We start from the raw sequence: 72,089 nt of genomic DNA, 5'->3' as shown, positions 1-72,089 counted from the left end.
GTTCAAAAATCGAGAGGTATCGTTGCAGATGTATAAAATTCTCGTCAGACCACACTTGGAATATTGTGTGCATTCCTGGGGCGAGAATACCAGAGGACGTCTAAATAAGGTGAGCTGAGGGAAATTTAGGCAAGACGTGAGGGGTACATTTTATTCACACAGAATGTAGTGGGTGGCTGGAATGCATTGTCGGGGTAGTAGCGGAGGCTTGTCCAAAAAAGGCATGAAAAGGATTTTAATATGGACAGGAATTCAAGAAAAATGGAGAGTACTGGTGTGAGGGAGGGGAGGGTTCAGGGGTAGGGGGGATGATGGGGGAAGTGTTGGGACCCTCCAAAGTCATTGTGTTCAGGCCTCAGAGACAGTATCTCTATCACTCGTATTTCTCTTCCCAGGAGAAGGAGCGATCTCAGAGACAAGACACGAGTCCAGAAGAACCTCGCATCCCAGCTGAACAGAGGACGGACAACATCATGATGGCCTGAACCCCTCCCCGTCGTATCCCTCTGGCCCTGCCAACCCCATTCCCTGCCTCTTCCATGTCCCTTCACCCACTTCCCCTCTTCTCCTCTACCCCTCCTCCATCCCAACCCCCTCCCGCTTATCTTCCCCTTCCCCTGCCCTCACACCTATGCCCTAACCCCAGCCCTCCACTCTTCACCTCCCTCTTCCCCTCCGCCCTTCCCTTCCTCTTTCCCCCTCCCCTTCCCCTCCCCATCCCCTCCCCTAACCCTCCCCCTTCCCCTCCCTTTCTCCTCCTCCCCTTCCCCTCCCCCTTCCCTTTCCCCTTCCTACCCCTAACGTAAGGGAAGGAGGGGGAGGGGAAGGGGGTAGGAGAAAGGGGGTAGTGGAAGGGGGTAAGGGTAGGGGTTGTGATAAGGGGTAGGGTAGGGGGTAGTGGTAGGGGGTGCGGGGATGGGGAAGGGGTAGGAGGTAGGGTTAGGGGAAGTGGGTAGGTTGTAAGGGATAAGGTAGGGATAGTGGTAGGGGGTGCGGGTATGGGGAAGGGGTAGGGTTAGGGGAAGGGGGTAGGTTGTAAGGGATAGGGTAGGGGGTAGTTGTAGGGGGTGTGGGTATGGGGAAGGTGTAGGAGGTATGGTTAGGGGAAGGGGATAGTTGTAGGGGGTGCGGGTATGGGGAAGGTGTAGGAGGTAGGGTTAGGGGAAGGAGGTAGGTTGTAAGGGATAGGGATAGGGTTTAGTTTAGGGTTGGGGAAGTTGGGTAGAGTTAGGGTTAGTGTTAGGAGACATGGGGTAGGGCTATATCTTGGCTTATGGTTAGGTCTATAGTTCGGGGAAGTGGGCTTATGTTAGGTATAGGGGAAGGGGGTAGGAGCAGGGGGGTAGAGGAGGAGTGAGGTTTGGGGTTAGGGGATGGTGGGTAGCATTAGGGTTGGGGTTAGGGGTGGCATAGGCGTAGGAATAAACTTAGGGTTAGTGGATGGAGTGGGGGTAGAGTTAGGGGACGTGGAGTGGTGGTAGGGGGTATCGGTAGTGTTAAGGTTAGGTTTAGGATTTTGTTAGGGGTTAGGGTTAGGAGTAGGAGGAAGGGAAGGGGGAGGGGAATGGGGGAGGCGAGCGGGGGACGGGAACTGGGGACTGGAAGGGGGAGGGGATGTGGGAGGGGAACGGGCAGTGGAAAGGGGAGGGGAACGGTGTAGAGGAAAGGGGAGGTGAACGGTGGACGGCATCCCTAGCCCCTCCCCTCCCCTTCCCTTCCCCCGCATTTCCCCTGCCTCTCCTCTCCTCCTTCCAGAAGAAGCTGGGCCTCTTTCCGTCCAGAACCTCCCTGTGGTTTCAGAGCCTCCGTTTCAGGAAGTGCCTTCGACGCTTGCTGCTGGACAGACATCTTGTCTCTTGATTCATTCTGTACCATTGATATTAAATTTAAAAATGATTGGGTTTTTTAAAGCTTGAACTCAAAAGCTGGTCCAGATAGAGAAAACATAAACAGGCCCTTCAGCCCCTCTCTCCTGCTTGCTGAGCTGTTGTAATCAGTCCATATTCGTCTCACCCTTTTCATTCTTAGCTCCCATCCAGCTCATGTTCCCTTGTTAATCTCATGGCCTGTGGGAAGATGCTATTTCCCTCCCTGGCTGCTCTGCTTTTATTCCTCCATATCTCCTTCCTGATGGCAGGGCGACAAAGATGCTCTGTGCTGGATATCTATGAGTCTATTTACAGAGCCCATCCCTGCAATCAATCAGGGGACCGTTGCCTTGAGGTGGCACCCATGTTGCCTCTCCCTCAGCACTCTCAGAACACTACTGCACCCTCCTTCCCCTCCTTTCCCAGGTCTCAGTAACCCGCTGACAATTCCAGTCAGCTGCCATGTCTATACCCTGCCCCACCTAAACCGATGGATCGACCAGCGCCTTCTCCCCTGAAGAGTTCGAGGAATCCACTCTCTTGCAATGTCCTGCTATCGAATGCCCTGCATCCTCCTTCCCACTTGGTTCCTCCTGTTATCAGGCGCCTGGATGGACCCCACCCTGTTGAAACTACCCGTGTTCTCACTGATCTCTCTGCGCCTCTGCCCTCCATCCAGGGGTCTTGGATTTCTTGTGGGGGTGGTGGAGAACAAAGCACCAACTTAAGGAGATGGGGAGCAGTACAAAGACCCCCAGGTCCAGGAGACAGGGAGAACCACACAGATACCCATCTCTGTCATTCGGGTAAAACCTGATTATCAGGTGCAATGTGCAAGGAACTTTCAGTCCTGCTGCACGTGGGCCAGGTTTGGCCCATCCCCACACCACCACCCTGTCAATTCCCAAAACAAATTTCCTATTCATGTGGGGGTCCAAAATGGATAGAGTCTGGAGAAGGACCGTGTACATCATCAATCAATGGGGACAAGGGTGTAACCAGCATGACCATAATTGTGTGTGGCAGTGCTTGTAACCAAAGTGCTAGGGCACCAAATGCTGCTCTGTGCTGAGGTTCTACCTGGCTCAGGTGTTGCGAAAGATTGGCCTGGCCCTGGTGCTGCACAATGTTCCAGTCAGCAGGACTTTGCCCCTTTACCTTCCTGGTAACGGTTTCATAGACAAACACATTTGACCACAAAGCCATCAGGCAGTGGTCAGCAGAGCATTGCTGACACAGAGACTCCAGGACTAGATGGGATACTGCGGGGTGGTCCACGGAGCAGAGCATCCAGAGATAGACATCCAGAACTGCTGGAAAACCAGAAACTCGGTGAAAGATGCCCTTCAGTTTGCCTGAAACCCAGATGGGAGTAGCAAACACTAGAAGACATCTGTCTAAAGCAAAGGGAGGAAGATTTAGGGGAGATATCAGGGGTATTTTCTTTTACCCAGAGTTGTGGGTGTCAAGAATGCCTTGCCAGGAGTAGTGATGAAGGCCAAAACATTAGGGACATTTTAGGGGTTCTTAGTTACATTGAGGGGCTGAGATCAAGGAGGATATTCTCCAACAGCAGAGGGTGGCAGTAACCACAAGATGTCAAAGTGGTGGCAATGAAGCTAAACAGAGACCGTCTAATGTGACTGTGCGCCGGGCTGCGGGAATTTGGACTTACGATATAAACCTTGCTAAGTGCTAGTTCAGGTTGGAAACGTTCGACTTCCTTGGGGGTCAAATCAACAGGCACGGAACTAAACCCTGCTTGAAAAGATAGAGTTTGTTAAGTGCTTCCTCAAACCCCACATAATGAAGGGGCTGCAAGAATTCACTGGTACGATTAATTTTTATCACCGATTCATACCGGTTGTGGCCGACATCTTTTTTTTGTTTTTAAACTTTATTTAAGATTTTATAACATGAATAACATATAGAATTACATTTAAAAATTAAGAACAAAATAATAAAATTACAATACAGTATCAGTAATCTAAATAAACTATACCCTCCCCAATAATTATTACACATTAATAACCCAACTCAAATTAGTCCAAACCCCCCTTCCCCCTCAAAATAAAGAGTGAAGAATTAATAAAGTTAATAATATATGTGAGAAAAAAACCCACTTACAAAAAAAACAAAAACATAACCAATTAAAATAGTAACAAAAAGAAAAGTAATTAATACTAAGATATCAGACTTAAAAAACATATTTAAATCAAACTTAAATGCATATATTTAACAGAGTTAAGATGAAACATATAATTAACAAACTTAATATAAAAAATTAGTAAAATCAGTAACATTGTCTATCAAAAATTCTGAAACAATAATCAATTCTTTAAAAAAAATTGTAGCATGAGAAAAAAAAAGATGAAAAATAAAACTTTCTCAATAGAGATAAACCTTCACCAAATATCAACTAACTTCACATCTATCATCATATTAGTCACATAAACTGCCATCTTAAAACAAAATTCCAACCTCATTAAACATTGTACAATTCAAATTTGGTACTCTTCCACCATTTTTCCCTTTTAACCTTGAATAATTACCCAATAAAAGCTCCAATACCACATTTAAATATCCCCAATCATTACGTTAAAATTCAGATATCCAAATATAAAAATACATCTGCAACGAAATCTATATCTTCAACAAATGGAGCATAAGCCAAAAACAAAATTCAAGCCTCATTAAGAATTGTACAATTCAATTTATAACTTTCACCATTATTCCCTTCGTTCTATAACTAAAATAGCAAAATAATATACACCAAAATTACCACTCCTTTCACCTTAAAGTTAAAGAAAAATAATTAAAAAAAAATTATCCATCCCATTCACATTTAAATTTCAAATATTCCTTATCTACTGAATAAACTTTACAAAAAAAACCACATGAATTTTTAGTTTTTTAAACAATCAAATACTTTCTTATGCTTTTTTTTATAAACACAAAAGAAAACCCTTAACTCTTTAATCTAATAATACAAAAAAAGGAAAAAAAAACAGGTAGGAGGTTAAAAATACCCCCTCCCGTCTAAACCGCGCAATGCGGTAACTCCCAAAAAAATGGGTGTGAGATAACACACACGTAGCAGATGACTTTCAGGAAATAGTGCCCATCCAGTTCTCTCCCCCAACTCTCACTTCATCTTAATCTAACATCATCATTATTTAATATTTAAAAAAAAATTAAAAAAAAAGAACAACTCTTCTTTTAATCAGCTCCAACTGCCGAGTCACCATTACAACCATTCCTTCTTGGAGCACGGCTCTTTTCTTCCATCTCTTGTCTCCTTAAAGATCGCGGCGGACTACGTCTCTGTTGAAACCGAGTAATTGGCAGCTCTTGAGCAAATGCTATAGCTTCCTTTGGAGAATCAAAGAACTTTGGTTGGCAACCATCTTGAAAAACCTTCAAAACAGCTGGATATCTAAAGGTTGCCTTATAACCTTTCTTCCACAACAACTCTTTAGCAGAATTGAATTCCCGTCATTGGAACATAACTTCTTGACTCAAATCCGCATAGAAGAAAACTCGATTATTTTGAATCATCAAGGGTGATTTTCTCTGTTGTGCATTTCTAATAGCCACTCGTAAAATTATTTCTTGTCGTAATAATTCAAGCAACGAACCAAAACAGGTCTTGGACTTTGACCTGAAATAGGTCTTCTACGCAAGCCTCTGTGAGCACGTTCCAGTATTATACCTTCCAGGAAATGTTCTTGACCCAGCACCTGCAGAATCCATTCAGTAAAAAATTTTCTTGGGACTGGTCCCTCCATTCCTTCCGGCAAACCAATAATCTTTATATTGTTCCGTCTGGATTGGTTTTCCAAATAATCAATCTTTTTCACCAAATTTTTATTTTGAGTTTGTAAGTCTTTGACCATTTTGGTCACATCTGAAACATGATCTCGTATTTCGTCTATATCTTCTTCACACGAATTAAATTTATCTCTCACTTCAAGCTTAAAAGCTCCAAACTCAGCCATCTGTTGAGAATGTATTTTCACCACAGAGTATTAAACCTAGTACCAAGTTCAGTCATAATCTTGGATAATCCCTGCATTGTATAAGATCATTTAGATTCAAGATTCACAAGAATCTTTTCAATTGGAAGAGATTCTGGCTCAACAGATTCCTGCTTCTTCTGCATAACCAAAGGGTCTTCTTTTGCTTCCTTCATTCTGGTTGCCTTCCTTGTAGTATAGCTGCGTGTGGAAACCCCAGCCACAGCCTCTCCAGCAATGACTGGAGGACGCTGGCCGGGGTTTTCCCCAGTCCATCAAGTTGTATAGGTTCTTTTATCTCAAAAGGTGCAGTTTGCAGTGCCACCGCTACAGTTGACAAATGCCTTTCCCCAGCCGGTACTTCAACTGATGTTACTACAAGTGGTTCATTCATAACATTGCCGTCAGATGGTACTGCACATGTGCGAACCTGAGTAACTCTTTGTTCTAAAGGCTGTTTGGCGCCCACTTTAGAGGGCTCTACCGATGTAATATTGAACTCTACATCCGAAAGCTGTACCTTTCTCCTGGGATCCATTTCAGGCTGAGTCTCGATGTCTTTCCTGTAGGTAGGCTCCAAAACTTGAACTTTTGGAAAATGTAGTTTTTTGATAATCTGTTGTCGTTTTTTTTGCTCTTTTCCACCAATTTTACCATCATAAGTTAAATTAACATCACTGAAGTTATCTAAACTTTTAAAGAATTTTAACGGGCATTTCTAGACAAAACATTAAGATAGAGTCAGGAGAGGACTGGAAGGCACGTCTGATCCTTACACCATCTTGCCACGCCCCCCCCCCCCCCGTGGCACACATCATGCGGAGAAAGGTAAAGACATTACCTGGGACAAAAGGATTTGGAGGCGTTCCAGAAGGCCAAGGACGCACTGGCCAACACAACCCTTGTGGTACACGCCAGGCCAGAGACACCCACCACTCTCACAGTAGATGCTTCCTGCACAGCAGTAGGGGGTGCACTGGAGCAATTCATCAAAGGGGAATGGCAGCCCCTGTCCTTCTTTAGCAGACATCTCTGGCCACCTGAACTCAAATACAGCGTCTTTGACTGAGAGCAATTGGTGCTGTACCTGGCAGTCAGGCACTTAAGATATTTTTGGAAGGTAGACAATTCAGTGTCTTCATGGACCAGAAGCCATTAACTTTTGCCTTCCATAAAGTGTTGGACCTGTGGTCGGCCAAGCAGCAGCGACTCCTCTCATATGAGTCTGAGTTCACTACAGACATTCAACACATCATGGGTGACGCACTGCCCCATCCCCGCAATCAAGTCTATCCAGGCCCTGTCCCAGTGAATAGACTACTTAGCCCTCGGCAGGGGACAGCAGGATGACCCTGAGATCCTTGCAAGCAAGAGAGCAGTGTCCAGGCTCAGGCTGGAGGATGTTAACATCGATCCTGGTAAGTAGACGCTCCTCTGCGACATTCCAATGGCAAACCCCACCTCATCGTGCCGACAGCATTGAGATGGCAGTTTTATGATGAGGTGCACAATCTGACGCACCCAGCCATCAGTACTGTCAAAATGGTGGTCAATCGGTTGGTCTTGCTGAGCCTTCAAAAACAGGTTGTCAGTGGGCCAAGGCCTGCACACTCTGCCAGATGACCAAAATACAGACATACGTGAAGGCACCATGCCAGACATTCGAGCCAGCACCACATAGGTTCAGCCACATCTACAATGACATTGTAGGGTCACTACCGGCCTCCCGCGGGATGAGATACCTTCTCACCAAGATTGCCTGCTCCATGAGGTTCCCCGAGGCGGTCCAGCTGGCTGACACAACCACTTGTGTCCTCCATTAAATTGGAAGCGGTAATAAATATAAAGGAAAGTTTGATAGTAAATAGTCTCGCTTGCAGTTGGGGTACAATGTATTTCTTGAGATCAGAGGAATCCTGGAGCCAAGACAAAGTGATCCTGTGTTTCCCAAGGATTAGATTGAGTTGTTGGGGTAGTTGTAAGTGGAAGGGCCGAAAGGTCTCCTGCTCCTTCCACTGCCTTTGATTTCTGTCTTGCGATGCTGATTGGGTTCACCTGTGTGTTCGCTCGCTCGCTGATTGGTTGCTTCAGTTGCGCGAGCCAATGGGTTGATTGGGTGAGGCCGCTATGGGATTGGACGCTAAATTCGGGTTGGATTGATGGGCGGTTTCGCGGGCTGATTGGCTCTTGCTGTGAGGAGGCGGGACGTTGGTGGCGGCGTCGTCTGCTCGGAGTCCGTCGCGTCGCCGCGGGCGTGAATGGGATGAAGTTGGCAGCAGCACCGGGACTTTCCTCAGCCGCGCAAGCGGGCGACCCGCAGCCCGCCGGGCCCCACCCAGGAGTGGCCGGTACTAGCGGGGTGTTTGGGTGGAGCCGAGGGGTCGGTGCAGGGGGCGGGGAGGGGATGGGGATGAGGGAGAGGGAGGGGGATGGGAGGGGCAGGAGCCCGGAGGGGGCGGGGCAGGTGAATGAGGGGAGGGGGCGGGGGCGGTGAATGAGGGGAGGGGGCGGGGCCAGGCAGGGGTAAGGGGGAGGGTGAAGGGGGAGTTGTAGGGCGAGGGGGAGGCTGGGCATCCAGAGAACTTGGAAGAAGGAGAAGTGAGATTGAACCTTGAACCAAAGAACTTTTCTTAAATTTATACTCATTACAAACATGTGTGCTTAGAATTAGAAGGGGGTTCATTTGGATTAGTTAAGTATAGAGTTAATTTAAAGTTTCATTCTAATTTCATGTTTAAATTTGATTAAAAATAACTTCTGTTTTAAAAACCACTTGTCTTGGTGAAGGTCTCTTGCTGCTGGGTTTTGGGATCCTATGGGCTCTTAACAATATCTGCTTGGATATTGACATTGGGCCTGTTCAAAGTAGGAAATGGCTTCTACCAGCAGCAGTTTCTGTTTGACAAAAAATATTGATAGGTGGCTGGCCACATACGTTTCCTAAAAATTAATACCCTCACCCTCCCTAAACCACATTCAGCCCCGTGACATCTTTCTACGTTGCATTACTGGGACCACCAAGGACCTGACCCATTTCCCATCTCTCCTTGCAATGCCAATATGGCAGTTGCCATTAAGAACTGACAAATCACATTTTAATTCAGCAAGATGAAAATCATCCTGACATCCGCTTAAAAAGAAGGGGAAACAAACCTTCCTAATCTTGTCCCTTCATTTTTATTTCGATTCCCACGGAGCATTAGCAAAAAATGTCCCATCCATTTGCTCACTAAATTATGAGTAAAATCATGATCCCTGTTCAAGAAAACCCATAACATTCAATGTTAGACAGATAATCTAGGAAGAATTCTGTAAAAAAGGTGAATGAAACATTGAAAGAATTTCCCCCTTATAAACGCTGAGGCCAAATCGCTGCAACACTTGGATAGTCCAAGATGGCACGAACTCCCCTTCACTGCCGAGAAGGAGCCCACTCCTAGCACCATGTATGGGCTGAGGAACCCTACACTTCCGCATAGCGGCAGCCAGCTGGAGAGTGACACCACGACACAATGACGTAAAGCTGGAAGTCGGGGAGTACGTCACCAGAAGTGGGTGGGCCAGCGAGCACACATGGGGAATTTAAAACAGTATGTGGTAGCGCTGCCACAGCGGATGCTACAAGGCGATAACTTCTTACTTGCTGCAACCAAACAGGTCTGCAAGATACACCAACCTAAATAGAAAACATGACGAGAAATCCCAGAGATCATAAATTCAAAAGGATTAGTGAAATCTTTACTCTGTATTATTAACACCAAAGTCCCTATATTTTTAAGGCATTCGGACAAGTAACTGAGAAACATTGCATTTTAAACACATGGTACGTCAGGATCAGAAGGATTGGAGCATTATTGTTCAGGTGACACAACTTTAAAAAATAACATCTAACTTTATGAAGAATGTGATGCTACAACAGGAACAACGGATGGAATCAGACACATTCTATGGGCATTGGGAAACAAAGAACAATGGATTTGTGAGAAGTGGCTTCACGTTCACAAAATCTGCTCGAGACAAAAGTTGAGAACAAAGAACATTTATTTACATTTACAACATTGCAAGGTTTGATATCTCCCCCTACCTCGGGAAAGTACACCGAGGGCGGGAAGCTTCTTTGTTTTTATACATTTTTCAATTCACCTCCCCTTACATTTTTCCTACATTTATCCTTCTTGCATTGGTTTGGCACTTTTCTCTATTCGCCTGACTCTTGACTGACTCCGACTTTCTCCTATCCCGTACTCACACCTCCTTTCCCCACCCCCTATTAAACAAGCTCTTTGTGTGTGTACGTGCATATTTCTTAAATTCCTCTGTTATCTTGTTTACTCTGTTCTGCTGTTTTTCATGCGCCATTTTACACAAAGAACATTTTAGCTTTTTATTTGCTTTTTCTTTCTACCTTCTATAACTGTTTCAGAACTCCTAACATTAAAATAATAACTGTTTCTAAACTCCTAACATTAAAATAATAACTATCTCTAAACTCCTTCAGATTTGTTTTCCATCCCTTCCTAAGCGACCCAATGACCCCTGACAGGTCCTCCCCGACTTGCGACCGTAATGAAACCCGAAAGGTCCCACAATGGACGCAAGTCGGAGATTTGCCCCTGTGCGAGGAGCCCTGAAGTCTTAGAGACTATTTTTAAAATCAAACGAGAACAGAGACACAGGGCACGTACGACCCAAAATGTGCAGATTGATTTTGTGACTCAGTTTCTCAGGGTCCATCGGCTGGGGGCAGCCATCTTAATTTCAGTGCGCATGCGCGACTTGTTAGTTGGCGCTTCCACAAAGACTTTACTGAGTGGCCCTCAGTCGGCACGTGCGTATCAGCCGCACATGCGCGAACCCAACTTCAAGTCGCAAATCCACAGCGCATGCGCCAACCAGACTTCCAAACCTTCACCAGTATGGAGGAACATAATCAGGTTGCCAGGCAGGGAAATAACTTATTCCCACAGGCCCACAGGTTGACAATGTAATGTCAGTTGAATGGGTCCGTCGAATGAAAAGGTTGAGAGGGATATGGTTTGTTTGCAAGCAGCTTGGCCAGCAGAAAAGAAGGAGCGAAAGGACTGTTTCAGAGTTGTCTATTTGGACCAGTCATTTGAGTTGAATCTTTAAAAAATTCATGACAGGCTGGACTATCATTTTAGATGGAGATTTTAGATTGACACCTGCAGCCCGGGAACAGGCCCTTTCAGTCTATGAGCCACAACCACTCAATTACACCAATGACCTACAACCCCCGGTACGTTTTAAATGGTGGAAGGACCAGGAGCAACTGGTGGAAACCCACGCAGACATGGGAAAAACGTACAACTCCCCAGAGACAGTGTCAAATTTGAACCCGGCTCGCTGGCCCCTTAAAAGCGTTGTTCTAACCGCGACGCTAACCTCGCCACTCTCAATGGTTCCCAGGGTTCTTCCTCCTACTTTCCATGAGCTGTGATTGCTTCAAATTCCAGTGCCCTTGTTTCCCTGAGGCTCTGACCCCTGCCCAGTGACTCTGTCCCCAATGCTTCTCCCTGGCCAGATGATCATCGCTCTCTTTCCCGGCTCTCACCCAAACTTTCTTACCCCATTTCCACCACCTACATCCCCCCTGTCATGTCCCACCCACTCACCCACAGGGCCAAGGGTAATGAGGTGGGGGAAGGTCCAGGCTGTAGTCACACAGCTTGTCGAAGGACAAGTGAGAGCAGGAGTCCTGGGGCAAATGGTGAAGGGTAGGGTGTACTGTAGCAGCCAGCTACAGGGGCACAGCCTCCAGTGTGGGGGGGGGGGGGTGGAAAGAGGACTGGCTCAGATGGGACAGATGTCCCAGTGCCAGGGGTCAGGGAATTCCCCAGCTCAGTGAAGGTCTGTAATGCTGCCACCGGCAAGTTGACTGGACCACTGCTCTCCCCACATCTCCACCGTCTGGGGGTCCCTGGAGCAACAGGTTCCAAGTCCTGTCAGTGGGGGAAGGGGGAGGTTCAGTAACTGGGGTGGGGCAGTTCCGGTGCGTGATCGATTGGAGATGGGCCTAGTGAGAGGATCGGTCCAGAGGGAGGTCAGACATGATGGGGAATGGGCCTTTGGGGCAGGCCCAGTGGAGGGCTGGGGCTTCAGGATGGGTCTAGTGGGGAGGCGGGGGCTTTGGACACCAGCCAGTGGGGGACAATGGCTTTGGGAATGGACCTGGTGGGGGTCAGGGGCTTTGGGGAGGGTCCAGTGGGGAATTGTGTTTGTGGGAGGACCTGTCAGGCAAAATAATTAGTGACAGGCCAAGTTGGGAACTGTACTGGGGACGGAATCGGTTGGAGTTGGGAGGTCCCGGTGGGGATGCGATTGGGAATGGATCCAGTGGGGGATGGTATTGGGGTCTGATCTGGTGGGGGACGGTATTGGGGTTGGATGCAGTGGGGGAATGGATTGGGGATGGACGCAGCGGAGGACGGGATTAGGGACGGACTCATCGGGAGACGGGATTTTGGATGGAACCGGCGGGGACAGGATTGGGGATGGACCCGGCGGGGGGTGGGATTGGGGATGGACTCGTCGGGAGACAGGATTTTGGATGGAACCGGCGGAGACAGGATTGGGGATGGAACCAGCGGGGGACGGTATTCGGGTTGGACCCAGTGGGGATGTGATTGGTGGTGGACCCGGCGAGGGATAATATTGAGGATGGACCTGGTGGAGGAGAATTTTGGAGATGGACCCGGTGGGGGATGGACCCAGCAGGGGACTGCCCATTAACTCACTCTTCAATGCCTCACACCATCTTTGCCGAATGATCACAGCCAGATGATCACAGCTCTCTTTCCCAGGACTCACCCAAACTTTCCTACCCCAATTCCACCACCTACAACCCCGTCGTCATGTCCCACCCATTCACCCACAGGGTAATGAGGATGGGGCAGCTCCTGGCTGTGGTCACATAGCTCATTGAAGGACAAGTGGGAGCAGGAGTCCTGGGGCAAGAGGTGAAGGGCAGCGTGTTCTGTAGCAGCCAGATGAACTGGGCCACATTCTCCAAGGTGGAGGGAGAGAAAGGACTGGCTCAGATGGGACAGATATCCCTTTGCAAAGGGTCAGGGGATTCCCCAGCTTGGTGAAGGTATGGGACGCTTCCACCGGGAAGGAGATGGACCACTACCCTCCCCACATCTCCATTGTCTGGAGGTCCCAGGAACAGCTCATATTCCAAGGCCTGTGGGTGGCAGAAGGGGGAGATTCAAGAACTGGGGTGGACAAGTTGTGATGGTTGATTGATTGGAGAGGGTTCCAGTGAGGGAATGGGTCTGGTGGGTGGACAGACCTGATGGGGATGGGCTTTTGGGTACAGGCAAATAGGTGAGGGGGGATGGGATGGGGACTTTTGGCTGGGCATGTTGGGGGACAGGGGCTGGGTGAAGGCCCTGGTGGGAGTCAGGAGCTCTGGGAACAGTCCAAGCAATGGGTGGAGCATTGGGGACGGGCCCAGTGGGGGACAGAGGCCTTGGGGACGATCTCAGCAGGGGGAGGGGTTTGGGGATGGGCCTGGTGGGAGATGGGGGCTTTGGGGATGGGCCTGGTGGGTGACAGGGGACAGTATTGGGGATGGAGCCAGAGGAAGGAGACCACCCCTGGAGCTCCAGTTCGCCATTGGGTCACTCACCTTGGCCCATGGACGTACTTTGATCTGCGGGAACTTGAATTCGGTGCACTTGGGGTTCATCTCTCGGATCTGCTCCCTGGTTGAGGCCCCCAACACCTATTGGAACAGAAACCACCTTCACTACTGGCTCAAGGTGAGGGGAGCAGGAGGGTGACAAGGGGAGGGGATGCAGTGTATGCGTACCAGGTCAGGGACATGGGACGAGCCCAAGAACTGGGGTGGTGGTGAAGGCTGAAATCTTAGGGGCATTTAAGAGGCTCTGAGTCACATGGATGTAAGAAGAATGGAGGGTTATGAGGGAGGAAGGGGTTAGTTATTTTTATTTTGGTAGGAATACATCAGTCGGCACAACATCGAGGGCTGAACTGCTTGTACTGTGCTCTCGTGTTCTATGTTAAAACCTGTCAGTCTTTCAGTGAGCGGAGATGTTGTGGAGGGAACGCTGCTGATTGGGACATTCCAGGCTGCAGGAGTACATGATGAGGAATGGGTGGAGACTTGGCGCTGCCAACACGAAGGCACTATAGGAATCGATCATAACCCTCCCATTACTGGGCACTGAGAGGCTGAGACCAAGGGGAACTCCTCCAACAGCAGAGGGGGGCAGTAACCACATGGTATCAAAATGGTGGCAATGAAGATAAACAGAGACGTATACAGCAATGTGCAGTGAAGGGAATATCTGGATTCAACAGGAGGAGGAGAAAGGACTTGCAACGGTCTTCCTCCTTGGAAATATTTTCTGAATAATGTCAATTTTGTGGGGTGCGGGGGTTAGGGAAGAGAAAAGCCCTACTCAGTCAACTTTGCTTCATGAGATACATTCCCCGATCCAGGAAATCTCTTCTGCACCTGCTCCAAAGTACAAGGTCAAATTTATTACCATTGGATAACACAAGTACGACCTGATGAAACAGCGTTCTTGGGGTAAACACATGTAAACACACAACCAAGCCCTCACACTAACAGACAAATGATACATGTGCAGCACGTCCAGTAAAATAACTCCATATTGTTGAATAAATAGCAGAGTTGAGTATTTGTATGAGCAGCACATGAATCGTTCCACATTCTGCCTGCTTGGAAGAAGCAGCTGTTCCTGGGCCTGGTGGTACCGGCTCTGAAATTCCTGGATCTCTTTCCCGACGGGAATAGCTGGATGATGCTGTTGGCCGGGTGAAGGGGTCCTCGATGATTTTGTCAATGATCGTAGTGGTTCACATTGATATTTGGGGTGGTGGGGGGCAGGAGGGTGTCCCCAGTTACTCTAGGCCTCTTCAGGTCCCGTGGATTGACCTCTGATCATTTAAAAAATATATTATTTATAAATTAAATACACAAAAAATTAACACAATTAATAATAATACAAATGAAATACAAATATATGTGATATATATAAAAGAAAGAATAAAGAAATCCCCCCATAAACCACCTCATGCCCCCTCCATCTGGACATTAGCAAACTGGCCTCTACTCAGCCCCCACGACACAGATATAGGTGACCAAAAGCAGCAAACAGTGCTCTAATCACTGGTTCTGGGGAGGTGGGGGATCATGATAACTGGGAATCCACCCTATACACAAGATGGTTGATGAACGTGGTGACCGCACAGAGTCCACGGGGACCAACAACATTCATCCCAGGGGACAACCCACACGGAAGGAATCAACAAGGACAGGAATACTGACCAATCGGAGGCCGGCGCGAATGTGACATCACTCCTGTCGACAGCAGCGGGGAGAGAATAGAAGTAGAGCTATCAGTGTAATGAAGCATCTTTAACTTTGATTGCTTGAGTGTGTGTCCTCCTTTCCACCCTTCACAGTAGCGCGAACACTCCAATTTCACATCGGGAGTCACGTGTCCAGTTTCCTTATATGAAGAATGAGAAGTGCATACATATTGTCAAATTTGTTTCTGGGATGTTTTAACCGGGTGATAGGAGGAAAGTTTGAATATGGATCTCTTTGTCATTGGAAAAAATGGAGATGACCTTACAACATTATGAGAGGACACAGCAGCAGGGATCGAGAGACGATAATGCAAAGGAGCCGAACACCAAGTGTCACAATTTCCCAATAACCGATCGGCTGCTTAGATGTCTTAAATGAAAATGAAATATCCTTGGAATTCTCTACCCTATTGAAGGTTCATTTGAAATTGGGATCCATGGACTTGTGATGAATTTATTGGCGGACACATTCGTAGAGGGATCATATGCATTTAACTTAGATGCAGATACTTTGAAAAAATTAACAGACATTAAATTGGAAGCGGTAATAAATTTGGAGGAAAGATTGAGAATAAATAGTCTCCCTTGTAGTTGGGGTACAATGTATTTCTTGGGATCAGAGGGATCTTGGAGCCAAGACAAAGTGATCCTATGAAATCTAAGGATTTGATTGAGTTGTTGGGGTAGCTGGAAATGGAAGGGCCGAAGGGTCTCCTGCTCCTTCGACTGCCTGTCTTCTGTCTTGCGATGCTGAGTGGGTGCGCCTTTGTGTTCGATCGCTCGCTGATTGGTTGCTTCAGTTGCGCGAGCCAATGGGCTGATTCGGTGAGGCCGCTATTTGATTGGACGCTGAAGTCGGGTTGGATTGATAGGCGGATTCGCGGGCTGATTGGCTCGTGCTGTGGGAAGGCGGGACGTTTGTGGCGGCATCGTCTGCTCAGGGTCCGTCGTGTCCCCGCTGGCCCAACGGGAAGAAATTGGCGGCGGCGCCGGGATCCTCAGCCGCGCGGTCCAGGGAAAACGGGCGACCAGCAGCCCGGTGGGACCCACCCGGGAGCGGCCGGTATCGGCGGGGTGTTTGGATGGAGCCCAGGCGTCGGTGCGAGGCCTGATGACGCCGACAGGGCGAGGCTGGAGGACGCGGGGTAACTTGCAGCGGGAGTTGGCGGGGGCAGGAGATTGGCAAGTCTGGTTGGCGCATGCGTGGTGAGTTCGCGCATATGTTGCAGATACGCATGTGCCGATTGAGGGCCACGAAGCGAAACATTTGCGCAAGCGCCAACTGATGACTGGCGCATGCGCACAGAAATTAAGATGGCTGCCCCCATCCAATGGACCCTCAGTCACAAAGTCAATCCGGACATTTTGGGTCTTTTGTGTCCTGTGTCTCTGTTCTCGTTTGTCAAATCATTTGATTTTAAAAATAGGCTCTAAGGCTTCAGGGCTCTTCGCACGGGGTCAAAACATCGACTTGCGACCATCGTGGGACCTTTGAACTCCACTACGGTCACAGGTCGGGGAGGACGTGTCGGGGTCATTGGGTCGCTTCGGAAGGGATGGAAAACCAATCCATTTTTCTTTGCTTCCCAATGCTAATAGAATGTGTCTGATTCCATCTGTTTTTCCTGTTGTAGTATCACATTCTTCATCAAGTTAGATGTTATTTTTTTAAAGTTGACGTACCATGTGTTTAAAATGCAATGTTTCTCAGTTACTTGTCCAAATGCCTTAAAAATATAGGGACTTTGGTGTTAACAATACAGAATCAAGATTTCACCAATCCTTTTGTGAGAGATGGGAAAACTGATCTAAAATTATGAACATGAAGGAAACTAAAATTCATATATCAGTTAATGGCTGTAACCAGTACAAACAGGATGAGTTTGGGAATTAGGATGCAGGAAAGCAGAGTCAGCACGATTAACATAAGAATCTTCTAGTCTTTGTGACAAGAGCCACCATAAGACTAAGATAAGGAGTGGTAAGGAACAATAGAATGTAGGAAGTTGAGGTAGTCTGGATCAGATAAGGGTCTCCTAGCCCTGGACAGAAGTACCAAGTCCTACATATCTAATTAGCTAACCTTACACAGATTTATACATATTAAATTAGCCAACCCTAGACAGGATGAGCCAACTCTGCATATCAAGAGACTGTAGCCCCGAGAATCAGGAAGGTGTGAATAAGGACAATAACATGAAGGGACACCGACAGGATACCCCCTGGTCCTCGAAGTATACTGAAATTGCACGTAGGCAGGAAGGATTGCCTAATGCCAAACCTCTCCAGCAGGAGGCAGAAGAATGTAAGGGGGAGGGTATTCCTATACTGAAATCAACTGTATAAAAGTTGGGTGAGCCCCAGTGTATGTGTGTATTCCCAGGGTAAGGGGAAGCACCCAACTTTGCATTGTTGCTGTAATAAATGTTCTTTGTTCTCAATTTTTGTCTCGAGCAATTTCTTTAAAGGTACTTCTATTTCTGACACATTTGAATTTATGATCTCTGGGATTTCTGGTCATGTTTTCTATTTTGGTTGGTGTATCTTGCAGACCTGTTTGGTTGCAGCAAGTAAGAAGTTATCGATTTGTAGCATCGGCTGCAGCAGCGCTACCAAATAAAGAGACGTCCCCACAAGGTGAGTGTAAAACAAAGACTGGCTTTACTGGTTTAAATTCCCCACGTGTGCTCACTGGCCCGCCCACTTCTGGTGACGTGCCCCTGACTTCCAGCAGTGACGTCATTGCATTGTGGCATCACTCTCCAGCTGGCTGGTCGCTACGCGGAAGTCAGGGGCATCTCAGCCCGCACATGGTGCTAGGCCCAGGCTCCTTCTCAGTGGTAAAGGGGACTCTGTGCCATCTTGGACTGTCCAAGTGTTGCAGTGATTTGGCCTTTTTTGCTTGCCCAGTTGCCTGGTGCGCTACAATATCAGCGTTGATAAGGGGGAAATTCTTTCAATGTTTTATTCACTTTTATTACAGAATTCTTCCTTGATTATCTGTGTAACATTGAAAGTTATGGGTTTTCATGAACAGGGATCATGATTTTACTCATAATTTGGTGAGCCAAATTATGATAGGACAGTTTTTGCTAATGCCCCATGGGAAGCAAAATAAAAATGAAGTGACAAAATTAGGAAGGCTTGTTGACCCTTCCTTTTAAGCAGGATGTCAGGATAACCTTCATGTTACTTGCTGAATTAAAATGTGATTTGTCAGTTCTTATGGCAGCTGCCATATTGGCATTGCAAGGAGAGATGGGAAATGGGTCAGGTCCTTGGTGGTCCCAGTAATGCAACATAGAAAGATGTCACGGGGCTGAATGTGGTTTAGTGAGGGAGAGGGTATTAATTTTTAGGAAACATATTTGGCCAGCCACCTATCAATATTTTTTTTTTATCAAATAGAAATTCCTGCTGGTAGAAGCCATTTCCTACTTTGAACAGGCCCAATATCATTATCCAGGCAGATATTGTTAAGAGCCCAAAGGATCCCAAAACCCAGCACCAAGAGACATTCACCAAGACAAGTGGTCTTTAAAACAGAAGTTATTTTTAATCAAATTTAATCATGAAAATAGAATCAAACTTTAACTTAACTCTATACTTAACAAATCCCAATTAACCCCCTTTTAATTCTAAGTGCACATGTTTGTAATGCGTTTAAATTTAAGAAAAGTTATTTGGTTCATAGTTCAATCTCACTTCTCCTTCTTCCAAGTTCTCTGGATGCAGGCAATTCTGCTGTGCACAGAATGGAATGTGAATAAATTTCACCAGGATTTGGTGCTCAAAAGGTAAATGTTTACCGCTCAGTATAGGTCTTGTAGGGTTTTTAGAGAGAGATTTGTTGTTCCAGGATTTCCACAACTGAGGTACCACCATTAGTCACCTCAGTGTCTCACTGATGAACCTTGCCCAATTAGGGTTTTCCAGATGGTACCGTCTTTCTGCAAGCTACTACAGAGTTCCATTCCTCTTATTCCAAACAACAGGAATTTTTTCTTCTGCTTAACCTAGTGTTAGATAAACAAAACCCAGGTGTGACTTTCCTCTAAGCACCCTGCAGAAAAGTACTTGAAGCCATCCTGGCTCCATTTTCAAACAATGGTCATTCATTTTATGACATCAGTTCGATTAACACCTACTTGTGAATATGAATAACATTCTCCAGAGATCTTCAATATTTCTTCAGTCTTTCAAATAAGATGTTTTAAAATGTATGTGTGTGTGTATGTATGTAACCTACTCTAAATCTTACCAAAATCCCAAATATTACCAAATTCTTCAAATATATTTATCCATTACAATATCACATAAGGAGCATTTAAGAGACTCTTAGACAGGCATACATAGGTGAAATAAAAACAGGGTTGTAGCGGATGCACAGCGCAGTATTACAAACCACCACCATCAGTTCACAGACTTACCTGACACATCGCGGGCTAACAGTGCTGGGCACCAAAGTACAGTGAGTGGAACAGATGAAGCCCCTGCCTAAAGGCACGGGGCACTAATGGCTCCTAGCTTTAACCTGCTGGTCCTGTGGACCGGAAGGTGTTTACTAATATTCTCATTGACAGGCAGGGAATAAAAGGTCTGTGTATGTCTGCAATAAACCAGTCTTGAATTGACAACCTTTGTATGTGTTTGTCTTTATTTAGCATCTCTCTCAGTAGCTCCTACAGGGTATTATTTTTTTGTTAGAAATATCAAGATCAACACAACATCGTGGGCCAAAGGGCTTGTACCGTGCTGTAATATTCTGTTATTTCTATTATTGCTTGATTTTGAATATCTGTTATAAGTGTCACATTTGTGGCCCGAAATGTGAAGTTAATAAAACATCAAACACAAGTTTTATCAGGTAAACTTCTCAGTGTCTTTATCTTCCAGTTTCCTTTGTTCTCCTGCTTGTGCTCTTATCTCCCTCTCATACCACGTGATTTCCGGTACATCTCATACATATTCATTATCATGACAGTAAGCTCTGTGAGACTTCAATAATGTAGCAAATTTGCACAACAACATTGCAATCAGAAGTTTATATCTCCTGGTTGACTTGAGCTTTTCTCATTTTTACACAATGCTTTATAGTTCTGGTCAGTAAGAAAATAAATATTGTGCATGTTGAAGATGTCATTATGTCTGAAAGTAACACTGGAACAGAGTCATTAACACCAAGGTAAATATCACCCTTTAGTGGCTGGTGAAGTATCCTGATGGGCACAAGTTATCCCTCAGTGGCTACAGTGATGTGAAAATGTGGGTAAATTATTTTGTATATGATTTATACATATTAAAATTAGCTGTTGTTTGTTCCAATTTCAGGTAGGTGTGGTTGCAAAGTGGGTAAGGATAGAAAATACTTGGGGATAAAAAACTGGGGCTTGCATTTGATGGTGTGAAAGTCAAAATGGAAACTCAGAATAAGGCTCATCTGATTTAGCAAGCCACTGGCTCTTATACTTCCACCAGAAGAGAATCTAGAATTGAATTTTGAGTCATTTACGGTGGGTAACTTCAAAGTCTGTTGATTGCAAGACTAAATTAAGAGCCCTTTTGCCCCTGGCTGTGCTGAAAGATTGTTTTGTTTATCAACTAAATCTTTCTGAGAGGGAGAATAGAGTGAAGCTGCTTTCCTTCTCATTGGTGATGAATCTTACAGTAAGATCTTTCAAATAATTACAGATTACTAATTCCTCCCAGTCCTCAGGCATTTTCTCCTGCAATCTACATCAGTTACCACCATCCAGGGATTCTCATGCAGGGTAATGTTTCACAGTCACCTCCTCCAACCATGTCCGTGCCCTCTGTGGCAGGAAACCCAATCCAGAGTAAATGACAGATTGACTGAATGCCTCCACTTGGATCACAATGGCCATCTTGGCTCATGGTCGCAAGCTGTTTTAAGTTCCATTCCATTCCCACTCTGACCTTTGTCTTCTGCCTCCTCCATTGTCTGGGTGATGTCAAATCCAGAGGAACCATCTCTTATTGCATTTGTGAATCGATGGTATGAATATGGAATTTTCCAAGTTCATGTAACCTGCCCACACCCCCCCATATTTTTCTCTCTCTCCTGTTAATTCACCCAGTTCCCCTCGTATTTTCCCTTCTAAACCAGATGACTTATAAATGTGGGCAGAGAAATGGCAGATGGAGTTTAATCGAGACAAGTGCCATGCACTTTGAGAGGACTTGTAGTAGTGTTGCAATGAGGGATCTTGGGGTGCAAGCGCGAGCTCCTTGAAAGTGGCAACACAAGTGTAGAGCGTTAAAGAAATTATTCTTCATTGAGCAGGGCATGAAGTATAAATGTGGTTAGGCCACATTTTGAGTGTTTTCTGCAATTCTAGTTGCTGCATGACAAAAGGAGTTTATCAGGGGGTTGCTTGGGATAGAGCATTGGCTCTGAGGAGTGATTGGACAAATTTGGATAGTTTTCTCTGGAGCATTGGAAGCTGAGTGATGGCCTGGTTGAAATTTATCCAATTATTGTAGTCCTGGAGAAGGTAGATTTCTTCTTCCCCCGCCCCCGTGGGAGATGTAAAAATACTACGATGCCTATATTGAACATGAGAGGGGGAAAAGGAGAAAAGTGAGGCAGGTTTGTGCACAGTGCGGTGGGGGTAGGGCCCACACAGCCAGGATAGTGGTGAAATCGCCATAATTTAAGAGGCATTTGGTTGGGCACATGAACAAGAAGGAATGGGTGATGTGTATGGACCATGTGCTGACAGATGGGATTAATTTAAATGAGCATCATGGTCACCACAGATATTGTTCACCAAATGGCCTATTCCTGGGCTGCTCTGTTGGGTGATGATTCATCTCTTTTCAAGGATTGTTGCCAATGGGCAGTAAACTTTTCACAGAGGTCTATCTCCAATGAATGTATTTAGAACATTTCCATGAGTTAATTCCCTGTAGAAACAGCAGTTTATCATTCAAGCTGTGTAGCCACAGCAATAATGCAAAGTTTGAAGGCCATCATTACTGAATCCATTTTAATCAGCCTTCACCTTGTACAATGTTCAGTTGAGACAACAAAATCAAAATGCAAATTTTAACCTCTAGGAAAGATTAGTTACCCTCTGCACCACAGAATTATTGCTGAAAAAATATATGGAAAATTTTGTGAATTCAGCTTCCAAAGAGGTGATGAAGAGGAGCCACAACGAGATTTTAAAAAATTAAACCCAGAACATTTATTAGAAGCCGTTCATCACAATAAACATGTTCAGGTTCAGTTATGATCGATTCTGGAATGGCATGTGGCAGTAATAAAAAGAATGCAGGATAGATATATTCCAAGGAAAAAGGAATTAATGATTTGGATTGTGGTTTAAATGGTTTTGTGGCCAAATTTGCGGAGGTCCCCAAGATTGGGGACAGAGTAGGAAGTGTAGAAACCGTAAAGTTGCAGAAGGATATAAACAGATTAGGAAACTGGGCAAAATGATGGCAGATGAGATTTAACACCGAGAAATGTACAGTTGTACATTTTGGCAGTGGAAATAAACAGGAAGCATACTATTTGGATGAGATGAAAATTCAGACCTTGGATGTGCAAGGAAACCTAAAAATTAATGACCAGGTGAAATTTGTAATGAAGAAAGCGAATGCTATGTGGGCATTCAAATCAAGAGAAATAGTGTACAAGCGTAAAGAGGTGTTAATGAAGCTCTATGGGGCACAGGTGGGATCTCATTTTGAGTACTGGGTTCAGTTTTGGGCCCCCTATCTGAGAAAGGATGTGACGTTTTTGGAGAGGGTGCAGAGGAGAATGATGAGGATGATTCCCAGAATGCAAAATATAATGTATGAGGAGTCTTTGACAGCGCTTGGGTTGTATTCATTGGGGTATCGGAAATTAAAGAAGAAAGCTCATGGAGACATTTTGTATTTTGAAAGGTTTAGACAGGGTGGATGCGGGTAAGATGTATCCCTTGGTGGGTGAATCGAGGACAAGAACATTAGAGGTTATCCATCCAAAACAGAGATTGGGAAGAACTTCTGTCACCAGAGTGTCATGGAGCTGTGGAACCGCTGCCTCATACAGCAGTGGAAGCCAGATCACTGGGAGTATTTAAACAAGAAATAGACAAGTATCTCATTAGTGAGGGCATGAAGGGATATGGGGAAAAGGCTGGAAATTGGGAGGAGTGTAGAGTAGCTCAGTGTGTATTTGTGGAGCAGACTCAATGGGCCTGGTGGCCTGGTTCTGTTCTTTTGTCTTGGGATCTTGTTCTCATTTGAGAGAGATTATCGAAGGCAACTGAGGAAAATGGAAACAATTTGAGGCAATTGTTGGAGTAGGTAATTTGTTTGCCATCTCTATGTAAAACTCCAAAATTATCTGTCACTTTGGAGTGGTGCCAGTCCCTCCAACCCCTGAGGAACATAGTCTTTCTAATATGTCATGTGTTCTTTCAGCTACAAATGATTCTCTTTTTCAAACATGGCCACAGGTTACTCATGCTTCATTTCTGTCTTGCAATGTTTTTGGGTGGCTTTTCAGATGTAAATGTGGCAAATTCCATTTTGGGAGTGGATTTCTTGTCACATTTTTCGGTGATGTATTTGAAAAAACGTTGTTGTGTGGACTGCAGCTCTTGAATGCAAGTGAGCTGCATTTGTTGTCCTTCCAATGCCATCTGCTGCCTAACAAGCCTTCAACCCCTGATTGCTGCCCTTTCCAAGCCTTGCTCGTGTTTTCCTCGCCTCGTGACCCCATTCTATTTTAGCAAATACATATTTGCCGTGGAGGTTTGCTGAGAAGTCTTGTAAATTTGGAATATTGTATCAGTCAGGCACGGTGGAATTGTTCAGGGGACGATCATCTCTGCAAGGCCGCCAATCCCTAGTTTTTATCAGAACCATATGCAACCGTGAAGCCCAGCAGCTGTCAGATCTGTGGACTACGCCCAACTCTTGCCAATCCAATCTTGAAAGGTACAGCTTTCGGATGTAGAGTTCAATATTACATCGGTAGAGCCCACTAAAGAGGGCGCCAAACAGCCTTTAGTAAAAAGAGTTACTCAGGTTCGCACATGTGCAGTAACATCTGACGGCAATGTTATGAATGAACCACTTGTAGTAACATCAGTTGAAGTACCGGCTGGGGAAAGGCATTTGTCAACTGTAGCGGTGGCACTGCAAACTGCACCTTTTGAGATAAAAGAACCTATACAACTTGATGGATGGGGAAAACCCCGGCCAGCGTCCTCCAGTCATTGCTGGAGAGGCTGTGGCAGGGGTTTCCACACGCAGCTATACTACAAGGAAGGCAACCAGAATGAAGGAAGCAAAAGAAGACCCTTTGGTTATGCAGAAGAAGCAGGAATCTGTTGAGCCAGAATCTCTTCCAATTGAAAAGATTCTTGTGAATCTTGAATCTAAATGATCTTATACAATGCAGGGATTATCCAAGATTATGACTGAACTTGGTACTAGGTTTAATACTCTGTGGTGAAAATACATTCTCAACAGATGGCTGAGTTTGGAGCTTTTAAGCTTGAAGTGAGAGATAAATTTAATTCGTGTGAAGAAGATATATACGAAATACGAGATCATGTTTCAGATGTGACCAAAATGGTCAAAGACTTACAAACTCAAAATAAAGATTTGGTGAAAAAGATTGATTATTTGGAAAACCAATCCAGACGGAACAATATAAAGATTATTGGTTTGCCGGAAGGAATGGAGGGACCAGACCCAAGAAAATGTTTTACTGAATGGATTCCGCAGGTGCTGGGTCAAGAACATTTCCCGGAAGATATAATACTGGAACGTGCTCACAGAGCCTTGCGTAGAAGACCTATTTCAGGTCAAAGTCCAAGACCTGTTTTGGTTTGTTGGTTGAATTATTACGACAGAGAAATAATTTTACGAGTGGCAATTAGAAATGCACAACAGAGAAAATCACCCTTGATGATTCAAAATAATCGAGTTTTCTTCTATGCAGATTTGAGTCAAGAAGTTATGTTCCAATGACGGGAATTCAATTCTGCTAAAGAGTTGTTGTGGAAGAAAGGTTATAAGGCAACCTTTAGATATCCAGCTGTTTTGAAGGTTTTTCAAGATGGTTGCCAACCAAATTTCTTTGATTCTCCAAAGGAAGCTATAGCATTTGCTCAAGAGCTGCCAATTACTTGGTTTCAACAGAGACGTAGTCGCCGCGATCTCTAAGGAGACAAGAGATGGAAGAAAAGAGCCGTGCTCCAAGAAGGAATGGTTGTAATGGTGACTCGGCAGTTGGAGCTGATTAAAAGAAGAGTTGTTCTTTTTTTTAAATTTTTTTTTAAAAAAGGAATATTAAATAATGATGATGTTAGTTTAAGATGAAGTGAGAGTTGGGGGAGAGAACTGGATGGGCACTATTTCCTGAAAGTCATCTGCTACGTGTGAGTTATCTCACACCCATTTTTTTTGGGAGTTACCGCATTGCGTGGTTTAGACGGGAGGGGGTATTTTTAACCTGCTACCTGTTATTTTTCCTTTTTTTGTATTATTAGATTAAAGAGTTAAGGGTTTTCTTTTGTGTTTATAAAAAAAAGCATAAGTAAGTATTTGATTGTTTAAAAAACTAAAAATTCATGTGGTTTTTTTTGTAAAGTTTATTCAGTAGATCAGGAATATTTGAAATTTAAATGTGAATGGGATGGATAAGTTTTTTTTAAATATTTTTTCTTTAACTTTAAGGTGAAAGGAGTGGTAATTCAGGTGCATATTATTTTGCTATTTTAGTTATAGAACGAAGGGAATAATGGTGAAAGTTATAAATTGAATTGTACAATTCTTAATGAGGCTTGAATTTTGTTTGTGGCTTATGCTCTATTTGTTGAAGATATAGATTTCGTTGTAGATGTATTTTTATTATTTGGATATCTGAATTTTAACGTAATGATTGGGGATATTTAAATGTGGTATTGGAGCTTTTATTGGGTAATTATTCAAGGTTAAAAGGGAAAAATGGTGGAAGAGTACCAAATTTGAATTGTACAATGTTTAATGAGGTTGGAATTTTGTTTTAAGATGGCAGTTTATGTGACTAATATGATGTTAGATGTGAAGTTAGTTGATATTTGGTGAAGGTTTATCTCTATAGAGAAAGTTTTATTGTTCATCTTTTTTTTCTCATGCTACAATTTTTTTTAAAGAATTGATTATTGTTTCAGAATTTTTGATAGACAATGTTACTAATTTTACTAATTTTTTATTTTAAGTTTATTAATTATATGTTTCATCTTAACTCTGTTAAATATATGCATTTAAGTTTGATTTAAATATGTTTTTTAAGTCTGATATCTTAGTATTAATTACTTTTCTTTTTGTTAGTATTTTAATCGGTTATGTTTTTGGTTTTTTTTGTAAGTGGGTTTTTTTCTCACATATATTATTAACTTTATTAATTCTTCACTCTTTATATTGGGGGGAAGGGGGGGTTGGACTAATTTGAGTTGGGTTATTAATGTGTAATAATTATTGGGGAGGGTATACTTTATTTAGATTACTGATACTGTATTGTAATTTTATTATTTTGTTCTTAATTTTTAAATGTAATTCTATATGTTATTCATGTTATAAAATCTTAAATAAAGTTTAAAAACAAAAAAAATGATGTTGGCCACTACCGGTATGAATCGGTGATAAAAATTAATCGTACCAGTGAATTCTTGCAGCCCCTTCATTATGTGGGGTTTGAGGAAGCACTTAACAAACTCTATCTTTTCAAGCAGGGTTTAGTTCCGTGCCTGTTGATTTGACCCCCAAGGAAGTCGAACGTTTCCAACCTGAACTAGCACTTAGCAAGGTTTATATAGTAAGTCCAAATTCCCGCAGCCAGGCGCACAGTCACATTAGATGGTCTCTGTTTAGCTTCATTGCCACCACTTTGACATATTGTGGTTACTGCCACCCTCTGCTGTTGGAGAATATCCTCCTTGGTCTCAGCCCCTCAATGTAACTAAGAACCCCTAAAATGCCCCTAATGTTTTGGCCTTCATCACTACTCCTGGCAAGGCATTCTTGACACCCACAACTCTGGGTAAAAGAAAATACCCCTGATATCTCCCCTAAATCTTCCTCCCTTTGCTTTAGACAGATGTCTTCTAGTGTTTGCTACTCCGATCTGGGTTTCAGGCAAACTGAAGGGCATCTTTCACTGAGTTTCTGGTTTTCCAGCAGTTCTGGATGTCTGTCTCTGGATGCTCTGCTCCGTGGACCACCCCGCAGTATCCCATCTAGTCCTAGAGTCTCTGTGTCAGACATTCTCTGCTGACCACTGCCTGATGGCTTTGTGGTCAAATGTGTTTGTCTATGAAACCGTTCCCAGGAAGGTAAAGGGGCAAAGTCTTGCTGACTGGAACATTGTGCAGCACCAGGGACAGGCCAATCTTTCGCAACACCTAAGTCAGGTAGAACCTCAGCACATAGCAGCATTTGGTGCCCTTGCACTTTGGTTGCAAGCACAGCCACACACATTTATGGCCATGCTGGTTACACCCTTGTCCCCATTGATTGACGATGTACACGGTCCTTCTCCAGACTCTATCCATTTTGGACCCTCACATGAATAGGAAATTTGTTTTGGGAATTGACAGGGTGGTGGTGTGGGAATGGGCCAAACCTGGCTCACGTGCAGCAGGACCGAAAGTTCCTTGCACATTGCACCTGATAATCAGGTTTTACCCGAATGACAGAGATGGGTATCTCTGTGGTTCTCCCTGTCTCCTGGACCTGGGGGCCTTTGTACTGCTCCCCATCTCCTTAAGTTGGTGCTTTGTTCTCCACCACCCCCACAAGAAATCCAAGACCCCTGGATGGAGGGCAGAGGCGCAGAGAGATCAGTGAGAACACGGGTAGTTTCAACAGGGTGGGGTCCATCCAGGCGCCTGATAACAGGAGGAACCAAGTGGGAAGGAGGATGCAGGGCATTCGATAGCAGGACATTGCGAGAGAGTGGATTCCTCGAACTCTTGAGGGGAGAAGGCGCTGGTCGATCCAGCGGTTTAGGTGGGGCAGGGTATAGACATGGCAGCTGACTGGAATTGTCAGCGGGTTACTGAAACCTGGGAAAGGAGGGGAAGGAGGGTGCAGTAGTGTTCTGAGAGTGCTGAGGGAGAGGCAACATGGGTGCCACCTCAAGGCAATGGTCCCCTGATTGATTGCAGGGATGGGCTCTGTAAATAGACTCATAGATATCCAGCACAGAGCATCTTTGTCGCCCTGCCATCAGGAAGGAGATATGGAGGAATAAAAGCAGAGCAGCCAGGGAGGGAAATAGCTTCTTCCCACAGGCCGTGCGATTGACAAGGCAACATGAGCTGGATGGGAGCTAAGAATGAAAAGGGTGAGAGGAATATGGACTGATTACAACAGCTCAGCTAGCAGGAGAGAGGGGCTGAAGGGCCTGTTTCTGTTTTGTCTATCTGGACCAGCTTTTGAGTTCAAGCTTTAAAAAACCCAATCATTTTTAAATTTAATATCAACGGTACAGAATGAATCAAGAGACAAGATGGTCCAGCAGCAAGCGTCGAAGGCACTTCCTGAAACGGAGGCTCTGAAACCACAGGGAGGTTCTGGACGGAAAGAGGCCCAGCTTCTTCTGGAAGGAGGAGAGGAGAGGCAGGGGAAATGCGGGGGAAGGGAAGGGGAGGGGAGGGGCTAGGGATGCCGTCCACCGTTCACCTCCCCTTTCCTCTACCCCGTTCCCCTCCCCTTTCCACTGCCCGTTCCCCTCCCACATCGCCTCCCCCTTCCAGTCCCCAGTTCCCGTCCCCCGCTCGCCTCCCCCATTCCCCTCCCCCTTCCCTTCCTCCTACTCCTAACCCTAACCCCTAACAAAATCCTAAACCTAACCTTAACACTACCGATACCCCCTACCACCACTCCACGTCCCCTAACTCTACCCCCACCCCATCCACTAACCCTAACTTTATTCCTACGCCTATGCCACCCCCTAACCCCAACCCTAATGCTACCCACCATCCCCTAACCCCAAACCTCACTCCTCCTCTACCCCACTGCTCCTACCCCCTTCCCCTATACCTAACACAAGCCCACTTCCCTGAACTATAGACCTAACCATAAACCAAGATATAGCCCTACCCCATGTCTCCTAACACTAACCCTAACTCTACCCAACTTCCCCAACCCTAAACTAAACCCTATCCCTATCCCTTACAACCTACCTCCTTCCCCTAACCTCCTACCCCTTCCCATACCCGCACCCCCTACAACTATCCCCTTCCTCTAACCATACCTCCTACACCTTCCCCATACCCACACCCCCTACAACTACCCCCTACCCTATCCCTCACAACCTACCCCCTTCCCCTAACCCTACCCCTTCCCCATACCTGCACCCCCTACCACTATCCCTACCCTATACCTTACAACCTACCCACTTCATCTAACCCTACCTCCTACCCCTTCCCCATCCCCGCACCCACTACCACTACCCCCTACCCTACCCCTTACCACAACCCCTACCCTTACCCCCTTCCACTCTCCTACCCCCTTCCCCTCCCCCTCCTTCCCCTAGGTTAGGGGTAGGAAGGGGAAAGGGAAGGGGGAGGGGAAGGGGAGGAGGAGAAATGGAGGGGAAGGGGGAGGGTTAGGGGAGGGGATGGGGGAGAGGAAGGGGAGGGGGAAAGGGGAAGGGAAGGGCGGAGGGGAAGGGGGAGGTGAAGAGTGGAGGGCTGGGGTTAGGGCATAGGTGTGAGGGCAGGAGAAGGGGAAGGTGAGCGGGAGGGGGTTGGGATGGAGGAGGGGTAGAGGAGAAGAGGGGAAGTGGGTGAAGGGACATGGAAGAGGCAGGGAATGGGGTTGGCAGGGCCAGAGGGATACGACGGGGAGGGGTTCAGGCCATCATGATGTTGTCCGTCCTCTGTTCAGCTGGGATGCGAGGTTCTCTGGACTCGTGTCTTGTCTCTGAGATCGCTCCTTCTCCTGGGAAGAGAAATACGAGTGATAGAGATACTGCCTCTGAGGCCTGATCACAATGACTTTGGAGGGTCCCAACTCTTTCCCCATCATCCCCCCTACCGCTGAACACTGGAGCCTTTCCCCTTCCTGTGCTTTACCTGAGGAAGTCTGTTTTGGCGAAAACCACGATCTCTCTCTGCAGAGCTCAGAGCAACGTGTGTCCATCAGGCAACACCCTGGTTCTCCACGATATGGCAGCAAGATGTTAGACAATCATGGATGGATCAGTCGAGACCATTCAGCTGATCCATCTGAACCTACCCCACAACAATGTTACCCTCCCCTCCCTCACACCAGTACTCTCCATTTTTCTTGAATTCCTGTCCATATTAAAATCCTTTTCATGCCTTTTTTGGACCAGCCTCCGCTACTACCCCAACAATGCATTCCAGCCACCCACTACATTCTGTGTGAATAAAATGTACCCCTCACGTCTTGCCTAAATTTCCCTCAGCTCACCTTATTTAGACGTCCTCTGGTATTCTCGCCCCAGGAATGCACACAATATTCCAAGTGTTGTCTGACGAGAATTTTATACATCTGCAACGATACCTCTTGGTTTTTGAACTCAATCCACTGACTCCTGAAGGCCAGCACACAATACACCATCTTAAACTCCCTCTCAATTTGCACAGCAACTTTGAGCGATTTATGGCGCAGGATCTAAATATATCTCAGTCCTGCACACTGTTCATAATCCTGCCATTAACCAAGTGCTCTGCCCACACATTCTTGTAATCCGCATTCAATGAAGATATTGGTGTATATGAAGCTACTTTTAATGGGTCTCCAACCATCTTTGGAATAACTGTTATTCGTGCCCTTGAAAATTACTCTGGAAATAAACCTGGACCAGTTGCTTATTTAAGTACATCTGATTTACAGGATTGAACTCCATCTGTCACTTCTCTGCAAACTGGATGACCTATGACAACCTTCTACACTGTCTACAACATCTCTACCTCTGTGTGATCCCCTGACGTACCCACCCTTCCACTCCCATCATCATTCATAAAAATCACAAAGAGCAGGGGTCCCAGAGCAGATCCCTTTGGAGAGCCACTAGTCATTGTTCCATCTACTACTACCCTCTGTTTTCTGCAGACAAGCCAATTCTGAATCCACACAGCCAAGGGTCCATGGATCCCATGCCTCCAGACTTTCTGAATGAGGCCTCCGTGGGGACCTTGTCAAGCACCTTACTAAAATCCTCGTGCAGCACATACAGACTTTGACCTTCATCTATTTCCGTTGACACGTCCTCGAAAAACTCAATTTGACTCGTGAAGCAGGACCTGCTCCTCACAAAACTATCCATGAGTTTCCCCAGCATGTTTGGGCATTGCCCTCGGCCCCAGCATCTGCAGACTTCCTAGCCAGTCCCTCCCTTACCCCTTCCCAGAGCTTCCGCATCCATTAGAACATCAAGCATTGCTGCCCAGTACAGGCCCTTTGGCCCATAAAGGCTGTACTGACCTTTGTAAATGTTCTCCACAACCTTTACCTGTACCACACCCATAGGAACATAGGAAGTGGGAACAGGAGTAGGACAAAAATGGCCTATCGAGCCTGCTCCGCCATTCAATACGATCATGGCTGATCTAATTTATGACCTAACTCGACCTACCCTGCCTTCTTGCCATATCCCCAAATTCCTCTATCATGTAAAAATTCTGTTCCCTTACATCCACATGCTCGTCTCAGAGACTTTTATATGTACCTATTCTACCAACCACTCCCACTTTCTCCGGTGACGCATTCAAAGCTCTCACAACTTTCTGCATAAAAAAAATCTCCCCTCACCTGAAGCGGATGCTCTCTGAGATTTGCACCTGACACTTTAGGGAAGGTTTCTGGCTGTTCATTCCATCAAAGCCCCCCACAATCTTATTTAGAATAAGTTATTAAGCTGTGGAAGGGGCAAGTTGGGAGAGGGAGGAGGGTAGAGAGCTGGTGGGGGAGGGGTGAGAGCTGGTGGGGAGGGGACAAGGCCGTGTTGGGGAGAGGGATCAGGACTGCGTTGAGGTGGTGAACGGGCAGACACGGGTAGATCTACCTGCCGAGATAAAGGAGCAATAAGAAGGCCATCTCGGGATCTACCAGCATCTTCTGGGGCTTGATGTCTCAATGGAAAACCCCCTGAGGATGGTAGTAGGCCATGCTCTGCTACAGCTGGTACATGAACATCTGGCAACACAACGATATAACATGACCCACTCTGCCTCCACACTGGCCGGGTCTGGATCCTGAGGGTAAGGGGAGGTGGGTGAAGGGCCCCTCCCTGCCAATCAACATCCATCCTCATCATCCTCTCCACCCCTCTCCCCTCACTACCCTTTCTCTCCTCACCAATACCCATTGAGACCCTCATGCACCCTTCATCGATATCCAGTCCCCAGCGAGACTTAGCCAGTAAACTCCTTCATATCCTCCAACCCCACCATCCAAGCTTGCCCCAGTGGACAACTTGACCACCCAGACCCACAACCACCTGATGTAGATCATGGGAATGGGCTGCTTGGCCTTGTTGAAGTGCTGGGCCATGTAGTGAACCGTCTCGGGAACATAGTCCAGACCCAGATTCAAATAAACCTCCTCTTTCTCTTGGACACAATACACACATGTCAGCTGGATTTACCCTCCAACACCCCGTGCCTCTCCCAACTGGAGTGCCAGCCCCTCCTGCTCTCTGTTGGCCTGATGCCCCCACTGCTCAACACAACATGGCATGAATCCAAGGGCTCAGCGAGCAGAGCGTCAACAGGCCGTAGTGGACCCGTCTGCTGCCCCATCATTCGGCTTCTGGTGAGGCTGCACAAAATGTGCAGCTCTGACCGCCCTCCCTAGTGAGGCAAGGATTCACCGGGACAGAAAAACCATTGACGTTTCAAGATGAGACATGTTTGCAGCCGGGTGTTGGCTGGGGTCGAACATGTGGAGGCTGAGTTGTTGGGACGATTCAGAGCAGGCGTTGATTTGGAAGGGCACCAAAAGGTTCTGTGGAAGTGAGTTATGGGGGAAAATACATTCGTGAAATGAATTGGGGAAACAGACTGGAGGGGCTGAGTGGCCGAATTTGGCGACTTTGTCTTGTGGTCTTGGCTGCTGCTGTCTGGAATTGAAATGGCAAGAGGTCATGAGTTAATGGGTGAGGAGCAGGGCAGCCAGCGTCAAAGAGTCGGCACTGGTCAGAGGGGCAGGATGGAGGCAACAGAGAGGCTGCACCGAGACAGATCGATTGAAGGAAAGGGGAAGGTAGCAGCAAATGAAATGCATCAGAGTGGGGGTGGGGTGGGTGCAGGTGGATCTTACCTTGACTACAGAGGAGTAGAAGTTGAGAAGAGCGACGATGATGGTGTGATCCAACTTTCGCACGATCTGCAGTTTGCGGTTCTATGGCGAGAGAGGAACATCAGCAAGGCTGGGCGATGGGTCGGGGCCCTGAGGGGCGACTTGTCCAAGTTGAGGGGGGAGGCGGGGAGGAGATTCGTCAAGAGGTCAGAGGTTGGGAACTCCTAGGGAGGCCGAAGTGGGGGACTTTTCGAGAGTCAGTGGGGGGGACTTTTCGTGTCGCTGGAGTGGGGACTCATCAGGGGGTTCAATGAAGTATCATTTCAGTTTTTATGATTATTTTCCCAGCTTCTACTAAACAATTAATTTGCAGAAAATCTCTGATATTTGCCAGCTGTGTGTGTGTGTGTGTGTGTGTGTGTGTGTGTGTGTGTGTGTGTGTGTGTGTGTGTGTGTGTGTGGGGTGGGGGGTTGTGTGTGGGGAGGGGGGTGCTGTTGTAGGTTTGTGTGACTTTCGCTGTTTCCAAACCCCATGGCTGCCTTGGTCTCTGTCAGATGCTCCTCTTTCCACCCACCCTTCAAAAATGTGTTTGGGGTGTTTGTCAATTGGGTGTAATTGTGTGAAACAGGCTCATGTGTCGCAAGGGCCTGTGAACGTGCTGTAGGCCTAAAGTTAAATATCAGGGATTTCCATTTCCACACAACTGCTCCTCCCCCTCACCTTGAATCTCTTGTCCTGCAAGATCTTCTTGATGGCAATCAGCTCTCCGGAGTCCACCAGCCTTGCCTGGTACACCCCACCGAAAGATCCATTGTCGATGATTTTATCATCTGTGCAGGACACCACCTTGGGGACGTTGGGTCCATGACACGGTGTGGCCACCTCTGTTGTGACCTTATTGCCATGTCCTCTGGGGCAGAAGCAGCAGCATTTACACACCCAGAGGGTACACAACAGGTCATTTATCCCAACCCAGCCTTGCTGTCCAAGTTAGTCTCTACCCCTCCCTCTAACTCCCTTCCAAGGATCACCTAAATGTCAGAATTGATCCTCTGGTGGTTCTTTCCAGCCTCTCAGTAGAAATATTGCCACCCCAGGTCACTCTTTGATCACTCTCCTCAGACTGAGGCCAGTTCCGCAGCCGTTCACTTTGTCTACAACCCTCCCTCCATGAGAGCACGTCCCGGGGAGATGAAGCACTCTGAACCCCACCACGGGTTTAGCAGAAGCCCTCCACATTCCCAGAAGCTCAGCAACACCGTGATCTTCCATGATGCAAGCGAGACCTCGTCGCATGAGGGAGCAGGTGGTGCGGAGATAGACCCATGCTTCGTCACTCAACTCTGTTGGGTCCGCCGCAGCAGAAACACTTTCTAGCACCTTGATCCAGGTCCACTGGGGGAAAGAATCCTATCCCGGTTTGGGGGGTGTGGGGGTGTATGCAAGGGTGGAAGGGATCTTGTAACCCTGGGGGGGTGGGGGTGGGTGGAGGAGCGGTCCTGTCTCTCAGTGGACAGATCCCATTCCAGGTGGAGGGGGAGCTCTGTCCCATTTCTGTTGAAAGGTCTACCTTCCATCCCCCTCGCAACTTCCCTTCTCCCTCAGACACCTCACACTCTCCCCTGCCCCGATTCCTCTACCACACTCTGATCCCCCACCCAACACCACCCCCATGGTTTCCCCAGTGCCTTCCGTCCCCTCGCACCCCATCCCCCCAGCTCAACCCTATGTCCCATACCTCTGATCCAATCACCCTTGACATTAGCCCCTGATGAAATCCCATTCCTTCGTTCTCCCCTCCACTCCGATAGACCCCATCCCTGTATCCCCTCACATGCCATTGTTCTCCCCTCCCCAGTCCCCTCCAGCTGCCTCATAAAGTGCCCTGCACTCAGGATGGGGATAGGGGATTAAATGCAGCCTCCATTCTCTCCGCCCACACTGGGTGAAGGATGGTGCCAGAGGAGGCTCTGTCCCAGTAGGGGAGCCTGTAACAGGCTCTTTATCTCACCCATTGGTGCAGGGTGCTTCCAAACACAACTCTGTTGATCAGAGGGTCTCTGGCATGAGACAGAGTCCTACTCCGACATGCAGGCCAGAATCCCCTTCCAGGAGAGGCATCTTTCGCATATTGCTGTGCCATGGCACGACTCAGCTATGGCTGCCCCATGCAGTGACATCATCACCCCCTCTGTGTCATCATCTCCCCCCTCTGTGACACCTCCCCTCTCTGTGACACCACTAGTGTAATGGGCAGGGACATCCAACCATTTAAATCCTCCTCAATTTCCCCAAGCAAGGGGAGAATAATTCAGCTGGTCTAAATTACTCGTTGTTATCTATTCTAACTCCAAGATATTTGATTCCATTTTTCCTCCACATTTGTTGACTATTTTCTTGACATTGGCTCTAATCCCCCTTCCTAAGTGACATGATTTTGCACATATCCCAAAAGAACTTACACCCAGAGATCTCCCCATAGTCCTCCAGGGTGGAGCACAACTTGGGCAATGAGTGTGTCGGGTCTGTCAGATATATCAGAACAACTTCTGCAAATAAATTGATTTCATGCTCTTCCTGGCCTGTTCTGAAACCTTTAATGCCTGAATCCTGGGAAATGGCCTCGGCTAATCGCTCCATGGCCAGTACAAACTCACTCACTGGGGGTGTGGGGGGTGGGGAGTCTGACCTTGATCGGCATGCCTGTTGGCTACCTCTGTCCCTCTCATCTTGACATCAGTGGCTCAGGTTGGGGGAGTCTGTGCTGCCTCCTGCAGTGCACAGCAGCACTGCTGGACCACCTTTATCTCCTTATTTTCCTGGGCCCTCTCCAAATCTTTCCTTTCTATGATCTCACATTGGTTTCTCAGGAGAAACACTGGCAGTCAAAAGGCACCCTCTGATTCCCCTTAAATTTTGGGAACCCTGACTTCTTGAAGTGGGACAACACGTGGTGACCTATTTTCTCAAGATGTGGATCCAGGAGCTTGGACCAGTCTACCAGTTTGCCGTGGTCCGCCAGCATGCTTGCCAAGCTCCCCAACCCTGCACCCATGTCAGTCCACCCGCAGTTCTTGTTCTCCCTGCCTGCACTAGATTTCCTGTCCCGATTCCAAAGCATCTCCACTGCAGCTGTGTTCAGTCAGAACTCAAAGGACCCTGCTCACTGCACCAATTATTATGTGTGTGAAACTGATTCGAGGGGTCCCAAGGGTGGAGAATTTGAACACAGTTGTCTTTTATTGACATGTAGTGAAGTCGCATGAGGAGTAAAAGACACACACAGACACAAACTCGCTGGATTAATCGATACACTTGCAACCACTCGTGGAGAGAAGACTTGACAATCAACTTGTCACATACGATACCTTGAACAGGTCATTCATTGATCTTGGATGCCTGTGGGTGGTAGGGGATATGCAGGTGGCCCCAAATACTTGGCGTCACCACCCATTGCTGGTCGGACGTTACCCGATAGGGTATTCCACATATGGAGCACGCTTAAATGGTGCTTGATTGGCCCGCTGGCAAGATATCCGAGTATGTGCTGACCATCGTGAGAACATATCACTTTTTATTTTGGCAGGGGAGAGGCCTGATATGGTCAATTTATCAGACTTGGCCAGCTCCCGAACCCCAGCGAATGTGGCCCTTGGTTTTAATTGCTGACAAATAGGGCATATGGCCATCACAGTTCTTGCAACATCATGAGACCCCCAGATCCTCTGTCCATCATAGTTCCCCCATATGCCCACATTTATGATGCACCAATGCTGCCAAGGCTCCGGGGTCACTCTGCTTGGGGAAAATAGTGGCAGAGCATATTTGAGCAGCTCAGTCCACAGTGGCATCGCGTCAACTTCAGCGGTTTTCCTAGACGTGTGTCCATCCACGTGATGGACCCTGACTATTCTTTTGTTGTTCCACCTCTCAGAAGATCTGCCAGTGCTGTTGTCCTCAGAGTAGGCATCCATGGATCTGCCTCCCTGTTTCCTGCCGCCGACCCATCCACACTGACGTGCTGTTTGGCACAGCCCAGAAATCCTGTGGCACTAATCGGAAAAGAGGCTCCTGGGCCCGCCTGGTTGTCCCTTTTCGGATCAGTGCCACAGTTGCCAGCTTGGACAGTTGGCTCTCCCCTCCACCTCACCCTCTTGTGTCAGTACTTTATCTGTGGTGGGCTGGAGCGCTCCCACCTTACACCGCTGTTTTTCGCACCTCCATCAGCCGGAGCCCTCAGTAAACCAAGCTTTTTCCTGCTGTCCAGCATTGAGGATGTTGAACGGTTTGCCCCAGGCCATGGTGCCAAGCTCTTCTCGGGGTCATTCAGGTGGGAGGCTGTCACTTTCGGGCAGGACATGATCTGTTCTTGCAAGTGGCTCAGCCATTCGGGCCCGGCCTCTGTGCGGTCTGCCATGTACCACTTCTTTGGTCCGCTGTGAGTGGCATCCGCAGATTTAACCCATCACATGTTGGGGAAGTGTGGCTGGAGTGTGACTGTCTCTGCTGCCATCTGGTTCTCTGTGGTGAGCAGGCGAGCATCTGACACTCAGATGGGGAGTCGCGGGAGGCAGCTTCCAGGAGGGAATTGAACCAGAAGCTGTGTGGGACTCGGCGACCTTGCCTCTTTTGCTCGAGGCTCCACTAGGCCATTGTCTTCATGGCAGAGACAAGTCATTCAAAGGGTCTTCCAGTTTTGAGGGGTTGGGGGGTGCTTGTGGTCAGTGGCAGTGGTGTTCAACAGTGTGTTTTGCCATTTAAGAAGCCATTTGTTGTTCAGGTCTTCAATGAAGCGGAGAGTTTTTTTTCTGGGCAACATTGTACAGTAGATGGAGGGGCAGGGTGAAATGGGGAATATGTTGGCACCAGTAACCCAAAAGACCCACAAACCTTTGTGCCTCAACTTGTTGGTGGGCACCGCAATGAGGATTTTGCTTTGAGCAACCATTGATATTTCTCTGCTGCCTGGATGCTCAGGAAAAAGACTGTTGGACAAGGACCCTGGACCTTTTCCAGGTGGTGCCTCCCTGGTTCCAGTGTCTGTGGTGTTGCTACTGGTGTTCAAGACATCCTAAAGTGGGCCAGAGTTTGTGGTACATGGAGATACCAATGACATAGGGAGGAAGAGGGAAAAGTTCCTGAAAAGTGGGTCCAGGGCATTTGGTGAGAGCTGAAAAGAAATAGAACAAAGGGAGTCATGTTGGGCTGACTGTCTGGGCCATGTGACAGTGAGAGCAGGAACAGAATGAGGTGGAGGATGAAGGCGTGGGCTGAAGGTGCGGGTTAAGAGCTCCTTGAGGGCATCCTATTTGCCTTGCTCGGGAGGCTGATGTCGGAAGTCGATGAGCCTTGCTGCCATGTCCTGATGAGCAAGAACATCATGGAGGAGTAATGGATGTCATCAGCGGTGATCTCCTGGAGGTGGAACTGGTCCTTGGCCTGTTTGAACCCCACGTGTGGCTGCGACATCCAGAACGTTGACAGCTTCAACCAAACCATCTGAAGAGCCGCCTGGACCGTGATCTTCACGTCCAACTGAAGGGCTGGGTCCTGCTGAGGTCACCACTGTAGCAGGCGCGCTCCCGCTAAGTCTGGAAAGACTGACATGCACCCAAGAAGTGGAAGTGGAAGATAAGTTGCTTGAACAGGCAGCTTCAGCATCGGGTTGGAAGGCGATCCTCCCGTTGCTCATTGTTTCCCACCATGTGGGTCTTCCCCTGGGATGAAGGGCATTGGCCCCAACGGGGTCTGCGCTGTCAGCGTGTTTGTCGGCTCTCTAGTGTAGTGGCTCGTGTCTCGGTTAACAGGCCACTCCAACTTGATATGTCAGAAGAATATGGAGCCCATATTTACCAAGGGTGGGTGTGGATATTTACATGAAACCCTGACACACCCCTTCACCTGAAGGCCTCCGTTTATTCAATGAAACTTTAAAGTAACAGACACTTCTGTTGAGGCGAGAAGGGGAGGGGTTAGGATATTGGGGATGGGGGTGGGGTGTGGTGTCTTTATTCTTTCTTTTATAGATGCCACACATTAGATGAACATTATTATTAATAGTGTGAATTTGTTGTGGTTTTAAGTTTATAAATTTTTTTTTTAAATGATCAACAGGACCACGAGTGGCAGATAGGATCATGGGGACTCTCTCCCCCCAACCCACCCATCCCAAATATCAATGGGATAAACCAGGTTCATTGTCAACGTCGTCGAGGATCCCTTCCACCTGCCCACAGCATTTGGCAGCTCTTCTCATCAGGAAAGAGGTCGAGGAATATCGGAGCCAGGAGCACCAGGCCCAGAAACAGATTCTTCCTGCGAGCAGTGAGAATGGAGAATGATGGATGATCGGCTCAGTCAAAGACTCCATGACTCTGCTATTGATTCAACAGAATTTATTTCTTTTTTGGGAGGGACTGCACGTGTATCATTTGTCTCTCTGTGCGTAGGTCCAGTTGTGTGTTTGCAGAGGTTTCCACCATGAATACAGTTTCCTCGGGTTCAATTTGAACGGGTACAGAGGAGCTTTCCTGGATAGGAGAATGTATCTCATGAAACAAAGGTGACTGAGTTCGGGCTTTTCTCTTTTTCACCCCAAAATTAACTTTATTCTAAAATTATTGACCAAGAGGACAACTGTTCCATGTCTTTTCTCATCCTCGTGTTGCATGCCTATATTCCCTTCACTGCACACGTTCTCTGTTTAGCGTCATTCCACCACTTTGACACCTTGTGGTTACTCCCTGCACTCTGTGGTTGAAGGGGTTCCCCTTAGTCTCCGCCCCTCAAGACCCGGAGGATTAGAGTCCTTACCCACAGCTCCCTCGTGTTGGCTGCGCCAAGCCTCAGTGCATCTCTCAGCAACCTGGAATAGGCCGGTGGGCAGCGTTCCCTCACCCACATCTCCATGTCCTAAAAGACCAGCAGGTTAACGTCGAACAGTTATGCCCTTCGGACCTCGATGTTGTGCTGACCTATCAATTCCAAGCAAAATAAAAACTAGACCCTTCCTCCTTCATAAACCTCCATTCTTGCTATGGAGGGAGTGCAGAGGGGATTCACCAGGCTGATACCAGGAATGGCAGGAATGACTTATGAGGAAAGATTGCGGAAATTGGGATTGTACTCGCTGGAGTTTAGAAGATTGAGAGGGGATCTCATAGAGACATATAAAATTCTGGCAGTACTGGACAGAATGGATGCAGATGGGATGTTTCCAAGGATGGGAAAATCCAGAACCTGGGGCCATGATTTGAGGATAATACGCAAACCATTTAGGAACGAGATGAGGAGGAATTTCTTTACCCAGAGGGTGGTGAATCTGTGGAATTCATTGCCACAGAGGGCAGTAGAGGCAGGTTCATTAAATATATTTAAGAGGGAATTAGATATATTTCTTCAGTATAAGGGTATTAAAGGTTACGGAGAGAAGGCGGGGATGGGGTACTGAACTTTAAGATCAGCCATGATCTCGTTGAATGGCGGAGCAGGCTCGAAGGGTCGAATGACCTACTCCTGCTCCTATCTTCTATGTTTCCTTCATTCATGTGTCCAAGAAGCCCTTAAATGCCGCTAATATTTCAGCCTTCATCACCACTCCTGGCAAGTCATTCCTGGCACCCACAACTCTATGTAAAAACAAGTACCCCTGATATTGCCCCTAAAGCTTCCTCCCTTTGCTTTGGGCTTCTAGTGTTTGCTTCTCTTATCTGGGTTTCAGGCAGACCAAAGGGCATCTTTCACTGAGTTTCTGGTCTTCCAGCAGTTCTGGATGTCTGTCTCTCGATGCTCTGCTCAGGGGACCACCCCACAGTATCTCATCAAGTCCCAGTCTCTGTGTCAGCAGGAATTCCATGCTGACCACTGCCTGATGGCCCTGTGGTCAATAGTGTTTGTCTATGCAAGCATTCCCATGAAGCTGATGGGCCAAATTCCTGCTGACTAGGACATTGTGTGGCATCAGGGCCAGACCAATCTTTCACAACACCTGAGCCAGGTCGAACCTCAGCACATAGCGGTTTTTGGTGCCCTTGCACTTTGTTTCCAAGCACAGCCATGCACAATAGCCATGCTGGTTAGGGTTATGCCCCCATTGATTGACGACGTACATGGTCCTCCAGACCCTATCCATTTTGGACTCCCACATGAATAGGAAATGTGTTTTGGGAATTGACAGGGTGGAGGTGTGGGGATGGCCACACCTGCCCCACATGCAGCAGTACCGAGAGCTCCTTACACCTGATGACCAGGTTCTACCCAATTGACTGAGTTGGGCATCTCTGTGGTTCTCCCTGTCTCCTGGAACTGGAGGTCTCCTTACTGCTCACCATCCCCACAAGACAACCAAGACTCCTGGATGGAGGGCAGAGGTGCAGAGAGATCAGTGAGAATACAGGTAGTTTCAACAGGGTGGGGTCCATCCTGATGCCTGATAACAGGAGGAAACCAATGGCGAAGGAGGATGCAGGGCATTCGATAGCAGGTGGGGGAGGGTGTAGACATGGCAGCTGTCTGGAATTGTCAGCGGGATACTGAGACATGGCAGAGGAGGGGAAGGAGGGTACAGTTGTGTTTTGACGAGAGAGTGCTGAGGGAGAGGCAACATGGGTGGAACCTCAAGGTAGGGGACCCCTGATTTTTTGCAGGGATGGGCTCTGAAAATAGACTCACAGATATCCAGCACAGAGCATCTTTGTCCCCCTGCCATCAGGAAGGAGATATGGAGGAATAAAAGCAGAGAAGCCAGGGAGGGAAATAGCTTCTTCCCACAGGCCGTAAGATTGACAAGGCAACATGAGCTGGATGGGATCTAAGAATGAAAAGGGGGAGAGGAAAATGGACTGATTACAAAAGCTCAGCCAGCAGGAGAGAGGGGCAGAAGGGCCTTTTTCTATGTTGTCTATCTGAACCAGCCTTTTGAGTTCAAGCTTTGAAAGACCAAACCATTTGTAAATTTAATATCAATGGCATAGAATGAATCAAGAGACAAGATGTCTGTCCAGCGGCAAGCGTCGAAGGCACATCCTGAAACGGAGGCTCTGAAACCACAGGGAGGTTCTGGCCGAATGAGGCCTGGCTTCCTCTGGAAGGAGAGGAGAGGCAGGGATAATGTGGGGGAAGGGGTGGGAAGGGGAGGGGGTAGGGATGCCTTCCTCCGTTCAACTCGCATTTCCTCTACACCGTACCCCTCCTCATTCCCCTGCCAATTCCCTTCCCTATCACCTCCCCATTTTCCGTGCCTCGCTCGCCTCCCCCGCTCCCCTCCCCAACCTAACCCTAACCCCTAACAAACCCTAACCTTAACCTTAACACTACCGATACCCTTAAACACTACACCATGTCCCCAACCCTAACTCTTATTTCCATCCTGTCCCCTAAGCCTATCCCTATGCTGTCCCCTAAACCCAACCCTAATCCTACCCACCTTCCCCTAACCCCAACTCACACCCCACCTCTACCTCCTCCTCCTACCCCCTTCCCCTAAACCTAACACAAGCCCACTTCCCCGAACTCTAAACCTAACCATAAACCTCGACCTAACCTGAGCCCACATCTCCTAACCCTAAACCTAACTGTACCTCTACCTGTCCCTGACCCTTATCTTAATTCTAAGTTAGGGGTAGGAAGGGGAGGGGAGGGGAAAGGGAAGAGGGGAAGGGGAGGATGGGATGGGGAGGAGGGGAAGGGGAGGAGGGGAAGGGTAGGAGGGGAAGGGGAGGAGGGGAAGGGGAGGGGAAGGGGAGGAGGGGAAGGGGAGGAGGGGAAGAGGAGGGGAAGGGGAGGTGAAGGGAGGAGGGCTGAGGTTAGGGCATAGGTGTGAGGGTATGTGATGGGGAAGGTGAGCGGGAGGGGGTTGGAATGGAGGAGAGGTAGGGGAGAAATGGGGGGGGGAAGTGGGTGAAGGGATATGGAAGAGGTGGGGAATGGATTTGGCAGGGCCAGAGGGAGAAGCAGGGGAGGGCTTCAGGTCATCATGATGTTGTCCGTCCTCTGTTCAGCTGGGATGCGAGGTTCTTCTGGACTCGTGTCTTGTCTCTGAGATCGCTCCTTCTCCTGGGAAGAGAAATACAAGTGATAGAGATGCCGTCTCCGAGGCCTGGTCACGATGACTTTAGAGGGCCCCAACTCTTCCCCCATCACTCCCCTCCCTACCCCTGCACACTAGGGCCTTTCCCTTCCTCTGCTCTACCTGAGGAAGTGTGTTATGGAGAAAACCACAATCTATATCTGCAGAGCTCGGAATCACGTATCTCCATCAGGCAACACACTGGTTCACCATGACATGGCAGCAAGATGTTGGACAAATCATGGATGGATCAGTCGAGTCCCTTCAGCTGACCCATCTGAACCTACCCCACAACAATATTACTCTTCCCTCCCTCTCACCAGTACCTTCTGTTTTTCTTTTATTCCTGTCCCTATATTAAAATCATTTTCATGCCTTTTTTGAGACCAGCCTCCACTACTACCCCTGGCAATGCATTCCAGCCACCCACTACATTCTGTGTGAATAAAATGTCCCCCTCACATCTTGCCTAAAGTTCCCTCCTCTCACCTTATTTAGACGTCCTCTGGTATTCTCGCCCCAGAAATGCACACAATATTCCAAGTGTGGTCTGACTAGAATTTTATACATCTGCAACGTTACCTCTCAGTTCTTGAACTCAACTCCCTGACTCCTGAACTCCAGCACACAATTCACCATCTTAAACTCCCTCTCAATTTGCACAGCAACCTTGAGTGATTTATGGAGCAGGATCTAAATATATCTTTGTCCTGCCCACTGTTCATATTCCTGCCATTAACCAAGTGCTCATCCCTCACGTTCTTGTAATCCGCATTCAATAAAGATATTGGTCTATATGAAGCTAATTTTAATGGGTCTCCAACCTTTTTTGGAATAACTTTTATTCGTGCCCTTCAAAATGACTCTGGAAATTAACCTGTACCAGTTGCTTGTTTAAGTACATCTGTATTTACAGGATTCAACTCCATCTGTCACTTCTCTGCAAACTGGATGACCTATGACAACCTTCTACTCTGTCTAAAACATCTCTACCTCTGTGTCATCCCCTGACATACCCACCCTTCCACTCCCATCATCATTCATAAAAATCACAAAGAGCAGGGGTCCCAGAGCAGATCCATTTTGAGCGCCACTAGTCATTGTTCCATCTACTACTACCCTCTGTTTACTGCAGACAAGCCAATTCTGAATCCACACAGCCCGGGCTCCATGGATCCCATGCCTCCCGACGGTCTGAATGAGGCCACCGTGACGACCTTGTCAAGCACCTTACTAAATCTTCGTGCAGCACATACAGACCTTGACCTTCATCTATTTCCTTTGACACCTCCTTGAAATACTCAATTTGACTGGTGATGCAGGACCTGCTCCTGACAAAACTATCCATGAGTTTCCCCAGCATGTTTGTCATTGCCCTCGGACTCAGCATCTGCAGACTTCCTGGCCAGTCCCTCCCTTACCCCTTCCCAGAGCTTCCGCATCCATTACAACATTAAGCATTGCTGCCCAGTACTGCCCAGTACAGACCTTTGTAAACGTTCTCCACAACCAACTAACCCTTACCCGTACCACACCCATAACTATGGGTGGAATAAATATCCAATTAACTTCTTTCTAAAATAATGCATCATTAATTTGATGTTGATTCCAATTTTGAATAACTTTTCATAATTCTCGTTCAGCTCCTTTAAAGTTAGATCCATTATCAGAACATAATTCTTTTACTTGACCACGTCTAGGAATAAAACGCCGAAGAACATTAATAAAAGAGTCTGTATCAAGCAATGACGCTACTTCAATATGAATTGCTCTCATAGTCAAACAAGTGAAAATAACTCCATATCATTTTTCAACACTTCGTCCTCACTTTAATTGCAAAGGACCAAAATAATCAACTTCCACGGATGTAAATGGGAATTCATCAGGTGAAACTCTGTCCTGTGGTAAATCTGCCATTTGTTGTTGTCCAGGTTTTCATTCTCTCTGTTAGTCACAAAGAGATGAAACCTCATGATTTCATTTTTAATATATTTAAGCACTGATGTTCTATCAGTCCAAAACACAGGATCTGCTAACTCCATCTGTAATTCTCTTCTTAACATAGCGTCCATTTTGCTCGCCATAATAGCAGCAGTCAATTCCATTCAAGGTCTGGTGACTGACTTTAATGGAGCCACTCTGGCTTTTCCCATTACAAATCCACCATCTACTCGCACTTGATTATTTCACAGGACTCAGTAACTGATAGGATCAAAACCACCTTCACTTACATCAGAAAAATGGTGTAACTGAGCAAATGTGGCCACTCCAAAGTCTGTTGACGTCAAAACTTCCAAGTATTTGAAGACACTCAATCTAATTTTTCCAATCCTGCGCAATGGATTCTGGATTAGTTTCATCCCATCCAAATTTTCTTCTGCACAAAACTGGTATTTGGCCGCGCTGATCTTTAGGCTGAATTCGGCCAGTCGGGAGAAGAGGGTGTGCAGGTGAGACTTGTGTTGTGCCCAGTCTCTGCTGGCGACAAGAATGTCATACAGATAAATGAACACGAAATTCAAATCCCTGCGCACCGTATCCATGAGGTGCTGGAAGGTCTGGGCGGTGTTCATGAGCCTGAAAGGCATGCATAAAAATTCGAACAAGCCGAAGGGGGTGATGATGGCCGTTTTGGGGATGTCCTCGGGGTGCAATGGCATTTGATTATACACGCACACCAGATCGACCTTGGAGAATACTCTCACACCATGCAGATTGGCCATAAAGTCCTGAATGTGAGGGATGGGGTAACGGTCAGGTACTGTCATGTCATTAAGCCGTCGATAATCTTCGCAGGGGCACCAGCCATCGGAGGCTTTTGGGACCAGGTGGAGCGGAGAGGCCAAAGGACTGTTGGAGCAACGAATGATCCCCAGTTCCTGCAGATGTGAGAACTCCTATTTCGCTATCTGGAGCTTATATGGCGGGTTTAACAGTAATGTACGATAAACTGTATCAGACACTGTGACACCAGGTTCACAGTTGGGAGAATATTTAACGCTGATATACAGTAGACTTTGGCAGATACTGTGACACCAAGTTTTCAGTAGTGAGAAGGTTTAACAGTAATGCATGATAAGCTGTGGTAGATACTGTGATACTAGGTACACAGTTGGAAGAAGGTTTTATGGTGATGTAATATTAACTGTGGCAGATAAAGTGACACCAGGTTCACATTGGGGAGAAGTTTATGGTGATGTACAGAAGACTGACGCAGATATGGTGACACCACATTCACAATGAGGAGAAGGTATATCAGTGATGTACAATAAACTGTGGAATATACTGTGACTCCAAGTTTATAGCGGGGAGAAGGCTGAACTGTGATGTACGATAAATGGTGGCAAAAACAGTGAAAAATGGGTCAACGTGGGGAGAATGTTTATCGGTGATGCACAGTCGACTTGGTAGATACTGTGACACTGTATTCACAGTACTGAGAAGGTTTAACAGAGATGTATGGTAGAATAAGGCAGATTCTGTGACTCCATGTTAACAGTAGTGAGAAGGTTTAAAAATGATGTACAATAAACTGTGGCAGATACAGTAAAACCGGTCTCACAATGGGGAGAAGGTTTAATGGTGATGTGTGGTAAACTTAGGCTGATATTTTAACACCAAGTTAACAGGGGGAGAAGGTTTAACGATGATTAACGGTAGATTGAGGCAGAAGCTGAGAGACAGCATTCACAGTAATGTGAAGGTTTAACAGTGATTTACTATAAACTGTGTCAGATCCTGTGACAAGATGGCGCAGAGGGTAGATGTGTGGTTCCACCCTTCCCCAGTTAGACTATTAAATGTTCGATTTTAAAAGTTGTAAAAGTGATTAAAAATACTATTTATAGACTTTGGAATAGTGGAGGATCGAAATAGCTACTAATGTGAAAAAATTGAAAACTCGGTTCCAGAAGAAATTACTTTACAAAAGTGTTGAAGAATTGTGGCCAAGTTCAAGTTGAAGCAATGGAGTCGTCGACTGGAGTCTCCAAGCCTCAGAGGACTCCTGCCCGGCTAAGTATTTAGTCGGCACCACTTGCGCTATCTCAAGATGACGACAGCTCAGTGATGAGTTCAGCGGTTTTGACTCGTGCACTCATGAACACAGACGTGAGGGTGGGCCAGCTGAGCGAGGACTGGCCCGTGAGCCTGCAGCATTGCCTGGTGGTCAGGGGAGGTACAGTGTAGCATCAGAAGACACACCTGCGCAGTCGGTGGCCCTACCGGGCATGCACAGTGCGTCGGGGGTCCACAAACCTTTGGAGAAGGTGTGGGCTGTGGGGGAGCCTGAGCGACGGTGAACTGACGAGGTCGGCACACTGTTGTCGGGTGTCCAGACCTGCAGCAGCACCGGAAGAGGACCTATTGCTATGGAGGAAGAAGATGCTCAACTTCATTAGAATTTGAAGAACTGGGGACTGCGGCAAAAGAAGGTCAGCCTCAAATGTAGGTGATGGATCCTGGACTGGATTTCTGTGTTTCCAATTCTGGAAGGGATTGCTCAACTCATGGAAGATATGTCAAATATGTGAATGCAGATGATTCATCAGATTTTCGGAAATGAAAACTAAAATGAACACTGTGTGTGAAGAAATAACTTTTATGAAGCAAGATATTAATGTAGTTAAGAGTGATGTTACGAGATGGACACGATCAGTGGATACTGTGCTAGATCATTTTAAAAAGATTGAGGAGGCTTTCTTGAAAGCAAGAGTCAAGTGGAGCGTAATAGAGAAAAAAATGGAAAAGTGGAAGATCCTTTTGTAGATTGGGGGATTCAGAAGAAGGAATTATTGAAGAAGTTTGACTCATTAGAAAACCAAAGTCGTAGAAATAATGTTAAGATAGTAGATCTTCCGGAAGATATGGAAGGTTCGGATCCGGTGAAGGTTTTGAAGAAATGGATCCCAGACGTGTAGGGCAGGTAATTCTTTCAAGAAGGACTGGAATTAAATCGAGCGAATAGAGCGTTAAGGAAGAAACCGTTTCCAGGCCAATTACCACGAGCAGTTTTGATTCGCTGTTTTAAATATCAAGACAGAGAGATGATCCTCCGATTGGTGGTGCAGAAAACATGGCAAAATCAGGCTCCAATTATGGTTCAAAATAATAGGGTTTTTTAAATGCAGATCTGAGTCAAGAAATTATCAGAAGAGTCCGAGAATTTAATTCAGTCGATTAAGTATTGTGGCAAAAGGGATATAAATTTGCTTTTCGTTATTCGGCAGTATTGGAAGATTTTTATGGGAATTTTCAATCTCAGTTTATTGAAAATGACCATGATGCTTTAATATTTGCTAATTCATTGCCAGATGTACGAGGAAATGGGCGAATGTCACCATTGTCACAGAAGGGAAGGGTCAATGGGAATGGAAATGGGAAGATTGGAAAATATGGAAAGAATGGGAAAAAAAGTTGAATTGACGCAAAGTCTTCTCGATGTTGAAGATCCGGAACAATCATTGGGACTGGAATCACTGGGATGAATGTTTTTGTTTCAGGACTTTGTGAAAGTCTGACTGGGGGTGGGTGACACTGAGTCCTTTAGTCACCCGCCACTTGTGGACTTCACCACACCCAGATTTTTAGGGGGCTACTACTTTTGAGTAGCTTGTTTTGGGATTGATTTTTCTCCTTTTTTTGGAATTTTTAAAATAGGTGGGGATTAGAATACTGTGAGACTTAGAAGGGGTGCATTATTTTATAGTAGGATTCACATTTGTGAGAAGGATTAACAGTGATATACTATGAACTGTGTCTGATACTGTGACACCAGGTTCACAGAGGGTGAAGGTTTAACAGTGATGTAGGGTATGTTGAGGTAGATAATTTGACACCAGGAGTAAAGTGGGGATCAGGTTTAACAGTGATGTACAGTAGACTGAGACAGTTACTGTGACACTGGGTTCACAGAAGTGAGAAAGTTGAAAAGTAATGACCGATAAACTGTGTCAGATACTGTGACACCAGGTTCACATGGGGAGAAGGTTTAACGGTGATGTACGGTATGTTGAGGTAGATAAAGTGACACCAGGTGCACAGTGGGGATAAAGTTCAACGATGATGTACAGTAGACTGAGACAGTTACTGTGATGCTGGGTTCACAGAAGCGAAAATGTTTAACAGTAATCTACGATGAACTGTGTCAGATACTGTGACACCAGGTTCACATTGGGGAGAATGTTTAACAGTAATGTACGATAAACTGTGTCAGATACTGTGACACCAGGTTCACATGGGGAGAAGGTTTAACGGTGATGTACGGTATGTTGAGGTAGATAATATGACACCAGGTTCACAGTGGGGAGAAGGTTTAACAGTAATGTACGATAAACTGTGTCAGATACAGTGACACCAGGTTCACAGTGGGGAGAAGGTTTAACAGTAATGTACGATAAACTGTGTCAGATACTGTGACACCAGGTTCACAGTGGGGAGAAGGTTTAACAGTCATGTACGATAAACTGTGTCAGATACAGTGACACCAGGTTCACAGTGGGGAGAAGGTTTAACAGTAATGTACGATAAACTGTGTCAGATACAGTGACACCAGGTTCACAGTGGGGAGAAGGTTTAACAGTAATGTACGATAAACTGTGTCAGATACTGTGACACCAGGTTCACAGTGGGGAGAAGGTTTAACAGTAATGTACGATAAACTGTGTCAGATACTGTGACACCAGGTTCACAGTGGGGAGAAGGTTTAACAGTAATGTACGATAAACTGTGTCAGATACAGTGACACCAGGTTCACATTGGGGAGAATGTTTAACAGTAATGTACGATAAACTGTGTCGGATACTGTGACACCAGGTTCACATGGGGAGAAGGTTTAACGGTGATGTACGGTATGTTGAGGTAGATAATATGACACCAGGTTCACAGTGGGGAGAAGGTTTAACAGTAATGTACGATAAACTGTGTCAGATACAGTGACACCAGGTTCACAGTGGGGAGAAGGTTTAACAGTAATGTACGATAAACTGTGTCAGATACTGTGACACCAGGTTCACATGGGGAGAAGGTTTAACGGTGATGTACGGTATGTTGAGGTAGATAATGTGACACCAGGTGCACAGTGGGGATAAGGTTCAACGATTATGTATGGGAGACTGAGACAGTTACTGTGACGCTGGATTCACAGCAGTGAAAAGGTTTAACAGTAATCTATGATGAACTGTATCAGATACAGTGACACCCATTCACAGATGTGTAAAGGTTTAACGATGATGTATGGTAGACTGATAAGAGATACTGAGACAATGGGTTCACAACATTAACAAGGTTTAACAGTCATGTACGATAGACTGTGTGAGATACTGCGACACCAGGTTCAGAGTGGGGAGATGTTTTAACGGTAGAGTACAGTAGACTTTGGCATATTCTGTGACGCTGAGTTCAGGGCAGTAAGAAGGCTTAATGGTGATGTGCGTTAAACTGAGGCAGGTACTTTAACACCAGGTTCACAGGAGGAAAAGGTTTAATGTTTATGAACGGTAGACTGAGGCCGAAAATGTGAGATGGATTCCACAGTAGTAAGAAGGTTTAACAGTGATTTACTATAAACTGTGTCAGATACTGTGACACCATGTTCATATTGGGGAGAACGTTTAATAGTGATGTACGGTAAATTGAAATGGATACCGTGACACTGGGTGCACAGTGGGGAGGAGGTTTATCAGTGATGTACGGTAGACTGAGACCAATACTGTGACACCAAGTTCACAGTAGTGAGAAGGTTTAACGGTGATGTACGGTAAATTGAGATATATACCAAGACACCATGTTCATAGTAGGGAGAAGGTTTAACGGTGATGGACGGTAGACTGATGCAGATTCTATTACACCAGGTTCACAGGGGGAAAAAGTTTAACGTTGATGTACGATAGACTGAGGCAGAAACTTTGAGACAGGATTCACATTCGTGAGAAGGTTTAACATTGATGTACGATTAACAGTGTCAGATACTTTGACATCAGGTTCATATTGGGGAGAAGGTTTAACGGTGATGTACGGTAGAGGGAGGCAGATACTGTGACACCAAGCTCATTGTATTGTTCATTTATCTTAATTACAACATCTAATTTATATCTCCGTTTTTTTGTGACAACTTCCAAACATTCCATAAAACTTCTATTCTTATCAGATTTTGTTCATTTTAATACGTCACCACTAAAAGCCCAAATCGTTTGGTCTCTTAAGTACATTGCACAAAATTAAATTCTTAACCTAGGTTTGGTTCAACGGCACTTCAGTCTCCTTCATTATTTTTTCAGACCCTCATTTTGTGCTTTATGCTTTGCCCAGCCGATTCACCAAATGGGCATCCAACTCTGTCTTCTCAACTTTACCCAACGTCTCCTCTGTAAACTTAAGCAAACCAAGAAGACTAAAGTTAAAATTTTCACGTTGGCATTTTCAAACACAAAAATGACACTGTGAATTGCAATTTCACATCAAAATCCCACTTGCTAAACTTGCAAGCAACTGAATCGCATCCTACAGCTGGAAAATTGCAAGAGAACTGCTTGGTTAAAGCAAAGATTCCACCCAGTCACCCCATTAAAGGCCTCCAAGTTAACAACAGATAGCAACCTGAAAGTTAAATACAAAGATATGTATCAGGAATATTAACGGGCTTTAAAAAAAAACATTTCCACTATTGAAAGAAAACTCCTCAGGGAACATCAGGCTCTTGTTGAACATTTCCTGTTGTATTCCTCAAAATGGTTTGAATCTTGATTTCAAGCAGAGTCATTTGGTGAGATTGTTGGTCCAGAACAAACCCTGCCCACACACTCCCTTAAATACCTGCAAAGTCGTGGCTCAGCTCTGCTCTATGCTAAAGCTATCAGAGCTTTTCTGAAGAGATAACGGACTTCAGATGCTGGTACGTTGAGTCACCAAAACACCAATGATTCCCTGAACAACACACCTCTATCTGAAAACCAACAAGAACCTTCCCGAGTGGTAAATATCAACAAGACATAATATCATGTAACCGTTGTGTTTGTGTCGTTGGAGAATTCTCTTTCCATTCAATCAGAATTAGAGTTTTTGGTGCCGTATTTGAGAAAAGATGTGTTGGTGTTGGAGAAGGTCAGAGATGATTTACTGGAATGATATCAGGAATGAAAGGGTTAGTGTATGAGGAACAATTGTCGACTCTTCGACTGTACTAGTTGGAGTACAGAAGGATAAGGGGGACCTCAGAGGCATTTCAAATGCTGGAAGGCTTGGACAGAGTACATATGGCAAAGATGTTTCCCATGGTAGGGGATTCTAGGACAGGAGAGCATAATTTCAGGATAAAAGGGTGTCAATTTAAAACAAATGTGGAAAAATTGATTTTGTCAGTGGGTCATTGGGTGTATTTAGGGCAGAGATTAACAGGTATTTGATACATCAAGAAATTAAGGGTAATGGGGAGAGAGCTGGGGAGTGGGGGTGAGTGGAAGAATGGTGGAGCAGACTCGATGGGCCTACTTCTGCTCCTATATCTTGTGATCTATATCCTGCTGGAGACCTAGACAACCCTCCTCATGTATTCCATTCTTAGAAAACATTCTGCATCATGGTTTTATGTCACATGAACCCATTTCCAATTGAATCCCATGTTACAAGTGACCCAATGCAAATTCTGCATTGAGAGGACTGAAGCTTCCTCATTTTAAAAATTGTTATGGAGCAGCTCAAATGAGAATTATTGCTTCCTTTTTTGAAAGGGTTAAAATAGAATCAAATAAAATAGGAGAGTACATAAAAAACAAAGAATTTGAAATTGATTTGGAGGATGCACAAAAAAGATTTGTTAAGATAGCTCTTGCCGTAGCAAAAAAATGTATTATGTCAACCTGGAAATTGGAAGATAATTTGAAAATACAACAATGGTATATAGAAATGAATAAATGTATTCCATTAGAAAAAATAACATATAGTTTAAGAAATAATATTGAAATATTTGAACAATATGGGAGCCTTACATTAAATACAATAGCGAAAACCTAGTGGGGACAATCATTACCTAAGTTAACGGAAGGAAAAGGAAATGAAAAGAATGGACTCAGTAGAATTTCTGGTGTATTTTTCTTGAATGACAACATTGTCTGACTGGTTTAATGTATCCTAGATTGTATACCTTAAATGGATGGGAGGGGGGAGGTAGGGAGGGTGGGATGGGAGGAGGGAGGAACAAATGGCACTGTATATGTGTGAACAGGAAAAAGTGTGTGTCATGGTTAATGTGATTTATGGTGTGAAAAATAAAAAACTAAAAAAAATAAAATAAAATAAAATAGGAGAGTGAAAAGCACAAAAATTTATGTACAAGTGGGAATCAAAATTAATGGTTGGTGATAAAGATACACAATTGTTGAAACAGAATGGCTTTGATTCAAAATCCTCATATATTTTTTCAAAGGATCATCAATTTCTGGATAGCGGGTTTCATAAGGGGATTATAAATGTTGAAGATTGTTATGAAAGGGGTCAATTAATGTTATTTGAACAACTGAGAAATAAATAACGTATAACTCATCGCAATTTTTTTTTTGCTATTTCCAACTAAGAGCATATTTGAAGGATAAGTTAGGACCAACCATGTTGTACTGAAATAGAAATTCCTTATAAGAGGAATTGTTAAAAAAATTATTTGATGATGTCCTCTTTATTACAAGTAGGAACTTTTAAATGAGAAGTTCATAAGTTGAGACAAAGGTGGGAAATGGATCTGAATATTGTAATTGATTGGCAAATATGGGGAGATCCATATAAGGCTCTCAATGCAAGATATAAATTAGTTCAGTATAATTGTTTTTACATCAGTCATGTAGCAGATGTCAGCAAGGATTTTATCTGAATCCTGCACCTGGAGTCAGGTGACTCAGGCTGTTGGATGTGAAAACCTCCTCAGGAAGCTGATATGGCAATAGAGATCAAATGATCCAGGGGAGTTGTATTAATTCACTTCAACGCAGCATTTTGGATCTATTGACCAGAGTTCCACACTGCAGCAGTGAAGAAGGAATTCACAACTAGTTTATTTTCTACATTTACTTCTTACACCAGTGAAATTCAATAGAATAAAATCAGAATTATCAGATCAATGTTTTAGGTGTGGTTAAGATGTCACAACTTTCTTGCATTCATCTTATCTTTGTCCTAATGCAAGATGTTTTTGGGGAGAATTACAATATTTATGGAACAAGTTATAGGACATGTTTTTCCACAGAATCTGACCTTATTTTTCATATGAAATATTGAAGGAACAAGGCCCAAATTAAATCTATTAATATATCAATTGAAATTTGTTAAATTAACGTTAGCGGTGATGAGGACATGTATTGCACTTACTTGGAAATCAGATATATATATATTTTTAGGGATGCCAAGATGACATGCAAAAATTCAACGATGTATTCCTTTGGAAAAAATTACATATAGCTTGAGAAACATCTACTCTTTACTTTTGCAAATTTGGCACCTGAATATACAAATATCAGGCTTCAATTTGTAATAATGCCCCTTCCATCCCTCTAGACATGTGAGATTCTCCTCTTAGTTAATTTTTTAAAATTTAGATTTGTTAGGTTTCCTCGCCACCGTGAATTCTGCGGAAGCGGTCGACTAGTGCAGGGCACCAGAAAACAGAAAGACCACACTCCACCAACATCTCAGAAGCAGAGGATTCAATCCACGGGTCAGTGACCAAGGAAGCCGACCAGTGAGGGGATCTGCAGCTGAAACACCCACATAGGTGGCAGGCTGTTGGTGACTTTAGGAGAGAAACCCACGCACGCTGCAGGCTTCTGGACAAAGCAGTCAAGGAACCCACACCAGGCTGTGGATTGCTAGAGACTGGGTCAAAACTGGCTAAAAGGGTGTCAGGTATCAGACCTGGGATACGAGTGAGTGCTAAATGGTTCCTAATTATGTCAGAGGTTCAAAACTGGAGCTCACATTGCCAATGACTTGGATTGGTCTGTGAGCATTGAAAGAGAATCCACAGACCCTCAGTGACTTAGCCCAGGGTTTGGGGTGGTGGGGGTGGGGGGGAGCACTCAGTCTTTCTCTGACTGCAAGAGGCATTTCAGGCAATATCTGCCAGAGTGGGGAGAGTCTGTTTGTCTTACAGCAGAAAAAAAACAATTTTGTGTGATATGACACTTTTTAATTACATGACAGTAAATTGTCTCCTGAAATAGAGATAGAGGTTCAAGTTTCAAACTATTACAAACTCCACTCAACAGATTATACCTCTTCCCACTTTTTTTTCGCAAGGACACCATTGATTTGATCACAACTCCTCTGCTGCATCTGTCCTGTGACAGATTATTTATTTTACATTGTACATAGACATGTTTTTGAAAGAGATGGATTATAGGAGTTGTGTAGGTTACAAACAAACATATACACTTCACAAACAGCTCTTATTTAAAATGCAAGAGCTTTGCTGAGAGTGAGTCATTCAGGCGCCGAGAGCCTTTGCAAAGACGAAACAAGGAGACTGTTTTGCTAAAGAATTTCAAAAGCAGGTGTAAATGGATTATTGTTTTTAAAGCAACAGATGAATGGACTCAGAAGTTTGGGTCTGGTGGAGTAATCTGGCTGGTTCCAGTTTGCTTTTCTAAGAAGGTCATGTGGTTTTGCAAGCAGAGAGGAGAGACCAAATAGGCTTTTTCTAACACAGAGAGAGAGAGAGAGAGAGAGAGAGAGAGAGAGAGAGAGAGAGAGAGAGAGAGAGAGAGAGAGAGGGCAAGCTGGCATCTTGTTTTGAAGACGAGTTGCGAGTTCTCAGTTCAGCCTGTTGAAGAACTTTGTTGTCCATACAAGAGGAAATGGCTTGCGAGAAATTATGTTTTACCTGAAATAAGGGAAACAAAAGGAAATCAATGGTGACCTGCAGAAGAGGTTATCATTTGGAAAACCCTGATGGGTCAAGTTTCTTTGGCAAGACCCCAAGGTGGCTGATCAGAGGGAATCAGTTTATGTGTGTCCAATGAGCAGGAAATCCCTCTCTGAAACCAACAAGAATCTTCCTGGAGGGTAAACATTTACTTTTAATCACCAGAGCTTATCATTCATATTCAAATTCATAAATGTTGAATTCTATGCACAGTATAAGAATTGATAGACACCGGTGAACTTGGAGTTGTGTCAAAGAACTTTATGCACATTAAATACACCAGCACTTTGAATTAGAAGGGGGTAATGGAAGGCTGTTAATAGTGATGTTAAAGTTTGATCCTGTTTTTTTTTAAAGAAAATTTAAAACAATGTTTGTTTAAGAATGAATGGTGTTATTGTTTAAAATCTGCCTGTGATGGAAAGTATTCTTGGACTGAATAGACATCTGGGCCAAATGGCTATTTAAGGACAATCTGTACATGATTGTACATCCTAAAGTACAATGACTACTTCTATCCACTAAAGATTGTTAAAGAGCAAGAATAGACAATACAATCACATAAAATTCCCATCCATACAGCACACGTATTAATACACAGAACGATCACACCTCCTTATCGGTCAGGAAGGGCCTACACTTCCCAAGGAGCCTGAGAAAGTCAAGGCTAATGGCTCTCATCCTGAGATTTTACAGGAGCGCAGTTGAGTCTCGACCTTTGGATGGTCTAGTTGCTGTATAGCATCAGACAGGAATGATGCAGAGTAGTGAGGATCACTGGGGTCTCCCTTTTTCTGTAGATGACATTTACTGGGAGTGTTGTTCAAATTGGGCTCAAGGAATAGTACAAAGGCCATTTTGATCTAGTGAACAGCATCTTTAACCACGTCCATCATCAAAATCAGGACTTACATGCTGGGGAATAGCATCTTCCCACAGGCTGTGAGATGGATGAAAAGAATCCTGTAAGTGTGATCATCCTCCCAAATATTTATATATGTAGCGTCTACTTCGATAGAGCTACTAAAGCAACACACACACACACACACACACACACACACACACACACACACACACACACACACACACACACACACACACACACACACACACACACACACACACACATATACACACACACACACACACACATACCAGGTTAGTCAACAGAAGATTGCTTTATTCATTATTTACAAGCTTCTTCTATTTACAGCGTGTCCCGGGCTCCATGGGTCAAGGTGTGACATCATTTGTGAGTTTGCTGCAGATCCACGGGACCACAGGTTTAAATTAAGCCCTGTGAGTGTCCTGTACCTTCCGGCAGGGGAAATCACAGATCAACGTGCCATTCTTCGACACGCAGGACCACGTCCATGCGGTCAATTAAATGGATGAGTTTCCATCTGTCTGCCTAATGATTTTATGTGCCCGCCAAAGAACCTTGCCCTCTCGGCCCGCTACACAGCTGATACACGCCCCCCCAGAACCGTCGCCAGAAAGTAAAACACCAGCTGCATGCAGCTTAGGTGGACACCCTCATCGTCTGGGCTGGGGGCACTGAATGGGTGAAGCGGGATCCACATGGGCAGGCTTTTGTCTGTTCCAACTAAACAGCTGTGAATGTCCCCCAATGTGCAAAGTATACTCAAACCCATCCTTCTTCACCATGCGGAAAAGGCCCACATGCGGTCGTTGTAACAGCACTCCTGGGTCCTGTCTGCGCACAAATATAAAATCAGTGTCCAGGAGTGGTGGGACACATTCTGTTAAGGGGATCCAAGCCAATGGGTAGGAAAAGCTTTGCTGATTACGATACCATGTCGAAGCTGTGGAAGGATGTTCAGATCATAGTTGGTTGTGAAATGAATGTCCTATGAAACTGTAAGGACTGTACCATAAACCATCTCTGCTTTACTTTGGAGCTGTGCGCACTCCCAAAAGAACGCATGGTAACTCATCAATCTAATTGAGGATGGAGCAGAGACAACGCTGGTGGAAGCATTCTAGGAGATAAAACACAGTTACATAATTCCAAGAAAGTGGTGTCACATGACGGCAAGGTTCTAAAGACAGCTTTTGTCATCTTGGCCTTCATTAATTAACATACTGAAAATAGGATTTGAGAAGTTATGGTGAGGTTGTATCAGATGTTGGTGAGCCCACATTTGGAGTATTGTGTGCAGTTCTGGTCGCCTAGCTACAGGAAGGGTATTAGTAAGATTGAAAGAGTGCAGAGAAGATTTACTAGGAAGCTGCCAGGTCTTCAGGAGTTGAGCTACAGGGAAAGGTTGAACAGGTTGGGACTTTATTCCTTGGAGTGTTGAAAAATGAGTAAGAGATTGCTTAAAGTGGCATATGAATGGGAAAAAAGGCTGAGAAAGACTGCAGTCGACCCAATTGTGAAGGAAAATTTTGCTTGAGAAAAATTGTCATTTGCCCATTTCCTCTGGAGTTATGAAACCACTCACAGACCAAGTCAATGACGTACGATTAAAACAGAGGTTTTCAAACTTTTTCTTTCCAATCTTAAGTAATCCCTTACTAATAGAGCACTTCTGACACAAGGATTAAGTGGAAAATGATCCGGGGGGTGGGGGTGGGGGTGTGGAGGAGGAGTTTGAAAATCACTGCTCCAGATGAAAAGGTTTCTCCATCTCCTTTTTAGGCAGACATCCTTTTATTCTGAGGTTGTGCCAGCTGGTCATAAACTCTCCCAGTACTGGCAAAATCCTCTCTATCCAGCCCTTTCACTATTCATCAGATTTCAATGAGGTCCTGCCTCATCCTTCTAAACTCGGGCGAGTCCAGGCCCAGAACCATCAAATGCTCCTCAAACATTATTCCTCTCATCCCCAGGATCATTCTTGTAAACCACCTCTGGGCCATCACATCCTCTCTTAGAAATGGGGCCTAAAATTGCTTACAACACTAACAAGATCAGGACAACCAGAAGGTGGTAATGTGAGGGGAAGCCAGCTGCAGGACTGCCTCGAGTCCCTGAATTGGATGGGGTTCAAGGATTCAGCTGAGGGGAGGTGGAGGGGGGGGGGGGTCGTGGAAAGATGGCATCGGAAAATGACGTGAGAAGACACCTCTCCCTGACTGAACTGTTCAATACTCGAACTGTAGTGACTTTTTTGACTTTATCAATGTTTTGAACAGTAATTTACTACAGTAGGATTCTGGAAATGAAGAAAGGAAAAAAGCAGTGTTGGGCATGACCAGTTGGCCCAATAATCACAGAGACAAAGACTGAGGTGAACGATAGGCTTTATTACACACAAGACTGGAGGCCCGCGCCCAAGCTAGGTAACTGAAGGGATGGAAGAGGTGGCTCAACCTTTATGGCCCAGGTTCAAGTGAGGGAAGTGAAGGCCAGGGTCACAGGGGAGGAGTCCAGGGAGGTGTCTCGGAGAGGATGTCATCAGGAGGGTGGGCCAGCCCATGCCTGTACTGGTCAGTTCATACAATACCATTTCATTACCAGCAACTTAGAAAAAACCTAGGTTTTCAACCTGTGAAAAGTGCAGAAGAAGCAAGGCCGACCTTCCAGAAGGAACCTCAGGAGCAGTTATAGATAGATCCAAATCCTCAACGTGGAACTCAAGAGAAGATGGAAGAAACGTCCGCATTCTCTGCGCCTCCAGGGATGCAAGATGTCACCAAGGTCTTTGGTCTGGCGGCGGGCCAGGAGAACCGCGAGCATGGAATCCGACCCAAGCCTGGCTTGACTAAGGAGAGCGGGGTGTGGGTGCCCGAATGTGAGCGCGAGTTCGCAGGAAGGCGAATGACTGTATGCAGCGGCCCATCTGGAGATGCTCCTCTGGTGCTACTGAGCTTCTCAGCATGGATGGATGTTCTCACACGCAGGAAATCTATAATAGGGCTGCCAGGTATGAGGTGGAGGAGGACAACTCAGAAATTCGAGAAGAAGAGCAAGAATGACTATTTGCTGCAGTTGGACTCACTGAAGGAAGCCCTTAAGCTTAAAGAACATCTCCTTCTCCAATGAAAGCTGTTGTTTAACCACAGACACCTTCCCCAGTCTTCAAGGCCCCTGTAACAGGGATGGAAGTCAACTTCATGTCTACAGAACTGATCCAACCAAATGAAAAGATGATGTCTTCTATGACCTAAAATTTTGAAACTTTAAATGATCAATTTGCTGGTATGAAGGAAATAATGGCTGGTATGTGTGAAGAAATTACATTTATTCAAGTTGATATTAATAAGAGTTTAACAGCAGTGGACACTGGACAAGATCAATTTAAGAAGATAGAAGATGTTTTTATTGACTCTAAGGACAGTGAGGACCATTATGCAGAGAGGATGGATCATTATTGAGGATTTGTTTACAGGCTGGGATGTCCAGAAGAGAGATTTGTTAAAAAACATTGATTCGTTAGAAAATCAAAGTTGTCGTAATAATATTAAGATAGTTGGTCTGCCGGAAGATATTGATGGTTCAGATCCTGTAAATTTATTTCTGGAAATGGATTCCAGAGATGTTGGGAGTCGAGTCTTTTTAGATTGGCCTTATAGGGCGTTAAGGAGAAAACTTTTTCCGGGTCAAATGCCAAGAGCGGTTCTTTTAAGATGCTTGTGATATCAGGATAGAGAAATTATATTGCGGCTTGCAGTTCAGAAAGCTCGCCTTGATCAAACCCCAATGATGGTTCAAGGAAATAGGGTTTTATTTTATGCTGATTTAAGTCAGGAGATTATTAAGTGACAGAAAGAGTTTAATCTGCTCAAAGCAGTGCTGTGGAAGAAAGGGTATAAGTTTACTTTTCGACATCTTACGATATTTAAGGTGAATTATGGACTAGATCAGTCTCAATGTTTTGAGAGTCCTTATGGTGCATTATCTTTTGCAAATTCCTTCCCAGATTTTAAGGAATTGATAGGGAAAATGCCCGAGATTAAAATTGAGAAGGGAACAGGGAAAAGAATTGGAATCAGAATTGGTGAGTGATGTTGAAGTTGAAGCTCAAGCTCAATGTGGGTGTTATCACTGGGATGACTGATGGGTTTTAATGTTCAGTTGGGGGGTGGTGGTTGACTATACTACTTCTAAAGTCATCTGTCAAATGTGGTATTAACTGCAGCTGGACCACAGAGGGGGGTCCTCGGCTCTTAGGTTTTTACATTTTTTACAGAGGTTTCTTATTGTTTGAAAGGGGGGTTTGGGTGTTATAAAATATGTAATTGCTGTGTGAAGTGTCAATCTCAAGAGGAAATTAAGTTATGGCTCATTTAAATTTTGTGACCTTCAATGTTAAAGGACTTAATAATCTGATGAAAAGGAAAGGGAATATTGGCATATATAAAGAAAATGAAGGTTGATGTTGCCTTTTTGCAAGAAACCCATTTGTCTGAGAAAGAACATATGAAATTGATGATAGATTGTGTAGGACATGTTTTTGCATCTGCATTTAATTTGAAAGCTAGAGGTGAGTTGCAACTTTGGTTCATAAGAAGATACCGTTTCAGTTGGAATCATTCTCTGCCACATCGGGTCGAGAGCTGTCGGTGAATTGTAAAATTTTTGCTGAAGCATGGACTTTGATGAATGTTTATCCACCCAATGAAAATAATGAAGATATTATTTCTGAAACTTTTTTGAATCTGGGTCAAGCTAATGAAAATATTTTGGTTGGTGGGGATTTTAATTATGTGTTGGATAAATTTCCAAAAACTGTACAAAGAACCAAAATGGCAAAATGGATTTTAGACTCAATGAAAGATTTGAATTTGGTGGAAATGTGGAGGATGTTAATTCTGACAGAAAAAGACTTTTCTTTTTATTCACCCAGACATGATCCTTTTTTGAGTATCGACTTTTGCTTCACATCAGCACAATTACAGGGTAGATTTATACATGCAGAGTATAAGAGTAGGATTTTATCGGATCATTCCTCATTGTTAAGTAGAAGTACACAGTGCTTTTTCGAGACATCTAAAATCCGGAAAGCTCCCAACATCAGCAATTGGGGAGAGAGATGGCAGCGCGAGTCAGGCAGGTGAGATGTGGGGTGGGGGGGGGAATGGCAGTGTGACTGGAAGGGAGTAGGGGTGGATACAGCAGCATAATTTGTGTGGGCTTAAATCTGGCTTTCCGAAATCCAGAAAAATCTGAAATTTGGAACACAGTGACCCACCCCCAAGGGTTCTGGATAAAGGATTGTGCACCTGCACATGTTCTGGTTTGCATAATGTAGAGACCCCTTATCGGTGAAGATTTAATGGGATGTTATTGAAGCAACCAAAGTTTCTAAGTTATATCAAAGTCCATATTCAGTCTTATTTGCCAATTAATACATATTCAGTACAAAGTAAATTTGTTTTGTGGGATGCTTGAAAAGCTTATTTAAGAGGTCTGATAATCAATTATTCTGCAAGAATTAAGACACAGCATTTGGCAGAGAGGCAAAATTTGGAGAAGGAAATAACAATGTTAGAAAAGAAATTCCAATGAAATTCGACTGTGGATAAAAGACTTTTTTGATTCAGTTGAAACTGTTATAATATAATGCAAACATATTAATATGAAAAATTAATACAATGATCCAAATAGCATTACTATGAGTAAGGAGAAAGAGTGCATAAGGTTTTAGCTCAGCAATTAAAGACTGAACAGGCATCAGGGACAATAAATGCGATAAGAAATAATTCAGGAATCACTTTTAAACCTCAGGAAATGAATGATGAATTTCACTCATTTTACCAGAATTTATATTCTTTTGAAGTAAGTCAGGATGAGGAACGTGTTAAGTCTTTTTTAGGTCGTTTGGACTTATCGGTTTTGGACGATAAAGATAGGGCAGAAATTCCTTTCAGTGATTTAGAAATTGAAGAAGCTATATTGAATATCACCTGGAGAAGATGGGTTTACAGGAGGGTTTTAGAAAGAATTTTATGAAGTCTTGTCTCCTGTTTTGATGGATGTTCTTAAACAAGCTACAGAAGAGCAAAACCATTTCCAGAAACCTTTTCTAGACCTAGACTTAGTTATTGCAAAAAAGAAAGAGCCCCAATGAAAGTTGCCTCATATCGACCAATATCTTTATAAGATGTAGTTTATAAGATAGTAGCTAAGGTATTGGCCAATAGACTTGCGAAGTATTTATCATGTTTAATACATGTTTATCAAGCAGGTTTTATTAAGAATAGATTTTCTTCTGAAAATATTGTTCGACTGTGACGTTGATTAATGGATCAAGATATTGTTTGAATCAATCAATGATAGCGGCATTAGATGCGGGAAAAGCCTTTGATCGAGTTGAAAGGTACTTTTTATTTAAATACTTGAAAGATTTAGTTTGGACCTTTTTTACCTGGTTGGGTTAAAGACTTGTATAAAATTCCCTTGGCGAGGATGGTGATGAATGGACAAATTTCAGATACGTTTAATTTAACACGCTCCACAAGGCAAGGTTGTCCTTTGTCACCATTGGTGATAGAACCGCTGGCCCAAGCTATAAGACAAAATGATAAAATTAGTGGGATTAAAATAAATGAAAAGAATATAAAATTCATTTGTTTGCAGATGACGTACTAGTATATTTAACAAATCCTCAGTAATTGTTATGACATCTGCAAACCTGTTTGGATCAATATGGAGAAATGTCTGGTTATCAGGTTAATCGGGATAAGAGGAACATATTACCAATTACACAGGAAGATTATACTGCTTGTAAACAGATCACACAGCTTAGATGGACGAAGAATATTAAATATTTAGAGGTCATGGTTGATGCGGATTATCAACATTTGTGTAAGTTGAACTATGTTTCTCTATTGATAAAATTAAAGCTGATTTAATTAAATGGAAAAATCTTCCTTTGACATAAATGGCACATGTAAATTGTGTTGAAATGAATATTTTTCCTTGTATTCAATATCTTTTTCAATCAATTCCATGTTCGCTTCCAAAGATATTTTTTAAAGAGATATGCAGCCATCAGAATATTTTTATAAAAAGGTATTTTGGCTAGAGTATTGTTGCAAACATTGACATGGAAATATGCATTAGCATCTACAATGTCCTTATTTTCAGAATTATTCATTAAATTATTAGTTAATTATCAGTTAAAATTTATGAATATGATGTTCAAAATTAATCAACCTCCTCACTTGTCTAAAGTGGAATTAGCACAGATTTCTCATTCTATTATACATCAATGTATATTTTGATGGATTCCTCATCTTTTGCATTATTATAATTTGCCAGTATTATGACATTTATGTGATATTTGGTATAAAAGAAATCAGGCAATAGGAACTGGAGATAAGGTTTCATTTCAAATTCCATTATATCAGGATAAGTTCATATCCTTCTCGATGAATGATCTCAGTATTTAAAGATTTGCCAAATGAAAGGTATTCAAGTGTTAGCAGATTGTTTTAAAATGGGATAACTCTTTCTTTTGATAGGCTTGGGGAAAAAAATTGAGGTACCGTTAAATTCTTTGCTTGCATATTTTCAAGTACGTGCTCCAGTAGTGAAGAATTTTGGGTGGCAATTTAAGATACCTAAGTTAACTAAATTTAAAAATGTAATTGAAAATGGGGCAGAAAGGGATTTATTTCAGAAATGTATTCTTTGTTGCAAGAGAAAATGGCCAAACTGGATTTAGATAAATCAAATATTAAATGGGAGAAAGATTTATCCTTAGAATTATCCCAAGAAGAATGGACTACTATGTGTGAAGATAGTATGACTAAATTTAGTGAACTATAATTTTATACATCAGTTGTATTAAACACCAGAAAAGTTAAAAAGATATGGATTTACTCATTTGGATTTATGCTTCCTGAGATTTTACAGGAGCACAGTTGAGTCTCCTGTCTGGCTACGTCATTGGACGCTCCAGTAGCTGTAAAGCATCAGACAGGAATGATGCAGAGTTGTGAGGATCACTGGGGTCTCACTTTCTTCTGCAGATGACATTTACTGGGAATGTTGTTCAAATAGGGCTCAAGGAACTGTAAAAAGACCATTTCCATCCAGTGCACAGCATCTTTCACCACATCCATCATCAAAATCAGGACTGCCAGGCTGGGGAATAGCTTCTTCCCACAGGCTGTGAGATGGATGAAAAGTATCCTTTAAATGGGATAGTTACCCTAAATATTTATATATGTCGTCAACACAAGACTGCTTTATTCAGCCTTTGCAGGCTTCTTTTATTTACCGTGTGTCCTGGGCTCCATGGGAGAAGGTGGGACATCATTATGAGTTTGCTACTGATCCACAGAACCACAGGTTTAAATTAAGCCCTGTGAGTGTCCTGCGCCTTGTCAGGAGAATCCACAGATCAACGTGTCGATCCTTGACACGCAGAACCACGCGCGTGTGGTCTATTAAATGGACAGCTGTCTGAGTTATGCTTTCATGCACCCGCCAAAGAATTGTGCCCATTCAGCCCACTACACAGCTGTTACCCTCCCCCCCCCCAAGAACTGTCACCAGAAACTAAAGCACCAGCTGCATCGACCTTAGGTGGACCCCCTCATCATCTGTGCTGGGGGCACTGAAAGTGTGAAGCGGGATCCACATGGGCAGGCTTGCATCTGTCCACACTAAACAGCTGTGAATGCCCCCCAATGTCCAAAGTATACACAACCCCATCCTTCTTCATCACGCGGAAAGGGCCCTTATACGGTCATTGTAATGGTGCTCCTGGGACCTGTCTGTGCACAAAAACATAATCAGTGTCCAGGGGTTTTGGGGGCACATTCTGTTTAGGGGAACCATACCAGTGGGTAGGAAAAGATTTGCTGATCACAACACCATGTCGAAGCTGCTGAAGGACGTTCAGATCAGAGTTGGTGTGAAATGAATGTCCCATGAAACTGTAAGGACTGTACCATAAACCATCTCTGCGGACAATGCAGACATCTTCCTTTGGAGCCGTGCACACTCCCAATAGAACCCATGGCAATTCATCGACTAAATTGAGACCGGTGAGTAGGGCCTTCAGTTGCCGATGGAAACATTCCACAAGGCCGTTGGACTGTGGGTGAATTGTGGTGCGTGGTCTGATGCAATGTGGGTCGGGAAACCAAATCTAGCCATCCAATTAATGATGAATGCTATGGCCCTTGTTTCAGTGTCACTAGATGGAAACGAGATGGCCCCTGGCCAGAGTGTGAAACGTTCTACGACTGTTAGAATGTATCTCATGTTTTGAGATTTTGGCAATGGTCCGAGCAGATCCACATGCACATGTTCCAACCGTGTGTGTACCATCGGGAAAGGTTGAAGAAGTGCCTTAGTGTGCCGTTGAATTTTGGCAGTCTGGCATGAGGTACATGTGCAGACCAATTGCGCGACGTCTCGTGTACTGGTTTTCTGCCAGGGGATTAGCAACAAATTCTCTTCTTCGACATGCTTTAGCAGCATCCAATGCACCTACTATGTACCAGAATTTCATGTCCTCTGCCATTATGACACAAGACAAAACTAAGTTTCAGCCTTGGTTGATGGGTCTGGAAAGGAGGCAAGTGAAGTCCTAACATCGATTGGGAAACACAGTCAGTGAGAGGTCAGGATGGCTTAGAGTTTAGACAACGTGTTCAGGACTGTTTTTTGCAGCAGTATGTGGAGATGCCCATGAGATGGAGGGCAGTGTTTGATCTGTGGTTAGGGAATGAAATGGGGCAGGTGGCGGAGGTGAGCATTGGGAAGAACTTCAGATCCAGTGATCATGGGTTAATTAGATTTAGCTTAATTATGGAAAGGGATAGGTCAGGTCTGAAGTCGAAGGTCTTCGAGTGGGGGAAGGCCAGATTTGCAGAGAGTTGTGTGGGCTGATCTTTTAGCCGGAAATGATGAAGAGGAAAATTGGAGGGTATTTAAAGGTGAGATTTTGAGAGTATAGGATCATTATGTTCCAGATCGGCAGAAATGCAAGACTAGAAGTTCAAGGGAGCTGTGGATTTCTAGAAAAATTATGAATGACTCAGGATAAGAGGGAGGCCCATGCTCAATATAAGAAACAAAAGATTGATGAGATATATGATCCTTACTTATATTGAAGAAAGAACCTAAAAAGGGAAATTAGAAAGGCAAAAAGAAGATATGAAGTATCCATAGCTAATAAGGTGAAAGTGAGTCCTTCGGGTTTTTACAGATACGTGAACAGTCAAAGAGGGTTAAGGATAGAGTACATCCACTGGAAAATGGGAACGTGTAAGTGAGAAGCTGTATGAGATGGGGGAGATATTGAACAATTTTTTTTCTTTTCTGTATTCATGAGCGAAAGGGACACTGGACTATGTGAGAAAAATGAGGTGAATAGCTTAGTTACGGAAAGGATAGGGATTAGTAAAGAGAGGGATTTGGAGCTTCTAGGATCAATAGAGTTGGATGTCTCCTGGTCCTGATGGGATTTTCCCAAGGACATTAAGGGAGGTCAGGGAGCAAATAGCCGGGGCTCTGACAATGGTGTTTCAAACATCACTGGAGGAGGGTGTGGTGTCGCGGGATTGGAGGGTTGCAAATGTTGTTCCACTGTTTAAAAAAAGCAGAAGGTGCAGGCCAAGTAATTATCGGTCAGTAAGTTTTATTTTGGTGGTGGCAAAAGTTATGGAGGGTATTCTTAGAGATAGTATGTACAAATATCTGGATAGGCAGGGAATGATCAGGGGCACCCAGAATGGGTTTATGAAGAGAAAATCATTTTAATGAATCTTGTTGAATGTTTTGAAGATGTGACAAGGAAAGTGGCTGAAGGTAGGGCGGCTGACGATATCTATTTGAATTTTTGTAAGGCTTTTGATAAAGTTCCGCATGTAAAGTTAGTTAGGAAGGTTCAGTCACTAGGGATTAATAGATAGTGAGATGGGTTCAGAGGTGGCTGTAAAACAGACAGCAGAGACTCATGGTGGACAACTGTCTGTGAGGATAGAAGCCTGTGACGAGCGGTGTGACTCAGGGATTGGTGCTGGGTCCCCTGATGTTTATCATTTATTTTCATGATTTCCATGAGGCAGTGGTTAACTGGGTAATCAAATATGCAGACGATACAAAAATAGGGGGACTGGTGGAATGTGAGGAAGGTTTTCTTGGATTACAGGATTTGGTTTGTTTGGAAAAGTGGACTGAAAGATGGCAGATGTAATTTAATGTTGACAAGTGTGAGGTGCTGCATTCTGGAAAAAATAATCTTAATATTTACATATGCAGTTCAGGGATGGGCATCGAGGAAGGCAGAGGAACAGAGGGACCTTGAGTTATGGTACAGATTTCCTTGAAGGTGGTTTCCCATGTAGACAGGGTAGTTAAGAAGGCATGTGACATGCTGGCCTTCATAAATCATAGCATAGACTTTCTTTGGCTTGGCTTCGCGGACGAAGATTTATGGAGGGGGTAAATGTCCACGTCAGCTGCAGGCTCGTTTGTGGCTGACAAGTCCGATGTGGGACAGGCAGACACGGTTGCAGCGGTTGCGGGGGAAAATTGGTTGGTTGGGGTTGGGTGTTGGGTTTTTCCTCCTTTGTCTTTTGTCAGTGAGGTGGGGCATAGACTAGAGTATAGCTGTTTAAGGCATTGGTGAGGCCATGTGCAGAGAAGATTTACAAAAATGTTGCCTGACTTACAACATCTAGAGTGCAGAAGAAGATGAAGGAGACAGCGACTTTATTCATTGGAACGTAGACGGTTGAAGGGGGTTATGATAGAGGTATTTAAAATTAGGAAGGGAATAGATAGGCAAGACATGAGTAGACTCTTTCCACTGAGGGCAGGGGAGGCTGGAACAAGAGGACATGAGTTAGGGGTAAGGGGGAAAAACTTCAGGAGAAATGTTAGAGGATACTTCTTCACTCAGAGAGTGGTGGCAGAATGGAATGATCTTCCAGAAGAGATAGTTGCGGCAGGGTCCTTTCTGTCATTGAAGAGAATGTTGGATGTGTACATGGATATGAGGGGGTTGGAGGATATGGGCAGAGTGTGGAAAAGGGCTGGGGAATGGTTAGGGAGTGGAGTGGTTCATGTGAAATGGCATGCACTCGAAAGGCTGATATGGCCTGTTTCCATGCTGTAAATTGTCATATGGTTATATGTGCCGGGCTCCACGAGACAAGGTGGGACATATTGAAGTGTTTGCTGCCGGCAGGTTTAAATTAAGTCCCGTGAGTATCCCACACTTTCTGGCAGGAGTCTCCACAGATCAACGTGCCATTCCTCGGCCCGCTGCACCATGTGCAGTCCATTAAATGGGTGAGAACACAGCTGTCTGTCTTATGTTTTCGTGCACCCACTGAACAACTCTTATTCTGCCTTGTCTCAGTGACGAGCATCCAGTCCAGAGACCTCCATTCCCCTCATATCCCTGAACTTGTCCAAATTCTTCAATGCTAATATTGAGCTCATATTTCCTCATGCAGCTGGCAGCTTGTTCCACTCTCCCACCACCTTGTGTGGAGAAGCTCCCCCTCATGTTTCATCTAAACTTTTCCTCTTTCATCCCTGGCCCATGTATTAAGGACTTTTCCAAGAGGCGGAGTCTGAAGAAAACAACCTCTATCCTCAAGGACCCTCACCACCCAGGCCAGGCTTTCTTCACCCTGCTATCACCAGGGAAACAGGTCCAGGAGCCTGAAGACGAACACCCAATGGTACAAACACAGCTTCTCCCCCTCTGCCATCAGATTTCTCAATGGACAAGGAACCACAGTCACTCTCTCACTTACTCTTCATTTTGCACAAATAGATTTCTTTTTTAAAAATGTAATTTCTAGCAATATTTGCACCTGTATTGTTGCCACAAAATGACAAATATTGTGACATGTTCATCATAATAAATTTTTAATTCTGAACACTGCGTGTACATCAGAAAACGGTCATAGCTCAGAAATCAATTTGAAAAGATGAATTAACTATTTCCATGCACCCTTCCCTTTTACGTCTATTTTTCTAAATCCACTCCATAATCGAGACATCTCCACTTAACCCAACCGACATTTCTTCAACTATTTAAAGCACTCAGTAATACAGCAAGGCAGTAAAATAAAAATTCAACGCTGGAAATACTCGGCAGGCCATCTACTGGAAAAATAATCGGCCTTAAAACCCTCAGGTTGATAACCTTTCACTGGGATTCAAAAAGATGATCAAACAAACCTGATTCTCTTTGCTGAGAAAAAGAGGAGAGATAACAAACTGAACAAGTGGGATGAAAAGCCCGAGCAGCAGAATTGGCTGCTGGATGAGTGAAGTCGACTCATTGATCAACACATCTGTCTGGATGGAGGGGTAAAGGATAAACAAGACAACATGATGCCGTCACTGTGAGGTACAATACGACAGCTGAAGGAATGGTGAAAATACTTGTTTTTGGATCAATGTGACAAAATTTGACCTGACAAAAGAAAACAAAATTCCTTTGCTCTGCCAGATCAAGGGACACAATAAAATAATCCAAAAGCCAACGATATGAAATTGAACAGCCAATTTATAGAAATTGGTAGCAAGAGATAAAACACAGTTACATAATTCCATGAAAGTGGTGTCACAGGAAGAGAGGGTTCTAAAGACAGCTTTTGTCATCTTGGCCTTCATTAATTAAAATGTTAAAAATAGGAGTTGGGAAGTTATGGTGAGGTTGTATAAGATGTTGGTGAGGCCAAATTTGGAGTATTGTGTGCAGTTCTGGTCACCTAGCTACAGGAAGGGTATTAGTAAGATTGATAGAGTGCAGAGAAGATTTACTTGCACGCTGCCAGGTCTTCCTGAGTTAAGCTCCAGGGAAAGGTTGAACAGGATTGGACTTTATTCCTTGGAGTCTCGAAAAATAAGTAAGAGATTGCTTAAAGTGGCACTTGAATGGGAAAATAGGGTGAGAAAGACTGCCGAAGACCCAATTGTGAAAGAAAGATTTTGCTTGAGATAAATTGTCATTGGCCCATTTCCTCTGGAGTTATGAAACCACGCACAGAACAAGTCAATGTCATACGATTAAAACAGTGGTTTTCAAACTTTTTTTCCCCAATCACATAGCTCATTAAGTAATTCCTTACTAACAGAGCACTTCTGGCAAAGGGATTAAGTGGAATATGATCCAGGCGGTGGGGGTGTGGAGGAGGAGTTTGAAAATCACTGCTCTAGATGAAAAGATTTCTCCATCTCCGTTTTAAGCAGACATCCTTTTATTCTGAGGTTGTGCCCACTGGTCCTAAACTCTCCCAGTACTGGCAAAATCCTCTCTATCCAGCCCTTTCACTATTCATCAGATTTCAATGAGGTCCTGCCTCATCCTTATCAACTCGGGCGAGTCCAGGCCCAGAACCATCAAATGCTCCTCAAACATTATTCCTCTCATCCCCAGGGTCATTCTTGTAAAACAAGTCTGGGCCATCACATCCTCTCTTAGAAATGGGGCCTAAAATTGCTCACAACCCTTACGAGATCAGGACAACCAGAAGGTGGTCACGTGAGGGGGAAGACAGCTGCGGGTCTGCCTAGAGTCCATGGATTGGATGGTGTTCAAGGAGTCAGCTGAGGTGGGGGGGGGGGGGGGTCTCGTGGCAAGATGGCGTAGGAAAAAGAAGTTCGAAG

The 72,089-nt window shown here is 44.9% G+C and overlaps 3 long non-coding RNA genes across 3 annotated transcripts in view; 1 reads left to right on the top strand and 2 right to left on the bottom strand.

The window, feature by feature from the left end:
• Positions 1-789, top strand: part of LOC138746342 (uncharacterized) — a 4,679-nt gene extending 3,890 nt beyond the window's left edge. Inside the window, exon 3 of the long non-coding RNA XR_011346879.1 lies at positions 396-789. This is a non-coding gene — a long non-coding RNA (uncharacterized lncRNA). The remainder of the gene's footprint in view (positions 1-395) is intronic.
• Positions 790-32,471: 31,682 nt separating this feature from the next.
• LOC138746341 (uncharacterized) lies at positions 32,472-35,710 on the bottom strand. The gene is made up of 3 exons (XR_011346878.1): positions 35,566-35,710; positions 34,275-34,464; positions 32,472-33,655 (listed from the first exon to the last, which is right to left on the bottom strand). It is a non-coding gene; the product is annotated as an uncharacterized lncRNA (long non-coding RNA).
• Positions 35,711-45,796: 10,086 nt separating this feature from the next.
• On the bottom strand, positions 45,797-63,998 carry LOC138746340 (uncharacterized). Its single transcript, XR_011346877.1, has 3 exons — positions 63,862-63,998; positions 51,850-51,990; positions 45,797-46,098 (listed from the first exon to the last, which is right to left on the bottom strand). It is a non-coding gene; the product is annotated as an uncharacterized lncRNA (long non-coding RNA).
• Positions 63,999-72,089: the final 8,091 nt, after the last annotated feature.

This window comes from Narcine bancroftii, chromosome 11, assembly GCF_036971445.1.
Source record: "Narcine bancroftii isolate sNarBan1 chromosome 11, sNarBan1.hap1, whole genome shotgun sequence".
Lineage (NCBI taxonomy): Eukaryota > Metazoa > Chordata > Chondrichthyes > Torpediniformes > Narcinidae > Narcine > Narcine bancroftii.
This window is presented reverse-complemented; position numbering and strand designations above follow the sequence as displayed.